Source organism: Miscanthus floridulus, chromosome 1, assembly GCF_019320115.1.
Source record: "Miscanthus floridulus cultivar M001 chromosome 1, ASM1932011v1, whole genome shotgun sequence".
Classification (NCBI taxonomy): domain Eukaryota; kingdom Viridiplantae; phylum Streptophyta; class Magnoliopsida; order Poales; family Poaceae; genus Miscanthus; species Miscanthus floridulus.
Window position 1 is genome coordinate 1,046,295 of NC_089580.1, and position 70,457 is coordinate 1,116,751.

At 48.4% G+C, this 70,457-nt stretch overlaps 4 protein-coding genes across 7 annotated transcripts in view; 1 reads left to right on the top strand and 3 right to left on the bottom strand.

Moving 5' to 3' along the window:
• Positions 1–19,140: 19,140 nt before the first annotated feature.
• LOC136470786 (glutamyl-tRNA(Gln) amidotransferase subunit C, chloroplastic/mitochondrial) lies at positions 19,141–21,570 on the bottom strand. The gene is made up of 5 exons (XM_066468517.1): positions 21,250–21,570; positions 21,111–21,151; positions 20,186–20,241; positions 19,444–19,498; positions 19,141–19,338 (listed from the first exon to the last, which is right to left on the bottom strand). Exons 1-5 carry the CDS (start codon positions 21,469–21,471, stop codon positions 19,263–19,265), a joined length of 450 nt encoding a protein of 149 aa, XP_066324614.1. The 5' UTR covers positions 21,472–21,570; the 3' UTR covers positions 19,141–19,262.
• A 2,447-nt stretch (positions 21,571–24,017) lies between these two features.
• On the top strand, positions 24,018–29,501 carry LOC136462520 (probable E3 ubiquitin-protein ligase BAH1-like 1). Of its 4 annotated transcripts, none has more exons than XM_066463339.1 (7): positions 24,018–24,274; positions 26,317–26,535; positions 27,109–27,353; positions 27,432–27,701; positions 27,777–28,045; positions 28,397–28,455; positions 28,536–29,501. In XM_066463339.1, exons 2-6 carry the CDS (start codon positions 26,325–26,327, stop codon positions 28,425–28,427), a joined length of 1,026 nt encoding a protein of 341 aa, XP_066319436.1. In that variant the 5' UTR covers positions 24,018–24,274; positions 26,317–26,324; the 3' UTR covers positions 28,428–28,455; positions 28,536–29,501. The 4 variants fall into 4 exon arrangements, 3 of the variants coding, with proteins under 3 accessions (XP_066319436.1, XP_066318825.1, XP_066317985.1); XM_066462728.1 differs by having other exon boundaries at positions 27,908–28,045; positions 28,536–29,396; XR_010761014.1 differs by having other exon boundaries at positions 27,908–28,455; positions 28,536–28,625.
• A 381-nt stretch (positions 29,502–29,882) lies between these two features.
• Positions 29,883–33,513, bottom strand: LOC136461580 (myosin-binding protein 7-like). The gene is made up of 3 exons (XM_066461173.1): positions 31,999–33,513; positions 30,278–30,324; positions 29,883–30,182 (listed from the first exon to the last, which is right to left on the bottom strand). Exons 1-3 carry the CDS (start codon positions 33,385–33,387, stop codon positions 30,089–30,091), a joined length of 1,530 nt encoding a protein of 509 aa, XP_066317270.1. The 5' UTR covers positions 33,388–33,513; the 3' UTR covers positions 29,883–30,088.
• Positions 33,514–58,156: 24,643 nt separating this feature from the next.
• LOC136455056 (uncharacterized) overlaps positions 58,157–70,457 on the bottom strand; it is a 14,021-nt gene continuing 1,720 nt past the window's right edge. The window contains exons 3-12 of the mRNA XM_066457919.1: positions 67,275–67,431; positions 67,086–67,167; positions 65,897–66,979; positions 65,670–65,739; positions 64,728–64,790; positions 64,390–64,452; positions 64,184–64,258; positions 63,479–64,075; positions 63,177–63,308; positions 58,157–61,659 (exon numbers count right to left, since the gene is read on the bottom strand). Coding sequence (XP_066314016.1) covers positions 58,351–61,659; positions 63,177–63,308; positions 63,479–64,075; positions 64,184–64,258; positions 64,390–64,452; positions 64,728–64,790; positions 65,670–65,739; positions 65,897–66,979; positions 67,086–67,167; positions 67,275–67,431 — 5,631 coding nt within the window. The 3' untranslated portion in view covers positions 58,157–58,350. The remainder of the gene's footprint in view (positions 61,660–63,176; positions 63,309–63,478; positions 64,076–64,183; positions 64,259–64,389; positions 64,453–64,727; positions 64,791–65,669; positions 65,740–65,896; positions 66,980–67,085; positions 67,168–67,274; positions 67,432–70,457) is intronic.

A 70,457-nucleotide genomic window follows, 5' to 3' on the forward strand; every position in this document is an offset into this window, starting at 1 on the left:
CGTCCGACCCCTAGGTTTTGGTGTTTGACGCCAAAGGGGGAGAGGGTTTGAGTATGTAGACTTAGGGGGAGCGAGTTTTAGGGGGAGCTAGTTATCTAGTATTAGCTTATTATATACTTTTGGAGTTTTTATTTGTGTGATACACTATTACTTATGCATTCGTGTGTTTACTTTCATGCATACTCTTATTTATATGTGATAGTGCTATCTACGTGGTTGTGATATTTGACATGTGTGACTTCTACTTTGCTTTATCTCTATGTCATATCACTTGTGGAATGCTCATTTGCTTTTGCTTCCGCGTTTACACTTCGAAGCAAATGAGCTTTGTTTCTGGTACTCATGCTCAATTCATATCCTTTGAGTACATTGTTTTGGCTTGGGTCATATAAGCTTGACTAACTCTTTTGTTCTTATTGACAAAAGCTTATATGAACCAAGCCCGTCAAAAACCTCACTCCATAACATACTCGAGGTGGTATTGTCATCAATCACCAAAAAGGGGGAGATTGACAGCATCTAGGCCCCTAGTTGGATTTCGGTGATTAATGTCAATACAAGATTACTATGACTAACATGTGTTTTACAGAGACAATTAAGTTAGGTCATGGTAATAGAGATCGATTGGGCAATCGAGGTTGTCATGCCCCTACGATGGAAATTGTTTTGGTTTTCAAAGGATGGACGACAAGGTTAAGGATAACTAGTTCTAAGTGTCGATTGAAGTTGGAGAGACACTTAGAGTAGTTTAGGACTTTGTTTTTCCTTTGGCTGTACTATGAAGGGGGGTATGAACGGGTAGCTTGACCTAGTTGAGTCTAGTGAGTTAGGTGTGGTGCACACTTGTTAAAACTAGCTCTAGGTAGCTCCTATGAATGCCTAAGATCCTTTGGAGCAAACTTCATTCACATATGTTCGGAAGTTGGAAGTGAATGGAGGGTCAAATAATGACCGGACGCTGGCTCCGGTGCGACCGGACGCTGGCCGCAGGGTCCGGTCAGTTTATTTGATCGAGAAGATCAAGTCTGGTGTGACCGGACGCTGGGAGGTCATGTGATCGGACGCTGAGGGCCAGCGTCCGGTCGACTCCAGTAAGGGTCCAGACTTGGAAAAGAGTGACCGGACGCGTCCGGTCAGTGTGACCGGACCCTAAGTATCCAGCGTCCGGTCGTTTACAGTAAGCATCAAAGAGTGACCGGACGCGTCCGGTCAGTGTGACCGGACCCTGAGTATCCAGCGTCCGGTCGTTTACAGTAAGCATCCAAGAGCGACCGGACGCGTTCGGTCGGTACTGACCAGACCCTGACAGCGTCCGGTCATCACTTGAAAACTGTTTCGCGGGTTGAACTGACCGGAGCGTCCGGTCATCACGACCGGAGCGTTCGGTCATCTCGCAGAAGCTTATAACGGTTCATTTTTCAGGCTGGCTTATAAATAGAAGCTCCACTCGTGAGTGGAGTATCTTTTGCTCATTCCAATAGCTGAGAAACACGTTTGTGAGTGCCAAGAAGAGCAAGGTCCTAGTGAGGTGTTTGTGATTCGAGAATCCAAGAGAGTAGCCTCACTAGCAAATCAAGAGTAGCAAAGTGTGCATCCATCTTCTCATTAGGCTTAGCGTGGTCAAGTGAGAGTTCGTGCTTGTTACTCTTGGTGATCGCCATCACCTAGACGGCTTGGTGGTGATTGGGAGTTTGGTGTTCACCCGGCGGAGCTTGTGGGTGACCCAACTCAAGTTGTGAGCGGTTTTGGGTGATTCGCCGCGACGGAGTGTCGAAGAATCAACCCGTAGAGAGCACTTGATCCTTGCGTGGATCAAGGGGGAGCTACACCCTTGCACGGGTGCTCCAACGAGGACTAGTGGGGAGTGGCGACTCTCCGATACCTCGGCAAAACATCGCCGCGTTCCTCTCTCTCTCTCTATTTACTTTGAGCACTTACTTTGAGCATTTACTTTGAGCAATTCAATACTTGTTTTCATTTCCATAAGAATTGCTTGCTAGAGTAAGTTTGGAACTTAGAGTGAGAGGTAGTTGTGCATTAGTTTGATATAAACACTTTTCTAGGCACAAGGGGTTAATTGGGCTATCCGTAGGATTTGATTATTGCAAGAAAATTTAGAATTAGCCCAATTCACCCCCCCTCTTGGGCATCTTGATCCTTTCACCCTTCATCTATAAAAGGGGATGCGCTCTCTCCCAAGAGACTAGGTGGATTCAAGTTCATACAAGTTAATTGAGATCGATCAAGTTCACTAGCTCACAAACACAGAACCGCCAGGTTCGGACCTCAAGCACACGCTTGAACACTTAGCTCATAGAGGAGCTCCTATCGCTCTTGGCCCTTCTGACTGGACCTCTCATGCACCCTATCTTTCTCCTTCTCATTTGTAACCCCACTGCAAACTTCGAGCACCTGGCTTAGGAATAAAGTCATCAACCGACTCAAACTGGACATAGGGCACATTGCCTGAACCAGTATAAACCCTGTGTCATTGAGTGCTAGGCCATCTCCGATCATAATGTATGGCAAAACTATAAATATTTACTTGTTGGTCACTTTCTGCACCGACAGTTAGCGCCGTCCATGGGGAAGATGATGTAACTTCAATACTTTTTGGTCATTGGATGACCCACTTTTCTGCCACCCTCACCGTGGCAGGCTCTGGCAATTCGATTTGCTTCGGCTCACTGGAGTTTCCCGTGCTCCCACCTATTGAGATGTGGGTTCCACCCGTCTTCGAGGCATCCCAGGCCTTCCTCCTCAGAAGCCTAGACTTCGTCACCGACCGGCTCGACGTACTACACCTCCGTGAGGAGGCACTCGTTCTGGCACCCGTCAGAGGGGCGCCCTCCATCGACTTTGGGACACACAACTTTGAGGATGTGGCATCCACGCTTCATTCCGAGCAAACTCTCTGCTCAAACCCTGTTGTGAGTAATGTACATATTATTATTTACTTACTATTCTCTATCTTCCACCGATTAACTAGAGGGACCCCATTGTCCCCGATGCGACCGATTCTCCTATGGCCTCTCGTCTCCCATGGACGCGTATGCCTAGGGGCTCTGAAGGATGCCGACATCGCCCCCTCTCACATCTGAATTCATGGGGATGGCGAGCTACGCCCCCACCTATTTCCTCGACCTTATGGATGACGATGTTGAGAGTGACGGCTCCAGCATCGGCGACGTGGTGCCAAGCCACCGTCCGTCCCTGGAGTGCACTATGGCGGATGCTCCGAGATAGCCACCGGCGGCAACATAGTCCTTGTAGACTCACACCCCTCTGGACCCTCATGCAGAGACCCCTGAGCTTGCACGCGAGCACGTCAAGGAACCACGACAATAGTGGCTGCACTAGCCACCGACTGTGCCAGCGCGCTCGGCGCACCACACTGCGCCCCATGCGCGTAGACCAGCGAGCGACGCCCGGGGTCACGCTCGTTGGGTCTAGCACAACACCATGGATAGGGGGAACGATCCCCGATAGTTCGCTCGGGCCAATCAGAACATCGCCGTCACGGCAATGCTTCTATGCGGCCTGTCCGAGCCTATAAGGAAAATGGACCCTAGGCCCATTTACTTTAGATTTTAGTGCTTGATGACCAATACAACCAAATTGGACTAATAAATTTGCAAGTGATTGTTTTGTAGTTCAATAGGATGCAAGACGTGACTTGGACAAAGGCGACGTGATGATCCGATGATCAACACCTCAAACAAGACCTTAGGAGAACAAGAGAAGACCCAAGATATCAAGCAAAGTCCAAGCATGAAGATAGGAACCAAGCCACACGCAAGATCATGAAGAAACGAGCTCACAAGTGACCAGACGCTGGACCAGATGCTGGAAGAAAGTGACCGGATGCTCCGATCAGTGGCTCGACAGCAGCAGGTGTCAGCAGCAGCGACTGGATGCTGAACAAGCAAAACGATCGGACGCACCGATGGCACTATTCATCAGTCTGGTAACACACTCAGCAAGTGACCAGACACTGGCGACAAAACTGACCGGACGTAGGACAGCAGCGTCCGATCGAGTACAGAGAGGTTCTAGAGCGGCAAACTTACGACCGAACGCGTCCGGTGGCATGTGACCGGACGCTGGCGGCGTCCGATCAGTTGTTCGTGGCTCCAACGGTCAGGATGACCAGATGCGTCTGATCAAGATGACTCCAGCGTCCGGTTAGTAGCAGAAAAGCAGAATTTTGTCCCCAACGACTACTTTCTCAGTGGGGCCTATAAATACAACCCCTAACCGAACATTTGGTTAGAGTGGAGCTGAGGAAACATACCAAGGGTGTTGATACACCATTTTAGTGATTTCCACTTTTATAGTGCTTAGTGATTCATTAGGTGATTAGCGTAGGTGCTTTACGAAGTGCTTAGGTTGATTAGACCACCGCTTATGCACTTGCTCTAGGTTTAGGCCTAGTGTTTAGTGAGGTTTGCATACCTCTTACCACTCGGTGCTTGCGCGCACCATTGTTGTACATCAAAGGGGCTTGTAGTCTTACGAGATCACACCAACCGTGTTTGTGGTGTGGCCACCGTGTACCGGAGGGAACAAGGCCCGCGACGTTTCGGCCAGAAGCTTGATAGTGAAGACGGTGGGGAGCATCCGGGAGAGGCTTGCCGAAAGGCACGTCGGAGACCCACTTGCGCGTGGGGAAGGCCCGAGGCTATCCACGGAGTTACCCGACTAGGAGCTTGGCCCTTGCAAGGAATTCCTTATGAGGGGATCCAACAAGGACTAGGGGAAAGCTTGCGCGCTTCTCGATACCTTGGTAAAAATACCAGAGTCGTCAATGGGAGTTTGCATATCTCTTCCTTGCTCTTTAGCTTCCGCATTTACATTGATTATATTGCTTCTTTTGCGGTAGAGATAGCAACACACTAGCAAATCCATAGTTGCACTTTTAGATAATTTATCTATTGCATAGGTTTTGCTAGGATTAGTAAAAGATGCCATAGTTTAGAGTTAGAGTTTTAAGTTGCCTAATTCACTCCCCTTCTTAGGCGTCATGGTCTACTTCAATTGGTATCAGAGCTGGTTGGCTTAATTTGGACCTTTGGCTTAACCGCCGGTGAGCCGATGCTATTTAGAGTGGTTGGGATGGATACCTCTATGCCTCTACACTTTGACGACACTAACTTCCCCTATTATAGAGCTAGAATGGCTTGCTACCTTGAGGCGGTTGATTTGGGAGTTTAGAGAGTCACTCGTGACGGGATAAAACCCATTAAGAATCCTGATAAACCTACAAAGAGTGATGAAAAGGAAATACATTTCAATGCTAGAGCTAAGAATTATTTGTTTGAATAATTTAGCATGGATGTGTTTAACCAAGTATTCACTTTAAATATGGTAAATAAAATATGGTTAAAACTCCAAGAGCTCCATGACAACACATCTAATGTCCGTGAGTAAAAATATTGTCTAGCTAAACAAAATTATGATTCCTTCAAAATGAAAGATGATGAGCTTGTTCATGATATGTATTCTCATTTGAATCTAATTATCAATGAGCTCTATTCTATAGGATTAACAAAGTTAGATGATGTAGACATTGTGAGGAAGATCATCTCTATGCTACCACAAAAGAAATATGCAAGCATCATCACCATCCTTCATAACATGGAGGACTTGAGCACTATGACCTCGGCCATAGTCATTGGCAAGATAGTGGAATTTGAAATGTCACGCAAGATGGGTCAAGAAGAAGCCTCTTCATCAAGCAAAGGAAAATCTCTCGCATGTAGCGAGAAAAAGAAGATGAAGAGCAAGCAAGTTGAGACAAGCTCAAGCTCAAGCTCCTCAAGTGAAGAAGAAGAAGATGAGGATGATGATGATGATGATGAAGAAGATTCAAGTGATGATGATCAATCTTCCTCCTCCACCTCCGACCTTAATGAAGAATCAATCAAACTTATCAACAAGGTGGAGAAGATGATCCAAAGGCTCAATGTCAAGGGTATGCCCATCCAAATTCAAGATATCATCTTCACCAATCAAAGAAATGAGCAAAGAAAAAGAGGATGTTATGGATGTGACGAGTTAGGGCACTTTGTGGAAGTTTGTCCAAACAAGCCCACACCCAAGACAAAGAAGGCATGCAAGAACCAAGCCCTCACATTGATAAGGTCATGGGATGATTCTTCAAGTGAAGAAGAACACCATCACAAGAGGCGAGGGCGCAAGCACTCATCATCAAGCTCTTCACGTGTGTGCCTTATGGTACGAGATAATGAAAGCTCATCCTCTAGTGAGAGTGATAGTGATGATGAAATGCCTTATTATGAAGAAATTGTGCAACAAAATCTTAATTATGCTAAAGTTTGCACTAGTCAACAAAAGAAGCTTGGAAAAATAAAAGAAAAGTTAGATAGTTCACAAGTAGCCTACAAAACATTGCTTGAACAATATGAGAACGTTGCTAATCTCAATGTTGAACTATCTACTAAAATTGAGCGACTTGAGGCTAGTGCAACAACAAATGTATGCACAATCAATGATGATCAACTTGTAAAGAAAAATGAAAAATTAAAAGAAAAGTTAGCTAGCTCACAAGATGCTTATAAAAGTTTGCTTGCTAAAATGAAAACCATGTGCAAACATTGTGATGAGCTAACTAATAAAGTTGCTAATCTTGAAGCCGTTAGCACAACCCCCACCAAGGCATCTAAAAGGAAAAGTTCTATCATTAACATGTCTAAAAAGGATGCCTCTACTTCTTGTATTGATTTATGTTTAGACTCACCTTTGTGCAATCAAGTTTATGTTGAGAAAGTTGTTGTAGATACATGCACACAAGAGGTTGCAAAGGAGAATGACCAACTCAAGCAAGAAGTAGCTTGCCTCACCAAGGACTTGACTCAAGTGAAAGACAAGGCGAAGCAAGCCCAACTTCATCAAGATAACACCATCAAGGGAGTGAAGAAGCTTGATAAAGGACAAACCGTGGTTTGCTATGTGTGCCACAAGGAAGGCCACAAGTTCTATGAGTGCAAGGTGAAGAATGGGGGAGGAGAAAAGAAGGAGAAAAATCAAACAAGCAAGCTCTCCAACACCTACACCAATAAGGTGGACAAGAAGGCCTCCATACCATACTTGCTAAAGAAGAAGAAAAATGACAAGGTGGTGGCCATCAAGGTAAACAAGCAAGCCAACAATGGGGTCAAATGCTTTTGGGTGACAAAGGAAATCATCTCCAACATGAAGAGCACCAAGAAGGTTTGGATCCCGAAAGGAAAGTGAGAAGTTCAATAGACATCGGGGAATTTGGAGACTTGGCAAAGTATGGATGCATTTCATGAGGGTGCATCATGATGGTCAAAATCATTTCCAAGTGGGTTAGTGAATACTATGGACCCAAATTCCCGTTCCCATGTTAGGTAACTAGATTCAATTTACTTCAAATTGGTATTAGATTTAAATTTTTTACAATTAGTATCTTTTAGCATCTAGTTACTCTTCATGCCTAGGTTTGCATTTGCATTCTTATATATTTTGTCATGCATACACTAGGTATTTCATATGGTAGGCTTGCTCGGTTTCATTCTTATTCCTTGGAGCAACCCTACATGGTTTAAAATTGTTTAGGAGCATGGCACGTAACTTTTCCTTCAATTGTTCATCTAATATGTGCCAAAGTCCAAATTGTAGATACTTTCTCCCGAATATCGCCTTCGAAAATGATTCTCACATTCATGAGATGTCATCTTTCAAGTGGTATTTTTTATTCTAAAATCAATGTGCATGCTTCCTACAAGTATTCTATAACTTATGTGCACAAATTTAGGGAGAGGCTACTCTACAAGTTGGATGCTTTGAGACTAACACCTTTTCAAGCTTATCATGTGTGTAGTAGTCTCATTGCAAGGAAAATGGAGTCCCCGGAGTTAAGCATCATACTTCAAATATCCACCACCGATTGCAAGTGGTAGAAATCAAATTGATTTCTACATGTGGTATTTCTAAACTAATATCATCATGTTGATTTCATTTTGATATTTATATGATTTCTCCGTGCATTATATAGATTAAATTCCCTTGTGCAATACTTTGCCAATTATGCATATGCTTTGCCTTCTATCATATGTATGCATATATTTAGGGGGAGCTTAGTCTATATAATATGAGAATCAAATTTTGTGATCTATTTCACTCTACACATAAAGGATCAAAAAGTTTGACCCTCCCTTGTGCTACTAATGTCTTCCTTTATTGGTGTTTGATTCCAAAGGGGGGAATTTAGAGGACCAAAAGCAAGCATTAATTTATAGTAATGGTCCGAGAAAGGGAGGATAATGGATTATGGATTAGCCTATGTAATGGGAAGAATCTGTAGGAAGCAAGGCTTAAATCCATAATACCACATGGGGACATTTGTAAGGACAAGATGAGTTTTTATGTAGTCTTACAAGTAGTATCTTTTAGCATCATATAATCTTGCCTCTTGTATTGCATCCTAGCAAGTAGATAGGTTTTAAATTCAAAAGTTTTATTATTTGCTTGCTTTGGTCGTGTTGTCATCAATCACCAAAAAAGGGGAGATTATAAGGAAAATGAACCCTAGGCCCATTTACTTAGGATTTTGGTGTTTGATGACCAACATAATCAAATTGGACTAATGAATTTGTAAGTGATTGTTTTGTAGTTCAATAGAATGCAAGACATGACTTGGACAAAGGCGACGTGATGATCCGATGATCAACACCTCAAGCAAGACCTTAGGAGCATAAGAGAAGACCCAAGATATCAAGCAAAGTCCAAGCATAAAGATAGGAACCAAACCGCATGGAAGATCATGAAGAAACGAGCTCATAAGCGACCGGACGCTAGACCGGACGCCGGAAGAAAGTGACCAGACGCTCCGATCAGTGGCTCAGCAACAGCAGGCGTCAATAGCAGTGACCGGACGCTGAACAAGCAAAATGACCAGACACATTGATGGCACTGTTCATTAGTCCGGCAACACACTCAGACGGTGACCGGACGCTGGCGGCAAAACCGACCGGACGTGTCCAGTGGCATGTGACCGGACACTAGCAGCGTCCGATCAGTTGTTCGTGGCTCCAATGGTCGGGACGACCGGACGCGTCTGATCAGGATGACTTCAACGTCCGGTCAGTAGCAGAAAAGCGGGATTTTGTCCCCAACGGCTACTTTCTTAGTGGGGCTTATAAATACAACCCCCAACCAGCCATTTGGTTACAGTGGAGATGAGGAAACATACCAAGGGTGTTGATACACCATTTTAGTGATCTCCACTTTCATAGTGCTTAGTGATTCATTAGGTGATTAGCGTAGGTGCTTTGCGAAATGCTTAGGTTGATTAGACCACTGCTTATGCGCTTGCTCTAGGTTTAGGCCTAGTGTTTAGTGAGGTTTGCATACCTCTTACCACTCGGTGCTTGCGCGCACCATTGTTATACATTGGAGGGGCTTGTAGTCTTGCGAGATCACACCAACCGTGTTTGTGGTGTGGCCGCCACCATGTACCAGAGGGAACAAGGCCCGCGGCATTTTGGCTGGAAGCTTGATAGTGAAGACAGCGGGGAGCATCCAAGAGAGCCTTGCCGAAAGGCATGTCAGAGACCCACTTGCACGTGGGGAAGGCCTGAGGTTATCCATGGAGTTACCCGATCGGAAGCTTGGCCCTTGCGAGGGATTCCTTACAAGGGGCTCTAACGAGGACTAGGGGGAAGCTTGCGCGCTTCTCGATACCTCGATAAAAATACCGGAGTCGTCAATGGGAGTTTGCATACCTTGCTCTTTAGCTTTCGCATTTACATTGATTATATTGCTCCTTTTGCGGTAGAGATAGCAACACACTAGCAAAACCGTAGTTGCACTTTTAGATAATTTATCTATTGCATAGGTTTTGCTAGGATTAGTAAAAGAGGCCATAGTTTAGAGTTAGAGTTTTAAGTTGCCTAATTCACCCCATTCTTAGGCGTCATGGTCCACTTTAGAGCCAAACGACCCTCATTAACAGGTGATCCACCGAAACCTCCAGGCACTAGTGGAGACCGCTGCCGTTCAACAAGCGAAGAGCTCCGTATCACGATGCTGACTCATGGCCTCGCTCCCCACTAGGGGAATGGGGACGTAGCAGATGAGTCACTCCACCCGATCACCGCTACAACCGCTGAGCGTGGCATAGGAGGCCGCATTGGCACCTCGTTTGGACTTGACGACCGCTCCTCACCGACCGCCTGTATACACATGGCTCGGACTGAACCAAGACACACGCAGCAACGACTGGAGTCCTAGCCCTAATAGCCTGAGACCATGGACCTTTGTCCAACACCTCTAGCAAGCGCCGCTCCCACTGCGCTCTAACGGAGGCCGGGGCAAAGGTAAGGCCAAGCGCTAGGATTAGGATGAGGGCCCCTCCACGTAGAGGGGAAAAGAATAGAAAGGATCGCCACCGACCGGCCAACTCCACGTTGGTCACCATGGCAGATCACGCGGGCACGCAGCCCCAGTAGAACCCTTTGGGCTATTTCCATGAGCTCATGGAGAGCCCATGCACCAATCACGACTACCCCGTCAAACACCTCTATAAGGAATGCCAGCTCCTCAAGCGCCTTCTACGGCAGGCCGGTAGGCCAAAGGAAGAAAAAGGCAAAGAAGCAACGACCGAGAAAGGGGGCGTAGCGGGCAAGGATCTGGATGACTAAAGGTTGAAGTGATCCGACCGAACGCCTACCGACTGAAGGACAACAACAACGACATTCCCTCTAAATGCTTGGAACAACTATGTCGTTTTTCTTCCCCTAAGTTTCAGTCTTACCATTGTTTACTTAGCGTATGCTCCTATAAAAGCACCCTGACCCAAACACTTTTTAGCCTAGGGTGCTCAAGGGCTCCACTAGGGGACACTACTACCTCTCTATTTTGTTTACTATCATATGGTGAAATTCCTTCCTACCTGATCAAAAGGGGAGTTCGTTCCTTTAATTTGCTTTACGTAGCTTTGCTTTAAAACATTCCGATCTATCGCACCCCGCCTTTTCCTATGGTTACGAGCAGTTGAGCCTCATGGGCCATGCCCTAGGCTCCCAAGGTTGCAGCCTACGGGACAAATGGGTAGGTACGAGAAAGAAAGAATAAAAAACAAAATTATGCTAAGGGAAAACTAAGGAACAAAAGGGAACAAGCTTCCTCGAACGGAGTGACTCTATCATAGAAAACGAAACCAACTGTAGTCATTAAGCACACAGGAATGTTTACATAGGGGCTCCCCCATGAACTTAAACTTTTTACGTTCACTAAACTACTTATATTTTACAAGCTATTGGGCTGGCTTGGCGGCATCTGCTGTCGGTGCGACCGGTGAAGGCGCGGGCTGCTCACTCCCCGGTGGCATGACATTCAGCTCGGTTGAAGTCGGGGTGATGTCCACCTTTGACCTAGGCTCTATGCCATCCGTAGGCTAGGCAACGTCCTCCCCACGCATGCTTCTAGCCATGTCTTCACGGCGGACGTCCATCACCCACTGAGCAGAGACTTGGTCTGCCACCAAACTTGCGTGCGGCAGCAAGCTCTCTCTAATCGATTGGATGTCCTCCATGCTCAAGCCATCAGCATATCCACTGTAGATAGTAGCAAAGTCCAGGTTTGGGTGATGCGTCGCCACCGAAGTCAACACCCCGATGCTCCATAGAATAGCCCGCTCGTAATAAGATCCCAGACCACATCTAGGACCTCCGCCAGCTGGACGGCGGGCGTGCTAGTACTTGGGGCCGACCCAAAGACCCCCGAGATGACAAGCTGGGCAACGTTGCGGATCTGGTCAAGTTCCCCCTCGAGAGCACATCTCTCTTCATGGGACTTGGCCAGCTCCTCTGCATTCTGGCTGAAAGTCGCCTTGATCATCTCCAGGTCTGCTCTAGCGTCTTCACCCTTCCGCCCAGCTCTGAAAGAAGGGCGGCAAGCTCAGAAACATGCTGAAGGAAAAAAACAACACAACGAAAAACAGAAAAGGTACGTACCGACGTGGAAGTTCTCAAGGGTGGAGAATTCCTCTGTCTGCTGGGCCATCTACTCACATAGTCGGGCGCTTGCCTCCTCCATCCCCATCACCCGGCCCCGAAGCACGAGCACTTCCCGGTCTGCCTCCGACCGGGCCTTCTGCTCCAACTCTAGGGCTTTCCGCTCCGACTCCAGGGCTTTCTGCGCCAACTCCAGGGCATTCTGCTCTAATGCCAAGGCGCTCCGCTCCAACTCAAGGGTCTCTAGGGATTTCTGGAGCGCCACCTCGGTGTTCGCTAGGGATGTTTGCAACTCCGCCTCGGTCTCTACCTGGTGGGCCCTCGCCGCCTCAAGCCCCCGCTCGGCGGCGGTCGCCCACTTTGCTGCACGTTGCCCCTTCGCCCGTGCTACGATCGCCTCGGCCGCCTGGTCCTGGGACTCACGGCAAGCGGACTCTAGCTGACGCTCAAGCTCAGCCACCTGGGCGTGCTCTATTTGGAGGAAGCAGGACTTGTAGGATGACATCCCCTTCAGACTCTATGAAAAACAAGCATGCTAAGGCAACCAACAAAAGATTTAGAGGTAAAGGACAAGTACGGGAAACTCACCTCCGCGGCAAGCTGCAGATCAACCTTGACTAACTGCTGAGCGGACTTAACTCGCTCCTGGACATCTCCGAGCTTTGCGGATAGGTTGGTGAGTTCGAACACCACGACATGTCCTTGCTCCCCAAGGATGTCCCAGAGCTGACCCTCCTACGAATCCCAAAGGACAAACCGCACCTTTGTCGGGTCCTCGGGGCAGGGCCACTCCAGGTCACCCTCTGGCGAACCACCAGAGGGCCCTGCCTCTGACCGAACCACCACCAGCTCCCACGATGACACCGGCGGCTTCGCCATGACTTTCGCCTCATCATCAGATGGGGTATCCACCACCTCGGGTGTGCGAGCCACCGCCGAGCGTTCTGACTCTGTCCCGACCATGTCTCCCTACGGCGCTTTTGGCTCCAACCGCAAGGGTGAGCCGTGTAGCTCCCCGACCGGCGAGGCAGGAAGCTCGGTCTCCCTCTCCTCTTCTATCACGGCTGGTGGAGGAGGGGCCATGAGAGTTACCTCTGACATGACCTTCGCTGTCAGCACTGGAATCATCGCCAATACCGCCGCCACCGCTGCCACCGTACCAGCAACTGACCTAGGGGGCACCACCCCCGGAAGGGAAGGACTCACCACCGCCGCCTGGTTCCCCCCACTGCTCGCCATGACACATTGTAGGGTGGGCCTCCAAGCCTCCTGCATAGGAGTTGGGGCGATGCTCAATCCCATCATCGCCCGGCCACTGACAAAAAGGGTAGGTAAGTCAAACGCCAAAAGGACTCAACAGCAAAAGATCGAAAAGAAACAAAGAAAAACGTACCAGGAGGTGAGCGGTACGACTCTGATGGCAAGACCCAATGACAATGGGCCTACAGGACAAGGACCGCTCCCGGGCTACGACCTGTGCCCCCTCACTTCAGCCGGGGGCGGAGTCACCCTAACCGGCTCCTGCTTGGCCTACAGGTCGCCATGACCCTTAGCTCGGGACTTCCCGACTAGAGCAGTGGGTGGGGCTTCCTCTAGCTACAAGTCGGGCGACGCACGGGTGCCAATCCACTCCTCGGACAGCCCAGCTTGCTCGACCGCGTTCATGGCAGGCGGGGCTTCCTCCGGCTGTGAGCCACACATTGGCATCGGTCCCGGTCCCGGCGATGCACAAGTGCTAGTCTGCTCCTCAGACCGCTCGGCTTGCTCGGCCACGTCCACAGGAGGTGGCGACAAGATCAGTGACACCACCAAGGGGCGCGGTGACCATGCACACTTTGCCTCCCATTCGCCAATGGTGTCCACGCTCGCCGCACGCTTCCTCGGCGTGGGAACCACCGCGCGCCGCTCTGCCTCCTGCTCATCACTAGCAGATGTCGCCGTAGGGTCGCGACACTCCACCGAGGTCACAATGACCTCCTGACTTTCCTCCTCAAAGAAAACCATGTCATCCACATCTGTGGGATCCTCTGACGTGAGCTCTGACTCAACGTCGCTCCTACGTTCCCCACCCTTCACACGTCGGGCGATCTCCTGCTCCTTCTCTTGCTTCCATGTGAACCACCCTAGTTCTCTTCTTCCTCCTGGCATCCGCCACCTCCTTCTAGGTGACCTGCCGGGACACACCCTCCGGTCCCATGGGAAGGTGCATCTAGGACTTGTAAACTCCAAGCCCCTACGGAACGGGTGGCCCAAAATCAAAAAATAGGAAAAGCATAGGAAGAAGCACGAACAAAATAAAAGGGAGCATACCAGTCATGGAGTTGAAAGGTGTGGGCTTCCCTTTGACCCTCTCTTTGGGCTTCAGCTGCAGCACCTGGCCAAGGCGACTCCAGACCTCATCGTCCGACAGCTCCTCCGGCAACGCATGGTCTGAGTCCGATGGGCCGTTGTACATCCACATCGGCCGCATCCTCTCCGCCAACCGCGCAACCCGGCGGCGATAGAGGGTGTGGAAAACTCGCACCCCGTCAAGACCGCACCATATGATCTTTCGGAGCTCCTCCTCAATGACCTCCACCTTCTTCTTCTCTTTACGGGCACAACCCCACGGCCAACTATCCTTCTTCTCTAGCCTCCCACTGGTGAACACCGAGAACGGCTCCTTTGGTGGATTCCTGATGTAAAACCACTCCACATGCCACCCCCAGTTGGAGTCATAGGGGATGTACGCGGGATACGAGCCTCCTACGTTCGGCTTCCTCTGCATGGTGAAACCTCCCACCGACGTGATCTTGGCCGGATTCCCCGCCATCAAGGCTCTCCCAGAGAACAACCATCGAAAGAAGTCCGCGTGCGGATCCATCCCGAGGAAAGCCTCGCAGACGGTGACAAAGCTGGTGATGTGCAGCACCCCCATCGGATTAAGGTGCTGCAGCTCCAGACCCCACTCATTGAGGAGCCCGTGTAGGAACTAGTGCATGGGGTATCCTAACCCACGCTCATAGAAGGTGAGAAAAGACACCACCTCATCAGGCCGAGGTTACAAGAACTCCTCCCTCCTGGGAGCCCTCTAGTGCGCCACCTCCTTCGACGACAGGAATCCCTTCATGACGAAGGCCTTCAACACCGACTCCCTCATGGTGGATGACCTCCAGTCTAACATTTCGCTCTGAGATCACAAAAGGATTTGTGAGTTTCTTTTTTCTCCCTCGATGTCTCCCCTTTCTTTCCTAGAAACCGTCGTGGCTCTCAAGAACACTCTCGGCGAGAAGGAAGAGAAAAGGGGCGACAGATGAGGAATAGGCAAAAGAATGGAGCGAAAACCTTCTCCCTCCTCCTACTTAAGGAAAAGGGTACAACAGTTAGGGGAGGGCACGCCGATCAGGAAAGGCGAACTGGCGAAACGAAAACCCCTCTCTCTTTCCCATTTAATGCAGATAAGACACATCCTGACCGATGAGACATGCCCTGCTCGATGAAATGGCTCCTGATCAGACGGGATGTGGCCTAGGTATGGCCCACCACTACCACACGCCAGCCATTACTGCACGTTAGGCATGAGAACCAAAGCGCCGCCGCAAGCACGTGGCCCTCCACTTCCCCAGGCGGGACTTGGAAAAACCCAAAACGGGATCTCCACCGGGAGAGACCATCGGGTTCCCTAAAAGTCGATCGAATGGCTTAGAAAAATACATCGAGAGACAGGTAGGGAGCGAAGGGACACCCCATATAGGCCATGCCAACTCCATCATGAACGACGAGCATGGGTCTCAGTCGAACATTTCTGACTAGAGCTCTCCAAACCCTGTCACTCGAGTCATCAAGGTAACACTACCAAACCCCCTCTATTTCCTTATAAATCATTTCATACATCCATACGCGCATTCATTCCATACGCCCGTGCCTCCTAGACGATTCAGGCCCTAAACTGCCCAGGGGCTTGGGAACTAAGCATCGCACGTGCAGCGAAATGCATCACAACGCTCCATGTTGCGTCACGAAGCGGCGGTTGGCTCATTCGACATGAGCAACCAACAGAGCCAGGAGAGAAAAATGCAGATGAGCCCCATGCGGCCCTTGCCTAGTCTGGCAGACAGGGTCATCTCAACCTTTTTGTTCGATCCTGATCCTCTTGCCAAACCCATAGAATCTCCATCGAGGGGATGCCGTTAGGCCACCCGGGTTAGTCTCCAGAATGACCTAGGCATCTGCTGGGTTGTAGGTAAAGGAGCAGTGGAATGTCACAAGAGGGCTATGCCGACCTCGTCACGAACGATGGACCCGGATTCCACTCGATCATACCCGTTAGCGAACTCACCGAGCGCGTCACTTGAGCCCGAGCGATCGGGACAAGCGACAAAACTCAGCCCCTCCGGTTGTGAGGAACCGAGGACGAGGTAACGCACATAACTCACACCGTTCCCTACTAAGGCCCAACAGGGCTTGGGGGCTCAAGACACAAAACGCCTAGGTCTGTGACCCCGAACTTGCCCCATCCGACTACGCTCCGACTGCACTCCAAACACCTGGGTCTATGACCCCGAACTCGCCCCATCTGGCTACGCTTCGACTGCGCTCCAAAACACCAGGGTCTATGACCCCGAACTCACCCCATCCGGCTACGCTCCGACTGTGCTCCAAAAAACCCGGGTCTGTGACCCTGAACTCGCCCCATCAGGATCTATGAGCTCCGGCTCGCCCGATCCCAAACTAACCAAACTAACTGCCTCACCCGATCCCACGGCGCGCATCGATGCCAGGATCCGCAAGCTCCCTCTCAACCGATCCCTAAAAAAACTAAAGCACCTCGGCTGTGCAACGATGCCTTGGTTAAACAAAACTCCGTCTCGACTGAAGAACACACACACACGCCCGCTAACAAACACCCCCCAGACGGTTCTGCCTGAACCGCCCAGGGGCTCAGGGGCTACACCCGCGGGTGCGCTCGCGCGCACCCACCGACGAAACAAAAACCTCCCCCGCTGGCAAACGAAAACCCCCCCATATGGTTCTACCTGAACCGCCCGAGGGCTCAGGGGCTACACCCACGAGTGCGCCCGCACGCACCCGCCGTCGAGGCAAAAATCCCCCAGACGATTCTACCAGAATCGCTCGGGGCTCGGGGGCTCCTGTTGGGTTCATAAACTCGGGGTCCCTCGCGGACCGGCTTCCCCGCAAAGGCTCGGCTCAAGCAGACAGCGTGCAACTCATGGGTCGGCCCAATTGTCTAAAATAACAGGCTAGAAGGGCGGTCCAGTCATCGACCAGAAGGTCAGGCCAAGGAAGAACAACGCCCGCTTGTCGACTCTAGCCCAGCTCTCCGACCGGAGCGCTCACTTCGGTCTCCAACGCCTTCGGATGGTCTCTCCAACGGGAAGGCCTAGCAAAGCACTACCTCCAACTCCGACCCCACGTCTTCGACCGGGGTATGCAAAGACCCTGCTCACTGCTCTTCTCCGACTGGAGCAACCAGAGCCGACTGAGACCAACCGACCGGGGACGCCCGCCCGGAAGGGACCAGTGAACGAACATTGAAAGCAAGGCAAGGCGCTTAAGTCAAACCATAATACCAGGGGCCGTACCTTGTCACCTACGGGAACAGTACTCTGCAACCGCCCTGACACAAACAATATTGTAGGCGTCGACATTTTCCTCTATAGTATTGTGGGCGCCGTTAACTCCCATGCGGTAAGGCCCCCCACATGCCTCTGGGCATCGACAGTGTTGTGGGCACCGGGATTTACCGTACCAAGTGAACATGGTGAAACTCCTCACATACCTCTGGGCATCAACAATATATGCAGGTGCTGACATCTGCCATACCCGAAACAAGACGACGTAACCTCCCACATACAACCGACATCCAACAGTGTTGTGGGCGCCTACCATCCTCCTGTACCCGCTGGCGTGGGCAACAAGACTTAGAAGCATACGAAGTCTCTCCCTCTCACTTGTAAGGCCATCCCCTTCATCTATAAAAGGGGATGCGCTCTCTCCCAAGAGACTAGGTGGATTCAAGTTCATACAAGTTAATTCAGATCGATCAAGTTCACTAGCTCACAACCACAGAACCGCCAGGTTCGGACCTCAAGCACACGCTTGAACACTTAGCTCATAGAGGAGCTCCTGTCGCTCTCGGCCCTTCTGATCGGAGCCGACCGGACCTCTCGTGCACCCCATCTTTCTCCTTCTCGTTTGTAACCTCACTGCAAACTTCGAGCACCTAGGCTCAGGAATAAAGTCACCGACCAACTCAAACTGGACATAGGGCACGTTGCTTGAACTAGTATAAACCCTATGTCATTGAGTGCTAGGCCACCTCCGATCACAACGTACGGCAAAACTACAAATATTTACTTGTTGATCACTTTCTGCACCGACAATTACTTGTTGATCACTTTTTGCACCGACAATGTGACTATAAGCACCATAGGTGGTCGTGGTCATCCGAGGAGCAACGTGACTCCAAGCACCATATCCAACATAAATGGGATAACAAGGTCGTCCGAGGAGCAACGTGACTCTAAGCATGGTATACCATGAGAACCCTATGACTGCAAATTAGAACCCTGTGAATGCTATGCATTGCTATGCTAATGCATTGCTCATCCCCTCCTTGCTCCTGGATATCCAAAATGCCAACATGCCCAACAACTCTGATATACCAGGCATATCACGTTCCAGCATGGTTATCACGTGAGGAGGAACAGGCTTGAGAAATGTGGCTATCGGCAGTCAAAATTAGCCAACTTTTTTTTAAGAAAAGAAATGCAGTTTAGCATATACCAATCTAAAGAAATAGGTAGACTAATTACAGACTAAGATTGGGACCACCACATTCTCAACCCTAAATATAGGATTGGCAGAGAGCTCTGCTATAACTTTGATTCCACTCTCCAGGTGATTGACAAAAGCCTTTAACAAATGGAGCATAATCTCCAAGGAATTGAAAATAGATTAGGATGGGCTTCAAGACTTCACTAGTCTATACTTTAGAGAGCAAAAAATAATTGCATTAAAAAACAAGGTATCTCCTGAAGCAGATCTCCCAAATCTTTCCTGTTATCCTGTCCCAATGCAAGGTTGCTGATTGCTCTGTTCAATCACAGCATTATCAAATTGAAATGCACAAAATCAGTTCAGCTTGCTGATGGCTCGTTCGATCTTTTTGCAGATTTTATCATTATGTTTAACCATGCTGCATTGTACAAATGGCGCAGAGTTTTAATATTCTAACAATTTTGATATACAGGATACAGATCATTCTTTGTTCAGCACTCTTGGCACTTTGATATATGGATCATCATAACTTGGAATGGCCTCCACTATGGCATCTCTGCATTGACGAGAAACAAAAAACGAAAAAGAAGACACTCAGGCTTTCGTTGCAAAGCATGTAGCGCTTTAGTGAAAATAATGGAAGAGCCATTGCCTTGCTCACCTGTTATCGAATGTTTCAGGCTTATCTTCTCTCAAAGAACTATCAGCCGTTGTACCTGTGGATGAGATAGTGGAACATGAAAAATGGTAATCCGCAGAAATAAACATACAGAAACGGACTAACAGTTAATAAGCATTATTGTGTAACGGGCTGCTAGGAACTCTTTAATCTTAACAGCTCTACGAACAAAATAATAACATTGCAGTACACCTTTTCTTCTTTTGGGGTTTTGGGGGTAGGGAATCAAATAAAATATTTGGTTTTTGGATGAAAGCATTGGAATTCAGAACTAATTGTTTAAAATATAGTTAACTGATGACATTATAATCCTTCTCTCATGATTCTTCCATTTCACATATGATGCCAAGCACGGTACTAGTATGGAACAAATGGCTAAATGCTCACTAGAAGCCCTCTGCTGTGTCACAACTAATTGGGATAGGTAACTCAGTAAATAATGTTTTCACGCACATCGAAAATGGGTTAAGCTTTATGCCTTCAAAATTCCAGTAAATCAAGTGATGTTATCATGATGTCAAGCACAGTGCTAGTATAGAGCAGATGGCTAAATGCTACTAGAAGCCTTCTATCGTGTCACAACCAATTGGGATAGGGAACTTAGTATTAGTAAATCAAGTTTCCATGCTTATCGAAGTGGGAAAGGCTTTACGCTTTCCAAATTCTAGACCAAGAGACACTAATAAGCAATAATCAATCATCACAATGCAACCAAGATTCATACCAGCTCTAAGCGAAGGTTCAATGGACTCAAGATCTACTACCTGAAGTTGCCCAAACCTGTAAAGAAAATAAAAACAAAGAGCAGCTAAGTCCTACCCCAAAATAACCAGTCAAGCTTTGATTTTCTTACAGTGCATACAAATAGAAATCAAAACCCAACACCCCCATAGTACGAATATTCATGATCTTCCTATTTTGTGATTAAGAATCACATAACTACACAAAATAAAAACACCCACTCTGATCAAGTTATATAAATCTAAAACATACCCATTAACTTAATTGTGACAGAGCTTGTAACGTTTGTGGTGTTCTGCCACAGGAAACTAGATGCAGTCTTTTAAATATGTTCATATTGCATTGTTCACTAAAAAAGTTGAGGCTGCCATATTCATCTTTTAAAACAGTGTCCCATTCACTCTAGAAAGGTGCCTTCATTGAGGATGCTCATCTGGTAGGTCTCCCACCACTTTCAGCCTTTCATGCGTTTTCTACTCCTCATCTTCTGCAACAATTTGGCAGCTATATTGTTTTCATGGTGAAGTTGTGAGAACTATGTGTATATTTGGATGACTTTCGGGATGAGTCTCCCCTCTAACTTAAGTGAGAGGGACTTGAATCGCTGACTTTAGAGGGATCATAGTGAGATATATTTACAGTCTGCAGAAGGTACTAACATTGCTTCAGTATTTTAATCACCCAAAGCATTTCCAGTCCGGAATTGGCAATGCACTACAGCATGTGTTCATTGGTTCCCCAATTAAAAATATCCATACTAAGAAATTATCTAAACCCATGGCAGAGCATTCCTAGTAGAGAGGCTCCACCGTGTCGCAGAATTTCATGAGCTGCAATCTGCCAGCACTACAAACCGGCCCTTGAATTATCCACTTGCAAACAGAAGAGAATAGGTAGCAAAAACTTACCAATCCGTGAGCTGCCGAATCTTGGGCTCGAACTCCTCGGCCTAGCGAGCGGGCACACAGAGAACACAGGCAAAAGCGTCAGCCCGTCTTGTCCCAAATGTTTGTCATCAAGAGAAAGAAAAGCAGGACGGCGACTGACCTCCTGCGGGGAAAGCGAGATGCGCGCGGCGTTGGCTAAGCGGGTGAGGTCCGGCGGCTCCAGCCCCCCCGCCCCCGCACCCGCAGCCGGCGCTGGCGTTACGTGGCTGGAGGAGGATGAGAGCGGCCGCGGCCAGTAAGTCCTAGCCGACGGCCGCCTCAGCCGCGGTCGAGTCGCGCAGCGGAGCCTGGGTATGGCGGAGGCAGCGGCGGCGGAGAGCATGGCCGGCGTCGCTCGCTGGTCGCTGAGATTGGAATTGGATCGTCGTCACCGACGCAGCCTCATCGCTCATCCCATCTCATCGCTTTGCGTGGTGCGGCCCGGCCCAACTCAAAGCGGCCACTGCCCAGAGTTGAGAGCCCGGGCCGGCCTCGTCTGTTTGGGCCTCTCCGGCACATTCACCGGCGGGTGGGCCAGGGTCTGGCTGCCAAGCTTGGTGCTCGCTGTCCGTGACTTTTGTGTTGTGTTGGTGCTCCGTAACTTTTGTGTCGTGTGTGCCCTATGACTGAAGCGTTTGGTGCCGTGGCCAACCCTACACAGACACACACACAGATGATGCGAATTGTGTGCAAAACGTTCCACCAGACTCTGAGTCGAATAGAAAAAATCGTGCTGCTGCGTGAATCTGGCAGTAAGCAGTGAGGCTGGAAGAAGCTCTGCCGTTAATGCTAGGGACCTAAGAGTGGCGAACAATCCTCCAGCGTCAAAAGTATATCAGCACGTTAGTTTCGGCATGATTGACTTATAAGCCATGGCTAAAAGTTCTGCTGGTCGGTTTAGTGTGAGAGAAAAATATTGTTCGTTGATTGATAAGCCAAGGCTTATAAGCCGAATACAGACCGCCGGACAGGCTGTATGTCCTTGCCCCACGTCGTCCATCCATTCAATTTCGTCGATGACTGCTGCTGCCCTTAGCCTATTCGTTTCGATTGGATTGGTTTATAAGCCATGGCTGAAAATACTGCTGACTGATTTGGTGTGAGAGAAAAATATTATTCGTTGGCTGATAAGCCGAATACGAGCTGCCGAACAGGCTGCTGGTAATCATCATGGCGCTTGTGCCGTTGCTGGCCCGCCGCTAAGACTATCTCCAACAGCGTAGACATAACGCGACCCATTCCCAAAATACGTCGTGTACAGTATTTTAGCGGCAAAAAACAGGCTCCAACAGAGTAGGCAAACACAGCAACCATTCCCGTTCGTGTGCCCTTAAACCCGGCTTGATTCGCTTCTTTTTTTCATCCGGAACAGTGTTTTCCTCTCACAAATTCATCCAGAATTCCTCCAAACTATCCAAATTCCTCTAGAACCATACCATCCGAACGAGGCTTTTGGGTCAGAGGCGACGCGAAACGCAAATAAGCGTCCTCCCTCCATCTCTTTGTGTCTCCATTCAGCGCCAGGCCCACCACCACGAGGGAAGGGGACGACCGGAGCCGGCTCAACACGGCGGCCGCGCGGCAGCTCCGCCTCGCCACAGCCAGCATCGAGGGGGGCTCCGCATCGCCGCCCTAGATTCGCACCGCGCCCCCACAGCCGCCCTAGATCTCCGCCTACTGCTGCTCGGCCCCCGCCGCCGCAGGGGTGGGGGAGGCCCACCATTGCCGGCTGCCTTGCCCGCTCGCAGGCGCGAGATGAGGGAGGCGCGCTGCAGCACCGTCGCCATGTCCGCCGCCGCAGCCGACTGGCTCCCATCAACGTCCGTGACAGCGTCCGGTCGCCCGGTGCTTTCCGCAGGCGAGGTGGAGCAGAATCTCCTCCCGTTCGTGGACCTCGAGCCCAAGGAGAACCTGCGCCTGCCTCCTCGTCGCGGCGCAAGCGGCCAGGAGCAGCGCCAGCAGCAGCAAGGCCCTCATGGTGGCGAGCCCCTCTCATAGATCTGACATCAAGCGGCGTGCTCGCGCCGATCTAGGGTGGCGGCGGAGGCGAGATTTGTGGAGAGGAGAAGGTGGTGGCAGCAGCAGCAGGTGCCCGTGCGTGGGGAAGGGAGGGGGGAGAGGTGGTGGCAGAGGGGGCCGCGCCTTATTTGCGTTGGTTGTTGGAGAACCTAAATTTTAGGTATAAGCTTTTTTTTTTTTAATGCATGACCAATATGTTTTAGGTTCGGAGACAGTCTGATGACCCGTTTGACCATTGCCAGGTGAAAAAAGCACAGCATCCGCCCGCGGTCCGCAGACAGGTGGACCCAGGGCGCCCCTGACCCGTCCAGAGTGCCCCTGGCCGCCGCCGTAAAAGCCTGTCTACGCTGTCGCTACGCTACACCTGGCCTGGGCGGGTCCTCCACGGCTGCTGCCACAGGGCACACACGCACACGTCTTGTAGGTTTGCAGGAGGAGGAAAAGGCTCAGGCCTCGTTTAGATCCAAAAATTTTTAGATTTTGGCCATCGTAGCACTTTCGTTTGTATTTGGCAATTAGTGTCTAATTATGGACTAATTAGGTTCAAAAGTTTCGTCTCGCGATTTCTCACCTAACTGTGTAATTAGTTTTTTTTTCGTCTACATTTAGTACTCCATACATATACCGCAAGATTCGATGTAACGAGTACTGCGCAAAATTTTTTTAATCTAAACAGGCCCCAGACCAACAACACCTCTCCGCCGCACTGTCAGTTGCAGTTGGGCCCGGTGCAGCCGACCTTGCGGCTTGTGGGGCCCGTCCAAAGGTGGAGAAACGGGAAACCCGTGCCGAGGCGTCCCGTACCCACCACCCACCCCCTTTTAATTGCTTCGCAGGTCGCAACGGAACGGAACCAAGGGAAGGCGGCCACAAGCCAGACTAGCAGAGACCAGAGAGGCCAGCGCGAGCCGCGACCGCGAGCATATCCCTCCCGCGTTTGATTTGCGCTCAAGCAAAGCGCGTCACGCGAGCACCTCCGCTGCCGCCGCCGCCGCCGCCGTTCACTTCCCCTGAACATCTGCCGCCGCCTCCTCCGCACGCACCACGCACGCCGCCTCTGCACGAGCGGCGAGCGGCGAGCCGGCGATCCTGATCCGCGCCCTGCCGCACGCCGGCGGTCCGTTCAGGTAACTATGCCATCCCGTGCGCGGTCCCCCGCCTCTGACGCGCCATGCATTTTGTCGGCGCGGCCGCCGTGATCGTTCCGCGGACTTCCTGTTGTGCCAGCTTAGACAGACGAGATTTGGGGTTTTGGGAGTGGTCCGAGCGAATTTGAACTCTTATTCCCGATTCCAAACCCCCGGAGTTTCAAACCTCTCTTGTCTCTTCGTCCTCAGCCGATTCGATTCTTAGGAATACATATGCGTTTATTAGTTGGGCCACGTCGCGTCATGTCTTTGTTGTCGTTTCTTTTTCGTTTGTCTCATGCTCTTCTCCTCCTCGGATCAACTAACTCAGTTGCAATGTCAACAACAATCTATACATATATATAAAAGACGTGCAGCCTGGGATCTCCGACCGCTCTCACATATCACTGTTCCGGTAACAGCGAACGCGCAATGAACAGTAACGGGTCCGAGGTACAGTACCGGGTTTCATAACCAGTAACAACGTCGGCGAATAGTACAGGTTTTTTTTGTAAACACTAACGGGTACGGTGAACAGTACTACACCGTTAATAAGCACTACCACCCTACACATATTTTTTTTTAAAACGCAATACAAACCTTTCTTCACCACTATTGCCCGCGCAAAGCGCGGGGCTCCCTGCTAGTTAATACTATGGGCGCGTTTGGATTGAGGCCATCTGGAGCCGAGCCAATACATTGACCGTGGGCAGGGAACTTGTTTGGATGGCTGCCGATATTTGGCTGGACACTGTAAAAGCAGCCGATAGTTAGTTCATTTTTCAACCGATTCAAGGTCAAACCGGTGCGGCCAATTCTTGCGCCAGAATTTGGCCGGTCAGCTGGTTTTGGCTGCATGGACAGCATCCAAACGCACCCTATGTGTTTTTCTTCTTTAAGTCAATATGGTTTTAAATTAAAGCCGCGCGAACTCTGAGCAAACTCTTGTGCTCTATCCTGTTAACGTAAATATTTGACTCAGTCACTCAGCCATGTTCTTTTTCCCGAAACAACTGTCAATATATATGTTTATGCATGTTTGGGTTTAAAGCTATGCCATCTCTGAGGAAAATCCAAATGCTACATTCAGTTAGCTTGAATAATACGTTGCTGGTGCAATGATGTTGACGTTCTTGCACAATTTGGCACTGATGTTATTTATAATATATCCTTGGATCGATAAGATCATATCTTTTCCTTTAAGGTTCAAAAGTCAGCGACCGCATTGTTCTGCGCGATTATAATATTGGCCCATTTGGTGCAGAAATCATTAGTTCTTTTCTTTTTGAAATTTCTGAGTATGCAGTTGCAGTCATACAGAGAAAGTTGAATTCACCTATGTTTAAATTCCTAAAATATATAGAAGATATTCTTATGGAACCTTGTAAATTTAAAGTTTTGTCTTCTACTGAAATTACAAGGAGGGGCAAGACTGTATAATCACAGCAGCACAAACTGCAACTGATGAAAGATCAATAGTTAGGATCACTATGCCTGGCAACGATGTTGTGGCTACTGGATAGCATGCAGCAGGAGTTATAATTCCATATTCTCTATTACATTTTCTGGATACCAATTTTACATTTTTATGGTCCATAAAAAAAGGATATATAACTATAGCAAAATCAGTTCGCTTAGCCTCTCCTTTCATTGTGTATTACTATTTTATTTGATATTTTTTATCTGTTATTACAATTTAGATTCTATGCCATGTATTTCTTTTGCAGAATACAGTTATCTGTATCAGTTAATTCATGCTTGCAAAGCTAATTTTGATCAAAATTAAATTATTCCCAAAGAAAGTGCATTTGCATGTTAAAAACATCTCTTCTCCTGTGAAATTTCGGTTGCGCGATGACAGATTAAAAATTGCAGCCTGAAAATGTCCCTTTTACCAATCTTGGACATAGACCAATGTGCTCATTAGATGTCATAAGGCATTGAGTGTCTGCTGATTTATTTCGTTGTTACAATTCATGATGGAGTGCATAATCTCCTCAACATTGCATGGCTATAGTTCATTATCATTTTCTTTTTTCCAGTTGACAAGATGAAGTTCGGCGCCACATATGAGGAGTATCTCCGGGCAGAGCAGGACAAATTCCTAGGACAATGCTCCCATGTAGAATACAAACGCCTCAAGAAGGTATTGAAGAAATGTCGAGTTGGTCGCTCACTGCAAGCAGATGGCACAAATGGTGATGAGCAGCAGGAAGGGAGTGACGAATCTTCAAACATTTGTGAATGCAACTCATGCACATGTATGCCCATAGTCTACCATTGCAGACCTTGCTCCTCCATCTTGATGCGCGTGTTTTATGTTTATGATATGGAAGCAAAATAATGTATTATCACCATAGTTAAAAATCATTCGCACTTGCCATTTAGTTTGCTACTTTGAACCGCATGTGATTTTATTACAATTTGCAACTCAGGAACTTCTGAGGAAATAGTCATATTTTTATGATAAAAAATGGACTAATTTGGCATCAACTTGATGAAACGAGATTTTAAAACCAAAGAAAGATGACAACAGTTATTATTCTCTTCCATGAAAGATTAATAGTCATTTCATTTTGTACAACTGGACTCCTTGCTTTGGAAATATTATTAGTTTTAGGTGGGCGAGTATTCATGTCTGTTTGACCTAACTATGGACTATTCCTGGTCCGACCATATAAATTCATAGCTGGAAACCTAGAACTAGATAGCTTGACTAGAATAGTTTACTTAAGGACATTACTTTACATTTTGCTACTCCTTTTTCATCTTGTTCTGCTTGTCTTACAACTTATACTACTGTGATTTTAACTTTTAGTATCGTTCTTGTTCAGTGTGCGATGAGATGTTCTTTACAGAACTCAACAAGGAGGCATCAGAAATAGCAGGTTGTTTCAGATCTAGAGTACAACGCCTCCTCCATCTTCATGTCCCTTCAGGACTACAAAGCTGTATATGGCGTTTTAGGCAGTGTTTTGTAGATGATCAGCAAATAATGGTTCAAGAAGGTAGAATGCTTCTCAATTATGTGACCATGAATGCTATTGCTATTCGCAAAATTCTCAAGAAATATGACAAGGTAAGTGTTGATCTCCTGATTGTCAGCAGACATATTCAATGTATCTTTGTGTATTTATATAGTTATATAATCCTGCAGATACATGGTTCTGTGAGTGGCAGAGATTTCAAGAGCAAGATGCAAACTGAGCATATTGAACTGTTGCAGTCACCTTGGCTGATAGAGCTTGGTGCTTTCCATCTCAACTGTGATGATTCGTCTGTTGATGAACCTGGAGCTGGAGGGTTCTTCAAGAATGGATTCTTCAAGAATTTTTCCTGTGACCTGAGTGGAGCACAGCCACTACTGACAATGACCATTTCTGAAACTCTGAAGTATGAGTACAGCCTAACTTGTCCGATTTGCTTGGTGAGATATTCTTTAACTTCCGTTTTCTTTGGCTCATAAATATCATAGAACTAAAAGGGTAGTCCTTGTTGGTAGGGAAATTTGCTGTGGAAACTTTGCATGTTGTCCCTGCAGGGTATCTTTTCCCCCTCTTCAGTTTGCTTGAATATATGTGTGCTGATTTTAGTGTCCATTTGTGATGATTTTTCCACTGATAATGTGTACAGGACACTTTGTTCAACCCTTGTGCACTTAGCTGTGGGCATCTGTTCTGCAAAGCCTGTGCATGTGGTGCTGCTTCTGTCTACATCTTCCAGGGTGTCAAGTCGGCACCTCCGGAGGCCAAGTGCCCTGTATGCCGAGCGGTATGTGAGCAATCCTACTTGCTGCCAGACATCATTCTTGTTCAGTCTCCTTGTTGCCGTGAAACGTATCTTCTATTTGTGGTATCTTCCATTTGTGACATGTTTTCTTTGATAACCTTTGCTACATCACCCATAAATCGTCGAGGCGAATATAGTCATGTTTTCTTCTTAATACAAAGCCTCCTAGTTCGTCCTAGGTTGGTTTAGTTTTTTTCTTTTACATCACCATAAATTACCTTGGCATTCATGCTACGTTCTAAACAATGAATTGTCCCATAAATACATGACAAAAGTTGTATCCGCACACTGTTTCATCTTCCATGGTGGTGATTTGGATTTGACGATCTTCAGGTTGGTGTGTTTGGTCGTGCCGTGCATATGACTGAACTCGAATTACTCCTCAAGAGAAGGTATTGGAATCTAACCTGCACCTGTTGTGAGAAAGAATTATGTGTGTTCTAGATCTAACTTGCATCTCTTGTCTAACCAGGGACAAAGATTACTTTGCGCAGAGACTGCGCGAAGAGCGAAGTGTGATGGTGAAGCAGGCCAAAGAATACTGGGACTCACAGGCAATGCTATCGATGGGAATTTGAAAGCTACAATGTTCTTCCTGTTGTAACACTAATGTTATCAATAGTCACCAAGATGGCCATCAAAGCTGAAGGTTCTCTGGCTAATTACATCTGAAGGTTCTCTAGCTAATTACATCTGTTAATTCCTGGTAAGTGTCAATCAATTAAGTTAACTGCACCGATATAACAGAAATTGACATAGCAGAAGTCGAGACCATCAAAGAAGCAAGCAAAATCAGTTGCATTCTATCATTCTCCACCTGGTTCAGATTTCGAGGGTTTAATTAATTCCTTTGTTCCTTCCATTCTACTAGTTTGAATGATGAAACTGTTATATGTACCAATGATGTCAGCTATTGTATTTACCTATTTACTGATTATTGGTGTGTGTTTTGCCTGTAAGAGTGAAGTCAAATGTTGTGCTGCCCTGAACTCCTTTTTAAGTACCAGAAGTCCAGAACACATCATGTGGCAAACAGCACTCGGATACATGTGGGTTCACTGACATATATCATCCAAAATTCCAAAATGGTTGCTGGCTCATACACGAAAGAACCATCAAGACGTGAACAAGCAAAGGAGCAGTGCAACGTTAAGTTGCTTACCTGTACCACATGTCTGGATCTGTTATTCACAGGCAATTTCAGTATATTTCTGTACTACTATATAACTACCTCAAGCTTTCAAGCGACAAACATCTAGATGACGAATTTCACAAAAGTCAGAAACTTAAACCAACAGATATACTAGATGACAAGGAATCAAATTGTACAGGTAGCATAGGTTCTGTGATAATTTTTTCGGCTAAGATACCCAGCTACCTAGTGTATTAGATTTCAGTCAGAAGTGTGAGCATAAAGATAAGTGCCATGCAAACAGCGTACCTGTATTGGTTCCACCTACCATTTCAAGGATTGTTTGAATGCATTAGTATCGACTCCAACACACGTGTGGATAGAATGTATCCAAGCACAGCTTCAGTGTAGTTACTGATATTTTGGAAGGGCGGCCCTTCAGATCAGGAATTTTACACAAATTTCCGATTAAACAGATTGGGCAGTCCAACAAATCTGAACATATACAAGCATAAGCAGACTTGGTTTGCACACAACATTTTTCCACAAAAGTTTTGCAGTTTGGACCTGTAAGCTAAAATTCATAAATATTCACTCATCAACCTGGAAGCAAGCAAACCAACCACCACAGTGTATTACAACCGCACTATACATGCATTGTAGCTCTTGCTGGTGAGAAAGAAGCAAAAGTGTTTTTGTGACTTGAACAATTGCAAGACCAACACATAGTATCCTCATCACCAAAGATGTGAAATCAGGAAATCATCAACTAAAGAATCAAAAGAACTCTGGCTCCACCCAACATTAACAAAAAAATGCAATCTGATGCAAACTTCCCAACTAACAGCTATTTATTTACATTGTACAGCTGCTGCTGCTTCTTTCGGCAGGTTTTACTTTGTTCTCGTGAGGGTTTTCTGGATCCGTGGGCACTTATCCAAGAGTAGGAGCAAACCAACATTATTACTTGATAAGCCAAAAGTATACCTATCAACCAAGTAGGAAAGTAGTCAATATCACCGTGCTTTACAGATAAAATAAGTATATAGCATGAACTGAATTCCAATTGAAGTCTCTCCTACCTGCTTTGAGATAGCTTCTTTTTCTTGCCAAATAAAGTGAGGACCCACTGCAAAAGATAACAGCAAATACTTAGGTTTGGGAAAAAGACTACTTGGTTATCATTATGAACAGGAAAGGCCGTGTAAGCGCAAAGGAATGTCACGGGCTCACATCTAAAGAACATTTAACATTATGTAGAGGTGTAATATAGCAATCTATTTAAGCGCTTCTGGAATAGTACCTACAACCAGTTTTTATTTATTTACGGTCTGTTTGGACGCCGCCTATGCATGCCGCACCGAAGTCACGGCGACGCCAAAAGTTGGGCGAACAAATAGCTCACCTCAGACTCGGCGCGGATTGGCATAAAAACTGACTTACGCAGCATTGATGAGTTCTGGCGGCGCCTTAACTCTGGGCACGAAACAAACGCATGCAAAACTGTGGCGTCAAAGTTGTGGCGGTCTGCGGCGAAGTTTGGTAACAAACCAAACACGCCCTTATTTTGTTTTACTCAACTTTTATGTTAGGTAGATATTCATGTGTTAGTGCCCTAATGGTATGTTGGTCACATGGTTAAGAAGTGTGACTGCTCAAGAAAAAAAAAACAATATCTCACCCCACAAATAGACAACCGAGAAAGTAAAATTTGCCCCTAAGGGCACATGCCCTGCTGCTGTGGACCACAAGATTCGCACTACAGGGAGCTAGGCAGCTTGCCATTTATTGTCTTTACAATCCACGATTGACCAGCAAGCCATTGCCACAAGGACTACAAGTATACGATAAACATCAAGATTGGCAGGAAATTTCCCCCCGCCTAAACACACACACAGACACCCTCTAAGTTTCACCCATGCAGAATGTTTTTTTTCTAACAGATGCTCAAGGGTGAGCAGAACTGGATTAACAAACTACAAACAGAACTCTGAAAGTGCAATCCCCTGGCCTTATTTTTTAAAAAAAATGTATCTGGAATAAATTATGTCACAGCAGTAAGCAACATTAATTTCAATCAAGCCAGTCAGTCAGCAAGAACTATGCAGACTGATATTCCAAATTTATCTCTTCATTGATGCACCAAAGAATGAATGAGCTCAGATGTGCTGCATTCAATATAGCACAGAACCACCCTAGCTTGAATTCATACTGTGCACAGCAAATAACAGTTCCCAACTTTGGCCCCTAATAAAAGAAACTAGGAAAAACGGTTGCAAATAGATAATCATATTAAACATAGTTAATTTGTTACAAAAAAAAGAAACATTGCTACTTTAGGGCCAACTAGCAAAATCATTTGAATTTTAGAGTTGGACAGACTATTAAAATGAACAGCTACATACTGCATCAGCAACAGCTATATTCTGCATTCTACAACAACAATTCCTAAATATGCTCAAATATCTGCTAGAGTGCTCATAGATATTAGATAGCAGCATCCTACTTGATCGAATGAATGAAAAAATCTACAAGTGATTTATATACTAACAGTGTGTTCGGCTCGGCTTGTCTCAGTTTATTCTCTCTCACAGAACACTATTGAATCAACCAAAACCAGCCGGAACAAACTAGTACACAGTAGACTTGTGTACCAGCCGAACAAGCCATAAATCAGCACACAACCATCGTAACTTAGATCTTAATAAACCACACAGTATTAATAATCTACTAAATAGAGGTGATCTCCAGCAAAATCCTGCAATATTTTGCACTGCCAGTATCAGTAAAACAAGCAGCATACCTTAAACAAGGCAACCATGGAATATGTCTTGACAAGTGCCGCCTTCTTGTCCTCCGTGAATCTCCTCTCTACAATCCCAACTGTGTGCTTTCTACGCGACTGGTGTACACCTGGCCCCGCCCCAGCTCCTGACCCAACTGGAGCTCCGTCCTTGGCAAGCTGCTGCGCAATCTCACGAAGAAGCACAAGTTGTGCCTTCTCTGTGCGCATTGCCACAAGGGCCTGCCTCATCGACTCCCTATCGGCCTCCAGTACCTCCAGCCTCATGTAAAGCTTCTTAATGTCTGGCTCCACTGCCTCGCCCTGGTACTTATCCATGACCCTTGCAATAGGCGCAGACGCACCTTGATGCACCTTGTCAATGGTGTATACCCTATCACTGCAACTGCCACTTACACTGTCAACACCATCAGCCTCGCTTGCTTCCTCCCTGTCACCACTTCCAGCAGTAGGAGACTCCGGCAGCTCTTCATCATCATTGTGGAGGTTGCTCCTTGCTTCCACATCCTCCTCAGATAACACCTCATCAGCATAGAGGCCACCCCGTTCATGCCCTGACAAGTTCGGCAACGCCTCATCTGTGTAGAGGTGGGTGCCTTCCTCTTGCTCTTCCTCAAGGGGTGGCTCAAGCAGGCGAGTTTTGTGATCGTGCTCGAGGCGGCAGATCCGGCGCTCCAGATCGAGGGCAACCGCATCCTCTTCCTCCTGCCCGTCCTCGTAGTAGTACTCCCCGTCGTTGCAGCGGAGCTCAGGGTAGTACCCGCCATCGCCATCGACGTAGCCGTCCTCGCCCTCGAGCAGGAGGAGGTCCTCTTCCTCCTCGGCGGCGCTCTGCGCGACGAGGTCCCCGCCCTCGCCCTCGGGAAGCGGGATGCCGAGGTGGAGGAACTGCAGCCTGTACTCGCGAAGCCTCGCGCGGAGGCGTACCAGGCGGCGCGCGCGCTGCGCGAGCAGCGCGCGGAGCTGGTCGATGTCGGCGGCGTCGAGCGCCATCTTCTCGTCGGCGAAGCGGCGGAACTGGCGGAGCTCCATCTGGACCTCGGCCTTCTCGCGCTGCAGGCGGAGCATCATGGCCATGGCCTCGCTGGCGGCGCTGGCCGCGGCGAGGCGCTCCTCCTCGACGTCGGCCCGCAGCGCCGACGCCGCGGACTGCGCCGCCGCCACCGCCTCCCGCAGCGCCGCGCACTCGTCCTCCGCCTCGACCCGCGCCGCGGGGCCCGCCTCGTCGTCCCCCGCCTCCCCGCTCTCCTTCCCCTTCTCCGCGCCCAGCTTCCGCTTCACGGACCGCCGCCACGGCACGGCCGACGAGGAGGAGGAGCAGCAGCAGCACGGGCACCGCTCCCCGGCGGCCGGCGATGGCGACGCGTCGGGGTCGTGGTCGTCGTCCATGGCGGCGGCGGGAGGCCAGAGGATTCGGCAACCAAACCGCAGCGAGGCGCAGGCAGACGCGGAGCCTTTTCTCGTTTGGATTTGGGAGCAAGTTGGGAGTCGGAATTGGTGCGGGGAGTTGGGATGGGTTGATGTGTTCCGTTCTTTTCGGCTTTACCCCTTCTCGAGGTGGGCCCCTCCTCCGGCTCGAAGCGGGGTCGAGGAGGAGACAACAAGGTAGGCTGCGGCACCGGCTGCGGCGATGTACTGGAAATCATTCGGGATTAGATATTTACACAATTCTGCTCACCTTTTTTGCTCCCACAAGTTTGGAACATCACAATTTTTTCTCCTCCATTGCTAAACAGCTAGGTTGAGTCTTGGACGGCGTGGCGCCTATAGATTGTGAATTTGTCTCGACGACGGTATGGCGTCGACTGTGAATTTGTCCATTCCAATGTCGCCCAATTTTCTCAGTGAACATCACTTACGAGTACACATTAGTAGACGGTGTCCACTTTTTCCTCTCTCCAGATTGTGATGCTCTTGAGATATTTATGCACGCAGAAGGAGCCGTATCTTGGGAATTTGATGCGTGTTTGTGTATTGGATCGTAGCACAGGACGTGGACGTGGACGTGTTCTAAGAATTTGGAGCGAGTCAAGAAAACGGCAGTCCCATGTGGACAACGGGCTTGATTATTGTTCCTCGCAAACAGATGGAAACGATCGCACACGGATTTTATCTGCAGACTACCGTTTCAACATTTATCCTGAATCAAAATAATTAATGGCGGCGATCAAATCAAATGGGAAAAGAGCATTATTGTTGTTATTGTTATGCGGCTGAATCTCCTCCTCCCATCCCAGTCCCAGGAAGAAAAGATAGCCCAGCAAGCACGAGAGCTGTCAGGTTTGTTTTGATAATAATAATAATAATATATTTTGTGATGAAAACCGCTAAGCCTAGCACGATGGAGCAGCAGTCACCGTGCCCACCGTGCCCTTCCATCTCCCTTTTTCGTGCATCCCCATCTGCTTGACCTCCCAAGTAACAAGTGTACGAGAGGATCAGGAGTACAGCACGGACGCTAGCTGCTGTCCTGCTCATGTCCACAGAACGGGTAATCGCATGAATCATCCTCCTAGTCTAACCGTGGACGACATAATCCGGAGGCACGAGGATGGTTTCTTTTAAGTGCCTTCTCCACGTGCTTGCTTGCTTGCCTGATGAAATCCTTGCAAAGTTGGATTTTTTTTAATTTTAACATTTTTTTGAAAACTAATTTTAAATCTAACATTGATTGTTTTTTATTTCTAAATCTAACACTTTTGGCCGCGTCTATTGTCATGACGTGGCGAAACGCCTGTGCCGCATCATGCATGGTGACGCGGCGGGAGGATGACGTGGCGAAGACCGAGGACGCTAACCGATAACGTAGTAGGGTCTACTACGCCACCGATCTTGACGCAGCACTGACACGCTCGGTGGCGCGGCAGAGCCGGGCTAAGGCTGTCCGCACCGCTGCCCAGTAAAACGGCCGGTACGCTAGCGGTGGCGTACCACGCGCCTGCAAAGCGCGCGCTAGCGTACCGGCGGGGCCTGCCACCGCTACAGACAGCGCAGGCGAGGGAGGCGCGCTAAACACTGTAGCGTACTGTAGCAGAGAGAGATAGTTGGTGGGAGAGAGAAAGGGGGAGGGAGGGGAATAAAATATGGAATAGTGGGTATAGAGTATGGGATAGAAATAACACATGTGCGGGAGAAATGGGTATAGAGTAGAGAATCTCGATAACTAGGATAAAATATTCCTTTTAAGAGATAGAAATAGAGGTGGACGACTGCGGATAACCTAAAAGGCGCGCGGCCCTGTCCCGCCTGCCTAGCCGCCTATCCGCCGCGAACGGCTCTGCCACCTGTCCATCTGTGCGGTATGGTGTGGCCGGAGACAAGACAACTGCTTTTGTCACCTCACCTTGCCCAGCCGCCTGCCGCCATGCAAGAGCTTAGGGTGTATTTAGTTGGGGAGGTAAAAAATTTTGGGTGTCATATCGGATGTGTCAGAAGGATGTCGGGAGGGGTTTTTGGATACTAATAAAAAAACAAATTACAGAACTCATCAGGAAACTGCGAGACGAATCTAATGATACTAATTAATCGGTCATTAGCACATGTGGGTACTGTAGCACTTAAGGCTTTTCATGGACTAATTAGGCTTAAAAATTTCGTCTCGCGGTTTTGCCGAGAACTGTGCAATTAGTGTTTTTTTTCGTCTACATTTAGTACTCCATACATGTGTCCAAACATGATTTTTTACTGCAGGAGACAAAAAAAAAATTTTGGAAACTAAACATAGCCTTAATAACTGCGCCTTGCACATTTTGAGATGGACACTACTTTATATTCATTCTCCCTCCCTCTCCCTCTTAAAAAAAGCACTGAGTACTTGTCTGATGGATGATGTTTGTTTATCTCATCCGAAGCCTGACTAGATCATCATAATGCGCGGCAGGGTACGTAATAAAACAAGAAAAAAAAAGAAACAAACATACGGACAAAAAAGAGGAGAGAAGATGATAAAAATACGGGTACTTGTACGAGGTCGCCAGCATCTGGATCTTATTAGCTAGATGCTGGGGACCTCTGCTGCCTCGCCTCAGCTTAGAATAGTTTCGCGTGTGTGCACGCTTGCAATGCCCTCTCAGTCCTTAATCACCTCTGTCATATCCTTCCTTATTAGATGATTACATGTGAACACATGTCATGAGTCCGCGTAAGTGTCCACATTTAATTCACGAATAATTCCTATTATTTTTTTCTCGTGTTAGCCACTGGTATTTCTTTTATGTTACCTTTTTTTCAATGTTGATGACACTGTTTCCTAAGTGACTTCACTATCATTCGCATTCGCATATTACGTATGGAGAGAAAACGACTAAATAATCGAAAAAACACCATAGGTTGCCGCAGGAATGGGAGAAAGCACCCATGTTATAAAATAAACTCTGTTCCACTCAATACCAAACACGTGTATGTATATATTGTGTTTTTTTGTTAGAACTAAAGAAAACGTTTTTCAACCACATCGTCCAGACCCAAGCATGAAACCATAATTCTAACTAAGGCCTCGTTTAGTTAAGGCCTCGTTTAGTTGGCCAAAGTTTGGAAATTGGGCTACTGTAGCACTTTCGTTTTTATTTTGTAATTAGTGTTCAATCATAGATTAAATAGGCTCAAAACGTTCGTCTCGCAATTTCCAACCAAACTGTGCAATTAGTTTTTTTTCGTCTACATTTAATGCTCCGTGCACGTATCGTAAGATTCGATGTAATGGCTACTGTAGCATTTTTTGGAAAAAGTTTTTGGAACTAAACAAGGCCTAAATAAGCCTGTTTCTAGTCCGGGTTAACACAAACCAACAAAGGAAATCATCACAAATACTCCAGCAATGTAGTATGTACCAGTACCCTCGATCCATCATGTAATGCAGACACTGCCGCTCATACACAACGCAGGGGCCTTGAGTCCTTGACTGGTGACTACCGACATGACGATACGTACCAAACATGAGCTAGCAGGGGAGCACATGCGAGATCCTGTGATGGGGCGCAATCTCTGCCCTGTACCGGGCCGCTATGCAAGCAAGATTGAGCGGCCAGCGTGTGGTGTGGTGAGCGCTGAGCAGTGACCACACATAAGTACTCAGCTAAAGATGGCAATGGGGACCCGCGACCCGATATCCGACGGGTATTTACTCCATTAGAGTCTAAATATAGACTAAACATACTACCCACGGGTACATAAATGGACCAAACCCTTCACCCATCGGGTACGCGGGTATGGGTATGTTCCAGCAATCCCTGTACCCGTTTACCCATGGGTGAAAAATACCCGGTCCAAAACTAAATAAGCCCACCAGCCCATGTAAAACCCTAGGTTCACCCACCGGTCCCGCCTGGCGACTTGGCCGCTGGAGCCCTTAACCGCTCGAGGGAGGCTCGACGCAGGGCCTCTCGCCGCCGAAAAAATAGGCACGTGAGTAAAGCGCGCCGTTGCCTCGTCTCGGCGCTGGCAGCCTGGCACCGCAATCACCACTCGCAAAAAAAACGTCGCCGCCGCCGAAAAAAAAAACTACGCCGCCCGCCCGCCCCTCGTGACCTCGTCTCGCGTATTCGCATCGCATCGAAGCGTCAGGAACTCACCACTCCATGCCGACGACGGAGCAACTCGAGCAAAAACGGTGATATGCTATTATTTGTCTAATTTTATGTGCTCTAGTTAGTGGTGGTTGCTGTTTAATTGTTGATTTTCATGTGCGTGAATAAATTATTGGCGGGTACGGGTGATCCGTCGGGTATGATTTACCTGGCCGGGTATGGGTCTGGGGAAAATTCTCCACCCATGGCGGGTATGGGTATTCTGGCGGTACCAAATTTTTAGGTGGGGATGGGTCTGGAGTGGCCATACCCGATGGGGATTTACCCATTGCCATCCTTATACTCAGCGCTTTTTTTTGAGAGAGAGAGGGGGAGGGAGAGTTAGGGCCTGTTTGGTTTCTTTAGTCCCTGGACTAAAGTTTAGTTCCTGGACTAAAGTTTAGTCCGGATTCTGTTTGGTTCCAGGGACTAAAGTCCATTAATGCAGTTGTATAAAGACAATATTACCCCTGTTGAGATGAAGATATTACAGCTGCTGGCCACGGGTGGGATGGGGAGTAACGAGGGGCAGGATTGTCTCCAGAACACTTTAGTCCAGTTTAGTCACTCCCTCGTGGACTAGAGGACTAAACCCTTTAGTCCAAAGTTTAGTTCATGTGTTTAGTATTTTAGGGACTAAAAGTGAGCATTTTAGTCCACATTTTAGTTTAGTCCATGGAACCAAACAGGCCCTTAAGCTCTTGTCTGTCTCATGCAGGCGGCCACACCATACGTTTTGTCTTAAAAAAGTCATATCTTTCTTGTACGGTGTCAAGTAAAGATACTTTGTAAATGAAAATGTACTGTAGCTCTAGTAGAGATCTATAAATTCCTAGTTTCGAATTTTGTCATTTGAGGTCGTTAAGATGGTAAAAAAAATGATACAAACTTCAGGGAACCAGACAGTACTACCACTAACATGTGGGTCCCATCGGTCAACATCCATGTAAGCGTTGAATCGACATGCCACGTAGAACAGCAGGTCACCCATTATACCTTCAGGGAGTAAAAAACATATATTTTAAGACTTTGGACGTAAGATGACATCTTCAAATAACTTTAAGGATCGTTGATAAATTTTACTCATTCAGAAAACACACCATTCATGTAAGCAAAAATATTGTAATTAGAGTTTGAAGATGCGGAACTGCCGGCGTCCGGATGTCCAATCAGATATTGATCGGTCGGACGGTACTGTGGACAGGGCCGATTTATTTCCCCGGCGTGCGCCTGCACTCCTCGTCCCCCCTCCGTGCCTAATTTTCACACGCCCATACAGGGGCCCGCGCCCGCGGGGATCGCTGGCAACCTGCGCCCGCCGCTCCTCGCATCTGGATGGACGCCCGCTGAGCCCGCCCCCGTCCGCCTCGCACGCGCGCCCTGCCCTGTCGCTGTGCCCCGCTCCTTCCCTCATACAGTCATACCCCTTCCACTCTCTCTCTCTCCGCATGGGCGGGACTCGGGAGCCACCCCCTAGCTCACTGCGCACCCGTCCGCCGGTCCCTAGCTCTGTCGCACCCCATCCCCTGGCGCCTAGGTCGTGCGCCCATCACTCACCGTGCCCCCATGAAACACTTACAACATGAAACACTTGGATGCAACATATGTCGGACACAGATGCAATATTTGAAACATACTGTTGCAACACATGTGTGAAATATATGCAGCATGCAGATAAAACACTTGCAATATGTGTGTGAAACATATGCAACATCCAGATAAAACACTTGTTGTAACATACATCTAAACAGTTTTTTTTCAAAACGCTTGCAACATAACACTGAAACACTTGCAAAAATATGCAACATGTGCAACATCCCGATCTACTTTTGCAACATCCATATATAACAATTGCAATATACGTCTGGAACATATGAAACACCTGAAACATACATTTGCAACATAGGAAAAGGAAAGGTTGGGGCCGGTCCATTCTGGTCATCGGGGTGGGATCCGGTAGCGCGCGTGCACCACCACCATCCAGCACCAACAGCATCGACCTTGGCTAAACCTGGCGGGTGGCACGCGCTACGAGAGGGAGCAGGCGGCATGGCGCACGACCAAAGCGAGGAGCGAGGTGCGGGTGGGGCGCGCGACGGGCGAGGGAGAGGAGCGAGGAGGAAGAGGCGCAGGTGGGGGACGCGACGGCCCGAGGACGAGGAGCGAGTGAACGAGAGGTGCAGGGTCGGGAGCGTAGCGGGAGAACGCCGCAACAACGAGCGGAGTGAGGCGCAGCGTCCGGATGAGAATAAAAGACATGAAAATGAGCAGGGAATAAAAAAAGGCAAAGTTATGGTGCACGGTCATCTCTATGCGGAGAGTGTTGGAGGTCCTATTTGTACTTTTGTAGCATTACTGTTGAGACGAGGCACCAAATAAACCAGCGGGAGACCAGCACTGTAAACATCAGATGGCGCACCACCTAAAAAATAGTTCGATTAAATCCGGCAGTAGCCGCAGATTCAGAAAAGGGACTGTGCGCAGTGTTCCTGACTTATGGGTTCTGTTTTCCTTTGTTATAGGCACGTCAAATTTGTATTGGGCTCTTGGTGCCATGAACAATGGCGACAGCCCAAAAGATCCCCTAATAACTTGACCAGTGTAGCCATTTGAGTTTTTGAGTCTTTGCGCTTGGTCAACCAAAATTTGAGTCTCCAATTGAATGCGGACCATATTTTTAGTTGCAAGCCAATTTTTGCTAAGCCAAAACATACGATCTAGCATGCAATTGGTTCATTGCCAAAACATTGGCAATTACTTCCAAAGTTTTTTTGAGACTGATCGCAAAGGATACAGAACAAACTCGTCTACTTTCTTTTTCTTTATGACGATTGATTGATATCCTATCCAGGCAGCGGGATGGAGCCGTTGGAGCCCCACCCGCTCCCCTCTGCTGCTCGTCCACCCCCTCCAAAAAAATCTACCAAATCCTCCAAATCCTTCCTTCAATCCCACTGAAATTACTCATCCAACTGCAGATCCACTACTACCTCAAGCCGATCTACCGTTTGATGGGTCTTTTCCCTCCCGTCAAGGCTGTGGTGGGGATGGCGCTTCCCTTCCAGAGGGCAGCCGGCGGCCACTGCCGGCAGAGCCTTCGACGCCCGGTTCCGCCCCGAGCTCGGGGGTTGCTTCATCCCCGGGCATAGCTCTGCATGTCCAGTTCGATGCCTCAACCATGGACTCTTCTGGTGACGAGGCGTCCGATGGCTGCGCCTCCCCTTTTTTTGACCCTCTATGGAAGGGGAAGGGCGAGATGCAGGCGACCATAGATGCGCGGCCTCCTCCGCGTTGTGGTGCCTTCATGGCTGACGCCCGCCGCCTATCCGCCATGGCAGCTACCGACCCTACTCTGGTGTCTGCCGCTGCTGCAACGGTTGTTCGGTCGTAGCGCGTGCAGTCCATCATTGTCGAACCTTCTCTATCCCCAGTGGTTGAGTCTAGAGCAGCCATGCGTCGGTGTCATCGCAGTCGAGTCCGGCCACGTCCCCAACGCCGCCAGGATGGAAAGTCGTCTTTCCGTAGACGCATCCCTGTGCGCAAGCGTTTGGGGCCTCGTATCGCCCCGCCCGGCGATGGCGTCGTCGTGGCCTCAGGGCAGAGGGCTCCCATGCACAGGCGGCTTGGCCCCTACCGAAGGGCCTCCTCGTCGGATCGTGATGGGTGGCAAGAGGTGCTACCCCGTCAGGGCATCGCAGCCTCGCAGCACCACCGTCAGGCTCAGCAGGTCGTTGGCTGGCGCTTCCCCAATGAGCTCCGGGGCCGGTGTCTCAATTGCTTGTCCTAGACACCACGTGGTGACATGCTGCCTCCCATGCCGGTGCCTACGCTGCAATGGTTTCGGCCACCTAGCCCGTTAAGGGTCCGTGAACTGTTCCTGCTCTGGTGGTCGGCGAAGGGAGCCGCCAGCGTCGTCGCTTGGGCGCGCAGGCTGGTCGTCGACTTCAGCCACCGGCCCATATCGGTCTGGCGGAGTCAGGCGGGGCTGTGCATGTGCCATCTGCCGGTACGCCTGTCGACCGAGGCCGTCGGCGGCGACGCACGAGGCGCCGAAGATGGCCACAGGAAGGCACCAACGCCCCCTCCACCAACGCTGCGCCCGACCTCGTCGTGCTAGCCAGTGGGACGTGCCTTCCTTGGGTTGACACTGTTTGTTTGGGCTCCCGACGTGCTCCCTATTCACGATGCCATGGATGACCCGATGCTCGAGGAGTTGGTAGCCTTGATCGCTCCCATCCGGTTCGACCCACAGTTGGTCATCTTGGAGGAGCCTTCGGGTGTGGGGATCCCAGCAGGAGGGTCGCTCTTTCCGGCATAGCTTTGTGGATTGCCTAACTTGACCGCACGTTGCCCCCGCTGAGTACGAACTGGCCACAGACGTCTGTGCTGGATTCGGAAGCTATGGAGCTTGAGCTGTTGAGGCCTAGCTGTGGGTCATCGACTGACGATGAAGGCCATAACGCTCAACCTCCACCAGCTGATGTGTCCCTGCTGACACATTGCGGACGCCCAGGGGGACCCAAGCTTAGGGAAGCATCTGGGGGGCACATCTGGAGGATGTTTCCTCCGATTGGGGGGCCGGCTGCGTCAATGTGGAGCTCGCTGGCCCATCTCGCTCGGCCCCTTCTTCGGACGAGGAGCACTCGGACCATGCGAGGACGTCGTCTAGAATTCCTTCCCAGCCCGTGGCCTTGTCGCCCATGGGTGCGACGGCGGCTGTGGCGTCAACTCCGGTGTCACCAGGTGCAATCTTGCAGTATCTTCAGTCACAGCTTTGCTCTACCATCACGGAGCCGATCTTGGTCGAACCTCCACGTCTCCGTGTTCCTAGGAGGCGTCGTGCGGTTGAATGCACATTCTCACCGCCACGTCGTAGCGGGAGGCTTGCGGCCAAGAGCAGATGCAGAGCCTCCAACCCGACCGTGCAAGCCCAGAACGTGTTGATGGCAAAATGGGGAGTCCGCCAGTAGGATCAGGAGCCGCAGGCCGATGCGGAGGGCGATTTCGATGAGTACATGGCCATATTCGGCAGGCCTCTCTCGGAGTCCAAGCGCGAGGCAATCGGGAGGCTCTTTCCGGCAGGCTGCGCGATTGAGGGCATCCAGCTGGTGGAGGGGGTTGATCTTGAGGTTTAGCCTACCTCTGGGTACCCGCCCTAGGTCGTTCAATCGTTGCCCATGGCCTAGTTTACTAGCTCGCTGTCGCTCAGCCCGTTGTTGCTTTTAGTCACTCTTGTGGTAGTAGCCGGGCTTCGTCGTAGTTTTCTTTAGTTTTTTTCGCTTCTGTTTTTTTCTTCCTTCTCCTCGTCTAGGAAACCTTTGGTTACCTAGTGTTGAGCCGTTTGTTATTTGGTTTGGTGTTGTCTACTTCCTCTTAATGAAATACGTGCTACACGGCACGTTCCAGAAAAACTTCAAAAATTTTGACAAGATAATATTTTTCACTCTTGCCGGTAGCAAACCAAGTACCAACCGTTTGTAACTTTGTGTAACCCCTTATAATTTTAATACAAAACCACTGTGGGGATCTCCCCTACAGTATTTTTACGTTAAAAAAAAACAAGTAGCACCTTGTGTTTCTTGCCAAAAATATTGGCTTGTTTATTTCTATTGGAAAAGAACAAGTGTTCTACATTGGACGGAGCAGTCTTTCTGGAATACCGTACCTTCGAGTTCGTTTGAAGCCAGAGTTTGATTTGGTCAACATCAACACGCTGGCGCACCCTGCTATATATTTTACGAGTAGTTAGTAGCCAAAAAAAAAATGACCTACTAGTTCGTTGGCGTGGTGTCAGCGTTTGGTTGCCACGACATTGGAATTGGAACAAGATTCCCAAGGTTTCCTTCTCCGTCTGTAGTCGGGCTATACGTATACTAGAGTCTCTGCTTATCAAAGTGCATGTTCTGAACAGGGGGTGTTTGGTTCGAGCTACTAAACTTTAGCAACTATTAAACGGTTTAGTCACTTTTAGTAATTTTAGAGTTAGGGTCTGTTTGGTTCGCCTAGTAGCTACTAAATTTAGTAGCTTTTAGTCATTTTAGTAACTTTTCAACCAAACACTATGACTAAAAGCTACTAAAAGAGCTTTAGTCATCTCTAGTAACTTTGGAGTTACTAAAAGTGACTAAACCGTTTAGTAACTACTAAAACTTAGTAGCTCGAACCAAACACCCTCTTACTAGAGATGACTAAAGCCCTTTTAGTAGTTTTTAGTCATAGTGTTTAGTTGAAAAGTTACTAAAATAACTAAAAGCTACTAAATTTAGTATCTACTAGGTGAACCAAACAGGCCCTAAACGAGCTAGGAGTCTCAAACTTGCATTTCGCCCTTGGATGCATGGTGGCTGGCTTTTTAGGAGTGTCAAACCGTTGCATTTCGCCCTTGGATGCATGGTGGCTGGCTTAACGCGCGCGGCACCGCGTTTTTTATTTTGACTAGCAAACATACCTGTATGTTACAACGGAATTCAATATGTAGTGAGTTGTAACACGAGTAATGAGTTCGAGTAAAAAATTAAATTAACTTAGTAGTAAAAATCTTTGTTTCTTAAAGAGTCAGAAGATTAAAATAAATGTGATCGCTTATTATTGTTTGTTTTTACTCTTATTATATTTTTTTAGAGCACAAAAAAATAGGTGGAGAAAACAATGAAAACAAAATCAGAAAAGTCGAGCAAGTGTCAAAAACATTCACGAAAAAAAAATCTGAGCATACTCGAAGCTAAATAGAAAACAAGCATGACAAAAATTAGAATGTACTTTAGAAAATAGCCACGAAAAAAAATCACAACGTATTCGGAGCCAAGTAAAAAGCGTCCAAATGAACGTAAAGCAACACGTAAAAACGGACAAACCAGAAAAAGTGAAAAAAGAAACTAAACAAAGAAATTCTACCATTCTTTCATCTTTATTAGATTTTTATTCTTATATTTTTATATTGGATTAAGATTCATATTTCGGTTACTTGGAGCTAGACAGATCTAGTTGGATTAAGCTTCCTAGTTGTTCATATTATTATATTTTTCCTATTTAGATTAAGATTTCTATTCACCCAAAATTGAAGAGATCTAATTGGATTATGATTTCTAGTTATATAATGAGAAGGGCATAGGCGATTTTTTACATTCACAAAGTTAGTTAAGGATGGCCGGACAAAAAAATAGGTGGAGAAAAATTTTTACCTCTTTATTGTTAGGTATAAATATAGATATAGATTAGATGGACGAGGAACTGATCGAGTCACTATCAGAATCGTCTCTCGGCCCAGAGGTTTAGACAAAGTACTCCATATTTATATATATACAAGTAACAAGTAGCAGCTATCAATCCAGCAACTTTCATACTGAAAAAAAGTCCCCACTCTCTCTGTCTCCACGGCAAAAATCTGTTCTGGTATTGGGACCGAAAAGGAAGGAAGCATCCTACAAGGACCGGCTGCACGCACGTTACGTTGCCGCTCTGCGATCCGACGTGCCGCCCTGTGTATGTGTGTGCTGCCTGACGGCTGACGCCCCTGAATACTAGCAACATGCTGTAACTGCAACTGGAGCGAGAAGGAAGGCGACGCACCAGCCACAACCAACCAAACCGGTCCAGCCCTGCGAGAACAACCAAACGCGCCACCAAGGCAATTTTCCACTTCCAGTTGCGTACTAGTTTCACATCATCATGTCATATGCTTGTGTCTCCATCGGCATCATCAGGATGGAACAGTTTTTTTAGATATATCTCCAGAATCAGATGGAACAGTTTTGTGCAGCGCCCCTGTCTCTTGTGGGCCGCTGTGGTGGTGGGTGGTGCACGGGAACAGGCTCTTCAGGGCTGGTCCACACCTGGACACGCTGGCCTGCTGTGTATTACCGCTGTGAAACAGCCTGTTCGCTTGTTGGTTTCAGCCAGCCCAAACCAGTCAGCCAATAGTGTTTTTCTCTCACAATAAACCAGCACCAGCCAGCCTAAACCAATCCAGAAACCAACCAGCGAACAGGCCGAAAGCCTGATGGGCTCTCGGTCCGAACGCAGCTCCCACATCTGCGCCCGACGCATGTAACTCCCTTCGTCCCACGCCAAATCTCGCTCCAGAGACAACGTCTGTCAGAACGGAGCTATGCACTTGCACCCGACGCTCGCTCGCATCGCATTCCGTGCCCCTCGCCTGCCCGCACTGCGCGCCGGCGTCTGGAACCGGGCCCCGGCGGCCGCATATGAACCACGGCAACGTCTCGGCAGCAGCACCAGGCCTGCCGCGCCCATCCCACGCCCACACGTGAATCGCAGTGGTGCCCTGGCAGCAGCACTAGGCGGCTGCGGTAGGCCGCTGTCTGTCGGCCAGCAGCGCGCATTGCAACATGTGTAACACCCGATCTACTTTTGAAACATAAAGATGAAATATTTGCAACATACAACTGAAACAGATGAAACACTTGAAACATGCGTGTATAACCATAGCAACATATGCAACATCTAGATCCACTTTTGCAATATAAGTCCGAAAACATCTGAAACACATGAAAACAAACACTTGAAACATGTGTATGCGGCCATAGCAATATACGCAACATCTAGATGAAAACACTTGAAAAATACGTCTGAAACAACTGAAACACTTTGAACATAGGCTTAAACATGCGTGCATTGTCATTGCAATATATGAAACATTCCAAATCTACTTTTACAATATCCAGATAAAACACTTGAAACATAAGTATGGAACTCCTGAAACAATTGAAACACAATGTCGCCGGCGGCCATGGCCTACCTGGTGGGGGCACTACGGTAGCCAGCAAACTTGGATTTAAGGGGACATCGAGAGCAACGGCCGACGACCTCCTGGTGGCGTCGGGGTGGCGGTGCTGCTTTGCACGCCATGGCCTGCGCGGTGATGGATGGGGTGCGGCGCGGCGCGAGATTGGGGCGGGTGTGCACGGGATGGCGCGCGGCGGTGAGGCAGAGTAGGTGGGCAGACGGCGCATCGCGACTACTACGGGTGGATGCGCAGTCGATGCAGCGTTGCAGGTGGACGACGCGATGAAAATGGTAGCGGTCGCAAGTGGGGAAATGTTCAGCAGTAGAAGAACCGATGTTGCCTGTTGGGTCCAATTGATGCGCGGGCCCAGGAACGGGGACGTCCGGACCGAGACGCCCAGATGGACGTCCTCATGGAAGGTAGGCAAACCTTCCGAGGCGATAAAAAGAGTTCTCGAACTTGGCCCCGGGTTTTTCCTCAAAGACAAACTTGGCACCAGGTGCTATTATATCATCATCACACATCGGTGCCATATCATATCATCACCGCCGGCGCCGGGGCATGGCGTCCACGTCCCCCTTCATCTCCACGAACGTGAAGCACGCCGTGTCGCTGTGGTGTCGTCCACGTTCACCGTCCAGGTACTGCCCAGCTCCGGCGTCCAGTTCCTCACGCTCTCCAGCATCAGGTCGATCGGTGTATGGCACCTGGCAGCCGATCCGCGTCGTCACCAGCGCCTGCGAGCTGTAGCAGAGCTCGAACGGCGCACCGGCGCGCTGGCCCTGGGCCGTCCGTGGCGTCTCGCCCCATGAGCCTGTCGAACGCCTCCACCACCGTACGTCCGTACCAGGCGGCAGCTCCGTGTCCGTGTACGGCGCCCGCGCGGAGAGCAGAGCACGACGCCACCGCCCGCGAGCGCGAGCGCGTGCGCTGGGACCGCCACCCGCGCCTGGCTGCCATGCTCGACGGTGAGAGGCGTCGGGCTCGGACATGGCCGCGCCGAACAGCGTGTGGTATTTCACAATCTTTAGGTGGTGTTTGATTCGGATACTAAAATTTAGGAGTTGCGTCGGGAGGATGTTTCATGAGATGTTCGGATACTAATAAAAAAATAAATTACATAATCCATCAGTACTCCACGAGACGAATTTTTAAGCCTAATTAATCCGTCATTAGCATATGTTTACTGTAGCACCACATTGTCAAATTATGAACTAATTAGTCTTAAAAGATTCGTCTCGCAAATTATGCAATTAATTTCGTAATTAATCTATATTTAATACTCCATACATGTGTTCAAATATTCAATAGGACAACGACTAAAATTTAGAAGGGGCAACTAAACACCACCTTAGACGTGCAGTGTGATTGAATTCTACTACGCATTCAGCCTGGCAAGTGATTATTTTGCCCATTTTTTGACCAAGAAATCGGTGGAACGAATCTCGAAGCGGCTAACCAATAGTTGAGTCTGCACCGACCATAATAACGCTGTGCAGGCACGCACAAGAGTAGTATCCATCCTAAGACTGTCTCCAACAACACCACTCAAACGTAAAAATAGATGATTCACAGTGTTTTGGGTACCAGAAACAAGCTCCAACAGAACATCTAATCAAAGAACGCATTTTGCGTACGAGCCAGATCGAAAGGCAAATAAGCGTCTCGCGAGAGAGACGATGCAAATGTCTAGCATCGTAGTGGTGGGCCCACGGCGAGGCGCGGCTCGCGACGGGGCGCGGCCGGCGCTTCCAGGCGAGTCGGTCGGAGATGCTCGTCTTCGGTCAGATATGCTCGCCGCCGCCTAGATCCGGCCACCACGAGCGCAGATCCGGCCACTAGCGGCGGATCCGGCCACCACAGTCACAAATCCTGTTGTGGAGAAGGAGTGCCGCCTGGAGGGTCGTTGTCGCCGCCGCCTGGTTGTGGAGGAGGGGCCGCACGCGAGAGAGAGAGGGAGGCGCCACGCGGCCGCACCGTGCTCCTCGCGCCGTGGTGGAGAAAGAGTGCCACCCGGTGCTCCCCATCCCGGGCGCGTCGTGCTCCGCGCACCGTGTTGGAGAAGGAGCGCCGCTGCCGTGCTTCGTGCTCCGACCGCCGCGCGCCGTGGAGGGGACGGGAGAGGGCGTTGGGCTGGGGGCATCGTCGGGGTGGGAGAGGGCAAGGGAGGGGACGGGGCGCCGCTGGATGGAGGGGAGGGGAGAGGGCATTGGGCTAGGGGCTAGGAGGGGAGGCGGCGTCGGGCTAGGGACTTGGAGATGGGTGGGCGGCGGAGAGACCGAGGAAGAAGAAGACTGATTTGCGTTGCCTGTTGGAGAATCTAAATTTTAGGTAGGGACCTATTTTCACTGTGCATGAGCTAAATCAGAGAATGTGTGTCGTATTTAGATCTCATTGTTGGAGACAGTCTAAGAGTGTTATCCATCCGCGTGTCTGTCAGGATTTCGGTTTGCTCACCAAGTGCTCACCACACGAGAATGGAATTAGCAACCTGTTCGTTTGGTCGTAAACGATCGTAAATTTTTAGTCAGAACAATATTTTTCTCTCACACCAAACCAGCTAGCAGTAATAATCCACGATCGCATACGATCGTTTCAGCCCCAGCCGAACAGGCTGTAGAATGGAATGGCACGCATCGGTAGAAAGTTTAGAAACCCATTCTGCATCCCCACGCCGACAGATGGAGGCACGTGAGCACCTCCATAAAAATGTTGTTTCGATGGAAGATGGCTGTGTTTGAATCTACGTGAGTACCTTTTGTGTAACCCGTAGATCCGTAGTTAGGCTCCTCGACCGGTGAGGAGCTTCACCGCAGCGACAGCATGGACGCCGATGCTGCCGTGGATGCATCCTCGCGGACGCCAGTGCTCGGCGTGGTGGTGAAGAGGAGAGGTGGCGATACAGTGGGGCTGCAGAGGTGCCGGTGTAGACCTGCAGGGGCGACGGCGGTGGTTGGGGCACATCCCATCGCTGGCAGCAGCTCTTTAGATCGGTATTAGGGTTTCTGTGTAGGTTGGTGTGGCGGCTCCGGTCAACCTCGTAGTCCGAGCCCTCACCCTCACCTTCCTTTTATGTGTGCTGTGCGACAGGGGCCCTCCAACCGAATTAGGGTTGGGCTCCCCCGATCAGGGAGCAGAGATAGGGCCCAATAGGCCGTTGGGCCTATCGGTGGAGATCAACTAACATTCTCCCCCTTGATCTCATTCCATCTTTCACTTTCATATCATTTGTTTTTGTTCATTCCATTACAGATTAGCTCATAGAGCATGTCTCATCGTCACGGTCCATTGCCGATAGACTTAACAGCTACAACTCACTACTCTGTTCTGAAATAGATACTTATCTTTGGGCCTTCTTTTGTCCAGGAATATTTTAGGCTTTCCCTTAAACCCAAGCTAGCTACATGTTCTCTGAACACTATGTCCTCTAAACATGTTGGGTGGTAAGCCTTTTGTAAGCGGATCCACGAGCATCCTTTCTGTTCTCATATGCTCAAGACTTATGACTTGATCCCGGACTTATCTTTCACAACATAATACTCTATATCAATGTGTTTGGCAGCACCACTTGACTTATGTTGTGAGCATACTGTACTGCCAGATTATAATCGCAGTATTACTTTAAGTGGTCCATAGATGTCGTCAACCACCTTCAAACCGGGTATGAACTTCGTTAGTTAGTTCATCTGCCCGTTGCCTCATAACATGCTACAAACCGTTATACATTATGGACGATATAGTGACAGTTTGCTTTGAGCTTTTCCATGAAATAGCTCCCCTTTATGAGATGATAGAAAATCCATGTCTGGGTATGTATTCACTCTCGTATAATCAGAATCTGAATATCCCACCATGTGGAGTGAATCAGATCTTCTATATGTCATCATGAGGCCTTTCGTTCCTTGCAAATAACGTAAGACTTTCTTTATCAATTTCAATGTTCTATTCCAGAGTTCCTCTGGAATCTGCCAAGTAAAACCCGGTAACAAATGTCAAGTCAGGGCATGTTCATACTTGAGCATGTTGCAAGCTTCCGACAGCTAAAGCATATGGAACCACTTTCACTTTATCGATTGAGCTCATATTGGTTCCTAGGGCATTTAAAATCCCCATGTCTATCGCTCTTGACTATAGGAGCAGGTGAGGGACTACATTTGTGCATACTAAATTTCTTTAAGATCTTTTCCATGTATGCCTTTTGTGACAGTCCTTATACCATTTTTCTTCTATCTTGGTGAATCTCGATCCCTAGAAGGAACAAAGCTTTACCAAGATCTTTCATATCAAATTTCTTTGTCTCCAGTAGTAGACTGACATCACTACTAGCAAGTAAGATATCATCTACATACAGGACAAGGAAGATAAACTTCCCATTCTTAAACTTTGTATTGACACAATTGTCTTCTACATTCTCTTCAAACCCAAAATGCCTTATTGTCTGATCAAACTTCAAGTATCACCGTCTTGAAGCTTGCTTTAATCTATAAATGGATTTCTTTAGGCGGCATCACATTCGTTCTTTTCCTTCCATGACAAAACCTTTCGGTTGTGCCATATAAACATTTTTCTCTAAGTCACTGTTGAGAAATGCCGTCTTTACATCCATATGATGTAATTCTTAATCGTAATGTGCCACTAATACCATTATGATTCTGAAGGAAACTTTACATGAGACTGGATAAAAGATCTCATTGTAATCAATCCCTTCTCTTTGCATAAAGCCTTTTGCCACAAGTCACACTTTATATGTCTCTATATTCCCTTGAGAGTCATGTTTAGTCTTGTAGACTCATTTATAGCCTACTGTTTTGACTCCTTTAGGAATTATTTCCAAGTCCCAAACTTTATTGGCATTCAATGATTTCATTTCATCTTCCATGGCCTCAAGCCACTTTGATGACTGATCACTACTCATGGCTTCTTCAAACGAGGCTTTGATAATCCTCCATTTGAAATTCTTTAGTGTTGTACTAACTCTTTGAGACCTTCTAGGGGCCTCCACATTTGGCACATCTTCTGTTTGAGGCTGTTGTTGCTCCCCCTCATATGTGGCAATTGGTTCTATTAGATCCTGAAGAACAGGTTCCTCATTTTCATTCATTATTGCCACAGGTGGAATAACAACAGGTGTTGGCACTATAGTATCTTGCACTGTCGATGCAGCTACAGCAGGTAGTGAGAAAATTGGCTCATAAATCATTGAAGTGGGCGCTTACACCTGCTTCACTTCAAGGTCAATTTCTCGAGCAACCATGCTCCCCCTCATCAATTCGTCCTCTAGGAAGACAGCGTGTCTCGTTTCCATAAACTTTGTATGTCTCTCTGGACAGTAGAAACGAAAACCTTTTGACTTTTCTGTGTAGCCAATAAAATGGCAACTTACTGTTTTGAGATATAACTTCCCAATGTTTGGGTTAAATACTTTAGCCTCAGCAGGGCTCCCTACACACACGCAAGTGGTTAAGTGAGGATACTCTTGCTGTCCACAACTCATACGGTGTTTTGAGCACCGACTTTCTTGATACTCTATTGAGAATATGAATGGCAGTTTTATCGCCTCCATCCACAGGCTCAACTGTAAGGTGGAGTAACTTATCATACTGCCCACCATATCCATCAGGGTACGATTGATTCTTTCAGCTACTCTATTTTGCTGAGGTTCGCCTAGTGTAGAATACTGGACTACTATGCCATTCTTTTAGGGTATGCCGACCGTAGTACTCCCCACGGTCAGACCAGACGGTCTTTATCTTTAAATTGCATTGGATTCCAACTTTTGCCTATTTATCCAATGCTTCTGTTCTTTCTTTGATTAGATAAATTTAGCCATAATGGGAGTAATCATTTGTGAATGTTATGAACGAATCATTTCCATCCACACTCTTTTCAGGAAACTGACCACAGATGTCTGTGTGAATAATCTATAGAATTCCTGCGCTTCGTTTATCATCTTTCTTACTTTTCTTTATATACTTTCCTTTTATGCATTCTCTGCATTGTTCTAAGTCTACATTGTTCTAAGTCTGAGAGCTCTAATGGAGGAAGAATATCATTCTTAACTTTTCTTTCTATTCTTCCCCTCGAAATATGGCCTGAACGATAGTGCCATAATTTTGACAACGCATCGTGAGCTCTCTTATGCCACCATTTCCAGAGTAACACTCTGTCACCAGTTGCTTTATCAGCTGAGTAGCATATGTCTTTGAAGTGCCAGTGAACTGACTCTTTATTCTATCGAGGTACTCAGTGACCGTGTCACACTTTGGGATTGAGCCCACAATTGCAAGTTCAATTATGTTCTTTATCACAGCCAAAACATTTTTTGTTGGCAGTGACCCACTTCCTATGCACAACAGTCATAGGACTATCTTTTGGGATTTAAAATCTCTTTCTTTAGTTGCCCAAGTGGCTTCATTCTCTTTTGTCTCCCTCACCGGTGCCACAAACTTAGTGAAACACGGTGAGGTGACTACCCAGTCCACCTTAGACAAGATGAAAACCAGGTTAAAACTTTTGTTAACATAAAAATAACACCATTTGCATGCCTTGATTCCAATGTTGGTCAAAATCAAAATATACAACTATTCTTATACACTAATTCTATATCACCGTTGGACAGAAATAGAATTAATGCATAAGTCTTTAACTTTTACAACTGTTCTTACACATTAATTCTATATCACCGTTGGGCAGAAGTAGAATTAATGCATAAATCATTAAAATTAACATATGTTCTTATACACTAATTCTACATCACCGTTGGGCAGAAGTAGAATCAATGCATAAATCATTAACATTATGATATTGTTATTATCAACGTTGGTCAGAAAATAACAACATCATAATCATGTCAAATCTCTTTTTCTCTCCAATTAAATACCACATTGGTTCAAAATAACTGGAGAATCAACGTTTTCTTTAGCAGCGGAAAAATCTCTTTTTCTCCAATTAAATACCACATTGGTTCAAAATAACTGGAGTATAAACAACTTTTCTTTGACTGTGGAAAAACTCTCTTTTTCTTGAATTTTACTCACAGGCAAAATTGTAATTTTCTATTTCCTTTAATCCATTAATTAATTTCCAGGAAATAAAGATTTACTGGAAAAACTTTTTTTTCTCCAGTTAAATACCACATTGGTACAAATAAACTGGAGAATATACTTTTTCTTTAGCAGCGGAAAAATCTCTTTTTCTCCAATTAAATACCATATTGGTTCAAAATAACTGGAGTGTAAACAACTTTTCTTTGACTGTGGAAAAACTCTCTTTTTCTTGAATTTTACTCAAAGGTAAAAAATACTTTTTCTATTTTTCTTTTGAGCCAATTTGCATTTTTCAATTTTCTAGGAAAAAGGAAAAAAAACGAAACTGGGCTCATGGTTTACTGTTTCGGCCCATAGCATCAGAAACGGCACACGGCCCACAGCCGTTTGCGCCCTTTCTCGCGCGCTCCCCCGCGCCCAGGCCGCAACCTGGGCCTGGGCCGAGAAATCGGCCTGGCGCGCGCACCCGCCTGGGCTGAAAGCCGGCCCGGTGAATCTACGCCGTCTGTCTGATCGGACGGTCGCGCGCGCGGATAGGGCGAACAAAACCCCCCGCGGCCGCGCCCTCCAAAACCCTAACTTATTCTTTCTTCGCCGCTCTCTCTCTCTCTCTCTTCTTTCTCTCTTCGCCGCTCTCCACTCCTCTCTCAGCCGCAGCGATGACAACCGAGCGAGTGACCGAGGTGGAGCAGCGAGCCACGGCGCCGTCGCCGTCCCCCTCGCGCGGCGCGCGTGCTCCCCGACGGGTGAGCACGCCGCCGTCGAGCGGCCTGGCCGCGGCGCCCCCTTGACCGAGCCGGCGAGCAACTGCCCCCGCTCGGCACTTCTCCCGCATCGGCGAAAGGACGGTTCCGTCCCCTTCCCTTTCTCCTCTCCCATCCCCTTCTTTTCGATTTGGATCTCGTTTTCCTTTTATCCGAACCGGTAATGGGGTATTAGGGTTTGGATCTGGGGTTTCTTTTCTTCTTCCTTCCCCTTCGGATTTGAGTTGTTCTTCCTTTTCTTTTCTTTGACATCCGAATGGATCTAGGGTTAGGTTCTCCTTTCTTTTCTTTGACATCCGAATGGATCTAGGGTTCGGTTCTGTTTTCTTTTCTTTCTTTTCTCTTTTGGATTTAGGGTTCGGCTTTGTTCATCTTAAGGCCGAAACCTTTTCTTTCTTTTCATCCATTCTTTAACCCAGTTAGGGTTAGAGTTCAAGTGCCGAGGGCCCTTCCTTTTCTACGATCCGAATGGATCTTGTTTACTTTTCTTATTCTTCTCTGATCCGAACACGGATCTGGTCTATTTCCCCTTGCGCGGTGGCAGTGGTGACCGGGTTCCAATGAAATCCGCCACCCCCGGTCCTTTTTCTTTGCTTTTACCCGGTTAGGGTTAGGGTTACACACTTGTAACCTGTCTCTGGTACCATTGTTTGAATCTACGTGAGTACCTTTTGTGTAACCCGTAGATCCGTAGTTAGGCTCCTCGACCGGTGAGGAGCTTCACCGCAGCGGCAGCGTGGACGCCGATGCCGCCGTGGATGCATCCTCGCGGACGCCAGTGCTCGGCGTGGTGGTGAAGAGGAGAGGTGGCGATACAGTGGGGATGCAGAGGTGCCGGTGTAGACCTGCAGGGGCGACGACGGTGGTTGGGGCACATCCCGTCGCTGGCAGCAGCTCTTTAGATCGGTATTAGGGTTTTTGTGTAGGTGGGTGTGGCGGCTCCGGTCAACCTCGTAGTACGAGCCCTCACCCCCACCTTCCTTTTATGTGTGCTGTGCGACAGGGGCCCTCCAACCGAATTAGGGTTGGGCTCCCCCGATCAGGGAGCAGAGATAGGGCCCAATAGGCCGTTGGGCCTATCGGTGGAGATCAACTAACAGGCTGTCTTCAATAGATGATCTATATGGGCATCCAAACCTAAAATGAATAGTAGGAGATTTAAAACCAGCCAAGATGATCTATATGGGCATCCAAACCTAAAATGAATAGTAGAAGATTTAAAACCAGCCTCCAACAGAGTAACTATACGGGAGACATATTTTGGGTTGTCTGAGAGGCACAACCCAAATATGAGTATCCTCTATCCTGGAAACCCATTTGCAGAAATAATTATCTTTTAGGTCTCGTTGTTGGAGAAGATGTCGAATAAGTATTGAACCATTTGGCTGTAGCGCTACCCAAACGTTGAATAAGTGTTGTATTTTGAGTGTTGTTAACAAGATAAAAGTCAAACTGCACGAGATTAGCGCAGGATTTGAGAACTGCAGCTATCTGAAATTCCACTTTTGCACAGACATACGAGTGCGCTAACAAGCTGGAACCGACTTCACTTTAACAGTATAGCAGTGTAGCATCGATGCCCAGCAAGCTTTCATGTGTATCACAAGATGAAACGACCAAGGAGAACGTATTATATCCCTTTCAGGGTCCGTTCTGTTGATCAGGAATGCACCAGAAATTATTCCAACTACTCAAAACTTATATAAATTTGACAACCAATCCAGACAAGAATGAATCAGGGCAGGATTCACTAGCTAACGGAACGAGCCCTCAATAATTTCATGCGGGGCAAGAGAAGTGGGCAGAGTAGTATTGACAGATGTGTTGTTGAGTAAAAGCTAGCAAGTCTGCAATTTTATAGCAAAGTCAGAGATGATGTGTTACAGTTGGAGAGGAGAGGGGCCTGTAGGTTATAGCAGAGAAGATTGAGTGATGATGAGAAGAACAGTGTATACAGCATGCAGGTGGAGTCAGGCGTGGAGAGTATGCGGCAACAAATCATCAAGAGTACTAGTAGTACAGTATTGGTACTAGCAAGATTGTTCAGTGAAGAGTGCCTCAATTTCCATGGCCAGAACAAGATCAGTGCCCAGAGGTTTAGATTTAAGCCCTCTTATAGAAGAGTATTAGATGCAGTTTTGGCAGTTACTATAGATTAGAGAGTAATATCATGAGGGGTAAGAAGTGATGAGGACATCACTACTTCATCGCATACAAGCCAAGTAGAGGAGGACGTCCAGCATGGGTGTCCAATTCATCTTTTTCGTGTTGGAAGCCGAGTCCAACTCAAGTTAGAGTCCGGTTCGGGCTTCAGGACCAGTCTGCCTTAAACTGGTCACCCAGGACGCATCCGGACTCCGTTTTCGACGATCCACATATGGATGGAAAGCTAATTGGATAAGGAAACTAACCCAATTGGTTTCACGTCAAAAGGCCTTCAGAATCAACGGGAATCGTCGAATCAAGTCTGCGTCCAGAATCTGTCAGGGTGCTACGACACCGTCTTTTGGTCCGTTGGACCGTGTATCATGTTTGGGCCCATTAGGGGGCGCGTCCAGGGGGGTGACGCCCAAGACTATAAATACCAGCCATCGCTCTCTTTAGGGTTTGGGTTTTGTTTAGTTCTTGATTTCCTCGTGAAACAGACATCGTTTTGCTGCAACTGTCGCCGCCAAGACCGCTTGCTGTGAACCAGGGCCCCAGTTCTTGATCTTGTTCGCATGTGGCGATTAGTCCTTTCGAATAAAGACTTGAACCCCTTCTCGTTATCATAAGCCTTATATTTATTTGCAATTTCAGATCGCATTCATCCCGTTCTTGCTTGTGTTCTCGATTCGCTTGCAGGAAAGCCTTCTCGGCGAGGTCAATCGCGTTCGCGTGATTGATAACCAACGGAGCAGTGGTGTAACGGTTGCGGGGGTCCGAATCAATCTTGGTTCGAAGCCTAGATCGTGAACGTCGAGTCTCCACCAATCGACACTATCATACCTTTCGGAAGATCGGGAGGCCTAGTCTACATCAAGAAGATTATAGGAGAAGGGGCAGAGCAGTATAGATTTGATCTGTTGCTGAAGTCATATTCAGGAAAGGAAGGCACCGGAGTCTGAATTTCGATTGCAACAAGATTGAGGCCTAGAGATTGTAGCAGATAGATGGGGTGACGATGAGGACAGAGAACAGAAAAAAGAAGCAGAGAGATTCAGTGGCTGGTATGTGAAGGTGCAAATAGAGAAGTGACAGACTGCTATATGAAGTGGTGAATCAGGCTCAAAAAAAAAGCAACAGAGAGTACTGATTGCACGAAGCATTGGCAAGTGCAAGCTGCTGTTCAGTAAAGGTGGTCTCAATTTCCATGGTAAGCAAGACTCATCACTCATGCAGCAGTAAAGAGAAGAGGGATATAAATTGTCAAAGCAATCAGGTTCAGTGGCAGCGTGTGCATGTGTGAACAGTTTCTCTGATGGGAAGAAGTGTAAAGTAGTGCTCTGTCATGTACAAAATACCCCTTCAGTTCCAAATTATAAGTCGCTTTGACTTTTTTGATACAACGATTTTGCTGTGTGTGTAGATAATGTACCAAAAAGTAGTGCTCTGTCATCAATTTTGCTATGTATTGTCTACCAAAAAAGTTAAAATGACTTATAATTTAGAACGGAGGGAATAGTTCAGTTCTGCACTGAAGTTCAGAGAACGTGTTTGCCACAAAATAGTTGTCTCTTGATGATTTGCAAAGCTTGAACTTGATTTAGTTCAGCGATGCATATCCTTTGGAGATGTAGAAAATAACTTGGATCTGATCAGTTTATTTCTGGTGTAAAGCAAGCTAACTTCTCACTCTCACTACATGCATACAGAACCAAAAAAACAAAAGAAATGTTCTACATAAACTTTCTTATGGTGCTAAAAAAAGACAGGACGAGGACAAATGAAAAGATAGTATTGTCACCAGTGCTCAAGGTTACACAGTTTACTCCCAGGAGGCCAGGACAAAAGGCCGTGCTATAGTATTTCATTGGTATTGCAAGAAACAAAGGTCCAGAAAATACTGTGATCTTTCTAATATCATAGACCAAGACACCAATGCCGTACAAATCCCGTCTCAACTCTCAAACAACAATGCCGTATGAATGAAAACTATTTCACTGCATAAAAGTTTTGATTACATTTCAGTATGCCAGCACAAAATCTTGGAGAAAGATACAGTTTTCCTACCACCTGGATTTTGGACACAACTATACTTTTTTAGCAAGAGTCCGCTGTTTTGTGCCATGCTCCACAACTTTCTCTTCAACATGCAGTCCTTTCCTTCGTCTAACAGAATTCATAAGCTTTTTAGCCAAGTTTGGCCCAATGCTTGAACCATCTCCGAATTCTTCAAGCTCATCCTGAGTCTTTGGGACAAAGAAGGGGTCCTCAGGAATAGCTTCCCAGTGGCTAAGAACGAGGAGAGCACTAACTGCACCTGCAGTTAAACTCCTAAGTTGATTCGAAAATCCAATGCTCTCAGCGACTGGCAGGTAAGCATGCACTGTAAATAATGAGGTTCCTTCTTGCATCTCTTCTTTCAGAACCCTTGCTCGCCTCTTACCAAGAACTGCATAAGTTGCACCTAACTGCTCCGTTGGCGTGATCAACTCACAGAAGTACATAGCCTCAACAAGCCTTGGCTTGTTCTGAAGAACAGCTGCTCTGCATGCTTCTTTAACCGCAGTGATTACTTGACCGCTGAAGACATTGTATTGATCAGAGTGGTTGGCAGCATCAGAGCCGTCAGCAAATATGTAAGGCTCAACAATAAACGCAAGACCCCACATAGGTTCATCACATAAAGGCCCAGCATTAGTGGCAATCTGGAATCCTGAGACAATGCTGTTCCTTAGTGCCGTAGACTCTATATGCAATGATTCAGGAGCATCTGTTGCATATCCATGACCATTGTCAAGATCGTTATCTTTGGCTTCACATTCCCTCACAAACCCCAATTTCTCAGAGACATGAGCTCTGCCACTCACAGGTATACCTTGCCTTCCATCTTGGACAGTCATTGTACCACCACTTAATTTTGAATCAGGCAAAAGGACATTCGGACCAACCTGCCAAGGACCTAGTGACCAGATTCTTTCAAGGTGTCCAAGCCATGTCTTTCTATACCTGTCAAGTTTTTCTTTATCAACTTGCTTAGAGATTGTGTCTAATTCACTGTCTATGGCATCAATCATCCGCTGTCTGAGAGTTGCAGCAGAATCACCATCTTCCTGAGAAAGGCGAGGATCCAAAACACCATCCCTTTTTGCTGTTTTCCCGTCAATTATTTGACCAAGCAACTGTTCGCTTTCCTCAAGGACCTTAGTCAGAGCATTGGGAAGCCTCAAGACCTGAACTCGCACAGTACACCTCCCATTTGGAGTAGTCCTCTCAACAAACTCCTGTGGATTCTTCAAGCTCTCCACTAAACTGGCACCTTCCCCTTCGATTGTCTCTTTGAAGGAAACTAGGGGGTCTGAGACCACCAATTTGACCTTTGAAAATCTCTCCTCCAAATCCTTTATGCACCGCTCCAAATGTATCTCACCAGCAGCAGCAAGGACATGCTCACCCCTCTGCGAAACAGTATACTCGACAAATGGGTCTGCCCGGTTAAGAAGCCTAAGCCCTTTAACAAGAGCTCCTAGATCAGCTGGATTTGAGGGCTCAATCGCAACTTTAAGCATCGGAGATGCCTGGAACATCATACTCGAGAAGGGCCAGCAATTCTTGGTCGAAGACAATGTGGCACTCTTCAATATATGCTGCCCAAGGCCCTGGATTGCAACCACATTCCCCGCAGCCACACTGGCAACTGGCTTCAGGCCTTGTCCTAGCATCTCATACAAGTATTGAAGCTCCACCTCCTGCACATGCTTCTGAACTGTATCCCCTTTCACTGGATCATACAATGGTGACAGCACAAATACCTTCTGCCCTGCATGAAGGACGCCACTGAAGACCCTTGCAAATGCCATAAAGCACTCCCCTGACTCACTACTACTATGGTGGTTCAACAGTTCACCATCCACTCCCTTCAATGGCAACATCTTAGATGGCACAGCAAACATCTTTGACACATAAACTACCACTGGCGCATCAGCACTCACATCACAGGCCTCGACACACCTCCGCACCCTCTCTGCCTCCTCAACAACCTCAGAGCAACCAGCAGCATCTTCTGGAGTAACCTCCCTCTTTGGCATAAGCCTTGCAACCCTGACCCCTTGAGCAGCAACAGGATCAGGTGTGCACTCCACCACCATATCCATCACAGCATCTGCCAGCGGCAGCCACCGGCTCATGACAGACTGCAGCACAGCCTTTGTATCTCTGTTCTTCAGCTCCCGTTCCGGAATTTTCAAGTCGAAGTTCTCAATCAATTTCTTCACCACCTGACCCTCACCACCGTCCTTCAGCACCAGCCCGTACATCTTCCACAGGGCACTCAACACAAACTCCACGAACATTGGCTGTGGGTCTGCGCTCTTGATAGCTTTCTTCCCCACAACCTTCCCCGTCTTCTTATCGAGATATCTGGGGCCCCACAATCCTTTCAGGAAGGCCGAGGGGTTGACTCTGGTCTTTCTGGCGTAGAGGTTGGCGAACTGTTGGGGGCGAAAGCCCCAGCCGTCAAGTGCACAGGCGAAGACGACATTGCCCTTGAGGGGCTGGAAGGCGTCCTCGTTGTCATCGTCGTCTTCAAAGTCCTCCGGTAGGTCCTCAGCTAAGGACGAAGAGCTTGTGGAGGGGCTGTCCTCCAGGGCGGAGAGGAGGGAGAAGTAGGAGTGGGAGCGCAGCGCGGAGTAGATGGAGTTGACGTCGGAGACGATGCGGTGGAGGCGGACGTAGGCCTCGGCGGGGGTGAGGCTGAGCTCGGTGATGAGGCGGTCGATCTTGTTGAGCACGAGGCAGGGCCGGAGGCGCTCGATGAAGGCCTGGCGCAGCGCGGCGTGCGTCTGGATATGCACCCCCTCGACGGCGTCGACGAGGATGAGCGCCGAGTCCGAGAGGCGCGCGGCGGATGAGACCTCGGAGCAGAAGTCGATGTGGCCCGGGGAGTCGATGAGGCTGACGCGGTGGCCGGCCCGGGAGCGGAGCGCGACGGCGGCGGACTTCATGGTGATAGCCCGCCGCTGCTCCTCGTCGAGGTAGTCCATGAAGCGGAGGCGGCCGGCGAGCTTCGGGTGGAGGAGCCCGTCCCCGCAGGACGCCACCAGGTGGTCCGCCAGCGTGGTCTTGCCGTGGTCCACGTGCGCGAGGATGCACGTGTTGCGGACGCGGCGCGGGTCACCCGCCGCGGTCGCCGCCGGCTCGTCGGCCCCCTCCGTCGCCGCCATTGCCGTGGTAGCTAGGGTTTGGGCTTGGGGAGCTTTGGGTGGGGATTGGGGAAGGAAGACGGAGGAGGTTCTGGACTCCGGGGCGGTCTGAAGCAGGCAGAAAAGGCTTTGCTTGGGCCTTTGAGCGTTCCAGGATGATTGTGTTGTTGGGCCGGTTGGGACACCAGACAACGCTAGCTATCTTCCTATTTCGATTTTGCTACGTACCGGTCAAGAAAGCTACTCGAACCGTTGGATCTGAGGCTGAGTTCAACTCCTGCCGTCCGATCGTCCGGTTGTCGGACAAAACGAAAACAGCGGCGCTCCATTGGCAAGTCCCGTAGCAGAAACTTGGTCACCACGTGTCCTCCTTGAAAAGGAAAATCGTAAGCAAAAAACTTGGCAGCTACGAAACTTGTTCGTAAGTTAACCAGCAAGGAAGACTTTCTAGTTGCTCTGCCCAATTTCGGTTCGTTTTCTGTACTATATAAGTTGATTGTATGCTTGTAGTGATTTCTTTTGCTAACAATTGCAAATTTGCAATCTAGTGTTTTTTCCGTACCGTAGGACTACATTTCAAATTGCTGTTTCCTTTTGACTTTTCATGTAACTATGTAAGCGTAGTGTACTATGCCTACGTGAGGTAAAATGCGCCTCCTTTACAAGGGTTTCGACGAGTAAAAGAAAACTTACACAAACTACTGCCCGTTCTGAAAGTCACTCTCGCTCTTTTATCACTTTGCAACTAAGGGACCGATTGATACAAGCGCTAATCACTAGCTAGTTAAAAATTAGTTCAACTTAACGCTATCTAAATAAGAGAGCTAATAGATGGTCTAATTTTTAGACCTAATTGTTAGCCAACTAGCTAGCCGACGACTTTGACTGATTTAAGCTAATTTTTAGCCCAATTAGTAACTAACCCTAGCTCATTGGATTTTATAAATTGAAACTAATATCTAGAAAGTGTTTCTTGTTTCACTATTAAGATTATTGTCCAATTCCTTGGAACCAAACAGGACCTAAGAGGAAAAAAACATCAGATTCTAGGCAAACACTAGACTTTGATTTGTTTAAAAAAGATTGCAATTCCATCACCATCAATATGTGAACAATAATATCACAAGGTAGCAGGATGTATGCAGGCATGACCTGTGGATATGATTGTGCTTATCATCAACATCAAGAATGCAAAGATTGTAAGATGAAATTAAATATATCACCAATATATATTTGCCCGAAAAAATTGGTCACACTTAATATGTGGTGCAGCGAGGCATACAAGAGTGACCGGATATATTCTATAACTCTATGCCCTATGGAGCCAGCAAAACTGACACATCTCAACTCCAAATGTGTCATGCACCATGGACAGAGCAGACGATCATACCCAACTGACTTACTGAAGAGATCAATCCAATGCAACGACTTTAAATTCTACCAGCGACTCATGTCAGGCTTGCAACAGTACAAGCTTGGACGAAAATAAACTAGAAACTGACGAACGAACCTGAGATGGCTACGAATTATGCACCAAGACTGCACAAGTGAGTTCCTATTCCTTTTTTGTTGTCTCTGTATTTACGCTACGTGTTGCCCCTTCGTTATCTTAAGAAAGAAAGAAAATTGGAGCATCCTGAGGCCAACCATCCAAAGCTTGGCTTGCAGATGGGGAAGAGGTGATGATCCTGAAGTGGAGAGGTAGTAGTAGCTCAGCAGTAGGACGGAGTAGCCAGGGCCAGCTCGGTGCCCACCACGCTGATCCCGCCGGTGTCTGCATCGAACAGGACCCTCTTCCCCTCCAACAGGCTGGGACCGCAGGCCCCGGACGATGATGGCGAGGTGTCCTGCACAGTCCACGATCAATTGGGACATGGATCAGCTTGCATGTTTCTTGATTGGTTAACTACTAGTACTAATGCTTGCTGAGATCAATGGAACAGCAGGCCGGTATGAACTAATTGTCAGATCATGTCAGACTACAGAACCAGAGGATAAAATTATAAAAAAGACTTACCACATGACGTCGAGTCAGGCCGGAGAAATGCATCAGCTTTTGAGGACTAAACCCAGAAGCAGCAGCAGTAACAGTGCCAAACAGCTTTTGCGGCTGCAGCGGCGACCTCGGGCTGGGCATGGACAGCTGCAGCTTGGCAGCTGCGGCAGCGGCGTTGGTGGATGACGCCGAAGGCGGAGTAGAGAAGAGGGCGCCAAACATCACTTGTTCGTCCAGGCCGGACGCCGCCGCCACCAACTCAACTGGGGCTCGCGACGACCGCGGGAGCCCCGGCCCAGCGCTACTCGGGCAACTGGTGCTGCGAGGAATGATCCCCGGGCCTGGCGTAGCGGCGGCCGGGCAGCTGCTGCTGGCGCCCCCGCTGATGGTCATGCCGGGCACCATGCTCGGCCACAGGAACGTGCCCTGTGGCTTGCAGACGCGGAAGCTGCTCTTTCTTACCGGCTTGTCTTGGCCGCCTTGGATGACGGTGCCGTCTGTCCGGGGGATCATCTGGTCACTGGAACCAACGTACAGTTCTGTGCGGGGAACAGCTTCAGTAGGAGCCAGTTCTAGCTGACGTTCTGTTTCCGTCTTCAGAGCCAGTACCAGCTGATCCTGCACCACCCAATTTTGTATACTTCAACTCATGGATGATGGCAAATGTACATTTGCATAGGCTGAGCAAAATCAACAAAAACAGTGAATTGCCATGCAAAGAGCTACCTTGAAAGAAAGGAAGGAGTTCGAGAGATAGGTAATTTGCTCCTCTAACTTATCATTCTTGTCAGCTATATGCTCCTGAAATTAGACAGTGGTTCACTAACTGTATTCGGAATTACACGGAGCTAGCATACAAAATATGCAAAGGGATAGATGTTACAGATGAAAAAAGATATTTGTCAATGTCATAGCTAGCTGCATGAATGTACCTTGAAGGATAACACCTCCTTCTTCAGCTCACCATTCATCTGAACCACATTCTCACACATGTCCTGAAAATAAAAGGCAAGATCGTTTCTGTGAATGCAGCAAGCGAACTTAGCAAAGACATAGCTTTTTTCTTTTGCGAGGATATCAAAGTCATAGCATCCCTGTAAATTGAATAACTGAAGAAAAATTAATAATAGGCATGGTTTCTCAGTTCTCTTTTTGTTTGAAATTACTGAAGACAAATTAGTAACAAGCATGATTTCTCGGTTCCCATTTTGTTTGAAACTAACTCCCACATTTTTCCTAATAGACAATGTTGCTGCATGCATGCGCTTACCTTCAAACTAATCACCTGCTTCTCAAGCTTTTCATTAGCTCTCACAGCACGCTGGTACTTCTCCTGACAAACAAATCGACAAGCTTCCATTAGTGCATCCAAAATGGGCATGCCAAAAAGTCTCTATCAGCTAGTATAGTCAATGTGAGAAGTAAAACAGAGAAACTGTAGTTAATGCTAGTCAGATCATGTACATCAGCACATCCTGGATTCAGAATTTCAGAGACTGGACAAGGAGTAGCTATGGTCTTACAGATAGCAAGCATTATGAAACATCAGAGAAACTGAACCGGGAGTCCAGGACTAGCATTCTAGCACTTCAAGAAACCTCCCATCAATAGACGAAATGATGTACATTACTTGCACAACCCAACATACAGAAACTTGGAAAATGCTCTAATGCCTATGATTTCCAAAAAAAAAGAAGGTGCAAATAAATATCCAAATAAACAGAAATATGCACATCAGTGCCACTGCCATATCTTGCTCAGTTTAATCAGAAGCATCAGCCTTAAAAAGTAAAGGGCCTGTTTGGTTTCCCGCACGCGCCAGCCTGCACCGCACCGGCCGAGCCAAGCCCTCACTGGCCAGACTGCCGTGATGCAAACGCCCACCGTTTGGTTGCCTGGGCGCATGCAGCATGGCCGAGCAGAGAAGTTGATTGTTTGCCCGTGCGCACGAGCTAGCCTTGCACCGCTGCTCTCTGCTCTCATGCAGCTCGCGCGCTCGCGCCGGCCTGGCTCGGCAGAAACGCTCACTCCCCACGTTTCTCTGGAGCCTGGCTACGAGGGGAATCTTGCATGAAGGCAGCCTAGTCCAACAGCTACGCCAACCAAACAGACCGCTGTTCTCGCATGTGGAGAGCCTGGCTGAAGGCAGATACAGGTAACCAAACGCCCCCAAAGGGAACAAACTGGGTAAAGGAGCTGATCTTTTGCATACCTTCAGTGAATTGTAGGCTCTTTCTGCATCGAAGTCCCCATCGTCCTTGCACATTAACTGCTCCATTTGCCTTCACACACCACCACAAAGAATAACTTAACATAGAACTCAGAAGAAATCCCTCTCTATGTAAGAACTTAACAGGGTTGTAGCACTGGTGGCTTGATTTGCAACAAAACTACAAACTACAGAGTGCAGACAGACAAAAGGACTAGAAAAAGAGATACCTTTTTACACCATTGACCTCCTCGGTGAGCTCCTCAACCTGCCTCTTGACTAGAAGGTCGCCGGCGACGAGGGACACGTCATCACCTGGCTTCCATCCCGGCGGTGGCACCCAGTATGGATCAGACACACCGGCCTGTCGCCGTACCTCAGCAAGCTCGGCCGGCTCAAGCCAGTACTCCATGGCACCATCCGCATTGTGCCGGCGACGGAACCGGTGAACGCTGCCTTCCGGCACCCGGCCAGCCATGTGCTTGAGCAGGTGGTCAAGGAGGCCGGTGTCGCCGATGTGCTTGCGGGCTTCCTCCCGCAGCACCTGCCGCATCACCGGTGCGCCGAAGCGGGCATCGCGGGAGCGCATGATGTCGAGCAGGCTCTTCTCTGCTGCGGCGTAACGCTCGGCTGACCACCGGTCCTTGCCGTGCCGAGGGTCACCGTCCTTGGATTCCACGGTCCGCTTCTTCGCCTTCTTCGAACTCTTCTTGCTCTTCTTGCTGCCGCCCTGAACCTTGTTATTCTTCTTGCCCTCGTTTCCGTTCTTGTCCTTGCTGCTCCCTTCTGCCTCCCGCTTCCTCTTACAGTTTCTTTCACTCCTTTTAACTTCCTGCGTCGCTGGAGGCTGCTGCACCTCCCTGACGCTGGACTCTGTGTCGTAGCCATCAACACTAGCCTCCTTGGGAGCTTCATCACGATGCCGTCCAATGTACCTGACGCGGCGCCTCATACCCCACCCAGCGCCATCGCACTTCAACGTGGTGAGTAGGCAGGAGTCGGCTGCCGGCCCCAGCATAGCCGCCGGTGGAGCGGGCGGCGGCGGCAGGCGCGATGTCCGTGACGGCACCTGCTGAGATGCGGCGAAGTCGTAGAGCCGGGGCTTGATGAGCCAGAAGCTGTCCTGCTGCACCTCGCCCTCGAGCTCCTCCTCGGCCACCTGGCGGCGCAAGATGCGCGCGGCGTGGTTGCTGCTCATGACGAAGTGCTCATCTAGCTCCGGCCCGGTGCCAGGTGCCGGGTAGGAGGAGAAGAAACTGCGCAGCGCCTGAAGGGACGGGAATTTCACGGTGATGTCCAGCTTCGTGCACTCGCTCACCTAGGCACAGGCATCAGGTGAAACAAAACTTTGATCAAACATATGCTAAACAAACAGATTAAGAAATTGAGAGCAGCAATTGAATCCCAGAAAGAAAAAACCTCACCTTTACCACCCGTATGGATTTCAGATGGATTGGGGATTTGGGGGGCAAATTGTGGTGGTAGATCTCGTAGAAGGCTCCTGATGGAAATCAGACCAATTCACACAAGTGTCAGGTGGGTGTGGGCGTGTGGCATGAAGAATAGTAGTGTTGCTGTGTTGCACCGTATATGCCCGGCCGTGCTCACCAGCGTGGTAGGTGGGGGTGGCGTCGAAGGTCAGGCTCTGTCTGCTCAGGGGCGACCTGGGTTGGATCCTGGAGTCGTGGTTGGCATCATCCTTGCCATTTCTGCTATGACTACTACTGGTCTTCTTCTTGAAGTAGTACTTGCTCACCTGTGGCTTCTTGTGATGTGCAATGGTCACAGAAAGTCAGAAACAACGGGTGAGACCGAGACGTGTATGATTCTTTTAAAAGAAAAATATACTCCTACACGCTGGAATGGTTAAGCTTTTCGGAGAGTGAGCGTGCAGTGCGCGTGCATGGGAGAACCTAGCCTTGTGAAAGACAGACAGCAGTCAACAGCATGTACCGCTACACCAATAGAAATGAAAAGAGACATTTACATGCAAAGGGAACATATTTTTTCTGCTCCTATAGGACAACCTGGCAAATGGAGTCCACTTTTTAACATGCAAGACTGCTGGTCCAGTTCTCTGATTCAAATACATGGTTTGTGTATATCTCCATATATGAAAAGCTTTACATATCTATACACATGCACCATAATAGAACTTTAGGTATATAGCCAATTGACAAAGTCAACTCGAAATGTTTAATGATAATGGCAACGAACTACACTACTACAGTATACACAGTGACAAATTGTACAGCTATCTGGGACTTTATTCGAAAAAAGGCTATATAATTATGCTAATTGCATGAGTTGATTCAAAACAAACCAACAACACCTCTTCGTGAAAAAAAGAACAATAACACTAATCCAGCTAGTGGCACATGTACATGTAGAATGTCTAGTGATCAATCATTCAATTGCACAAAAGAAACCCAAGTAAACAAAACAAGGGGAAAAAAGTGCATTATCCACTGCCTGTAAAAAGTACCACATAAAACTCAACAAGCCCAGAGTGTTTATTTGGCAAGTATATATGTATTACTCCTATTCATTTAGTGGCCATGTTTTCCTCATGAGCTACATTTGGAACACCACCGATGCACGGCTATATAATTAAGTGAACAAACTAAACAAAACTAACTACCCAGATCCAGATTGCAGAGTCCAGATAAGGCACATTGTAAGTAAAGTACATCATTCCAAATCAAGCCCCCGCCAGCAAATTCAAAATGCTGCAGTTAATGAACTCAGCAGTTTTTTTTAGAAAGGACGGCAAAAGTTTTGCCACGATTTTTATTAGACGAAGAAAGAAGAAAAGACAAGTGCTCACCCAGTATTTTTGAATAGAAACTGGGCCCAAAAACAAACAACTGGAAAGGGTATTCCACTCATCCTACACAACTTTGGTATAACATCCGAACAACAATCAAAAACTCATGTCACTATTTGCTCCAACTTGGTCAAAATCGACCCAACTAACAACTCAACTAACAACAAACAAGGACTGAAGCAAAACACGAGGTCCTGCCGGACGACGCCAAACAGCACAGTGAGGCACCACCATGGCCAGACGGCAAGGAGCAACCGCGGAACTGGAAAGCCTAGGAGGAAACGACGCTAAAAGCGCCAACAAAGTAGCCCGCCAAAGGAAGGTTTTCACCTTCAACATCCAGTACGGTAGGAGGAGAGGTAGGAAACGAAGCCTCTAAGATAACGGCGTCTACAGACGTCGTCGTCCAAGCTTTCACCTCGACCTCAAGCAACCTCCACACCGTCGCCGCCGGAGTCCCGACCCTACCAGGGAGGCAGGGTGCGGCGATGATTCAGCAGCAGCCCCACCCGGCCGCCGCCCGTAGGGACGCCGGCCAGGAGAAACACCGGGAACCCAGTCGGAGAGTCCGCCCCCGCTAGAACCGTCAAAGCCGGCCAGCAACAAGCAGATCTAGGGTCCGTTTGGTTTGGCTTTTGGCCCTAAAAGCCAAAAGCCCAACCAAATGGGCTGCTTTTCCAGACGGCTTTTTCAGAAGCAGCTGCTTTTTCGTAGTACAGTTTTGAAAGCTGGTTTGACCCTGTTTTTGGCTTTTGGCTTTCTGCTTTTTAAAATTGGTGGAATAAAATGCTCTTCCATAGTTGTTTCAAGAGAGATAAAGATAGAAGGTATATTTTATACTTGTTTAACCAAACAGCTTTCAGCTTTTCTACAGCTCACAATCCACAGCAGCTTTTCCACAGCTCACAGCTCACAACAGCTTTTTCCCACAGCCACAGCTCAACCAAACACACCTCTAGCCAGCTCTGCCACGGAAACCAGCCCGAGAAAGGGGAAAGACAGATGGCGGGGAGAAGAAGTCTGGGATCAGAAGAAGCCCAGTCCACCAACGTCCCAACCCCTACCGAGCTGGCCCAGCATCCATCGCCACACAAGGCCTCCAGCAGCCTCCGCACCAAACCCCTACCGAGCTGGCCCAGCATCCATCGCCACACAAGGCCTCCAGCAGCCTCCGCACCAAACAGCCTCCGCACCAAACTGCCCCCAGAGGAGCGCAGGAGCATGCCACGAACGCAACCGCTGCAGCCCGAGCTAGCCTACCGCGCCACGCCTGGACCAGGCCAAGTCGGAGCCCGGCCACCGCGCCCGCACCAGAGGCCGGCCGCACCAGATCCGGCCCCACCGCGCGGAGATCTGGCCACCGGTGCCCAGATCCGGCCACCAGGCTCGCCGGAGACACTGTAGCAGACCGCCGACACCGCAGCCACCGAGACGAGGGGGAGCCCGCAGATCCGGCCGCCGGCAACAAGGATCTCGTAGCCCCGCACGGATCCGGCCGCCGCACAGGCAGCGACGACGCGCTGCCGTTGGAGCGCAGCAGCAAGACCGTACGGAACTCGAACTCGCGTCCACGCCGCTGCGAGCAACCATGGCACAGCACAGACAATAGAGGGCAGGGTGGCCCCGCCGCCGCCATCCTTGCTGCCCGCCGGACACGCGGCCAGCAGCTCCGGCGGCGGCTAGGGCGGAGTCGCTGGCGCGGGGGCCTGGGGACCGAGGAGCGAGGGGACCGCCCGAGCCGCCCTGCCTGGGCGACGCGGTGGCCGTGCGAGTTGTTGATGATAAGCTGACCATAGAAACATGAAACAGAAGGTTTAACTCAGCAGATTTTAACAAGGATCATGTTGGAGAAGACTAGACCATTTTGGCTGCCTACAGCATCCATGCACTTGCTCGTAAATGAACAAGACCAGTCTAACAAAGTACTAACAAGTTGATTAACCCAGCAACTCTTTAGTCCAGAT

What these genes read in the sequence shown, in the direction of transcription:
- LOC136461580 (XM_066461173.1), bottom strand. Translation starts at nt 33,387, where the DNA reads ATGGACGACGACCACGACCCCGACGCGTCGCCATCGCCGGCCGCCGGG. An exon ending in CCATGGTTGCCTTGTTTAAG is followed by an intron (nt 30,325 to 31,998) that starts GTATGCTGCTTG and finishes TATCTTTTGCAG; the next exon opens with TGGGTCCTCACTTTATTTGG. An exon ending in AAGAAGCTATCTCAAAGCAG is followed by an intron (nt 30,183 to 30,277) that starts GTAGGAGAGACT and finishes CTTGGTTGATAG; the next exon opens with GTATACTTTTGGCTTATCAA.
- LOC136470786 (XM_066468517.1), bottom strand. Translation starts at nt 21,471, where the DNA reads ATGCTCTCCGCCGCCGCTGCCTCCGCCATACCCAGGCTCCGCTGCGCG. An exon ending in TCTCGCTTTCCCCGCAGGAG is followed by an intron (nt 21,152 to 21,249) that starts GTCAGTCGCCGT and finishes CCCGCTCGCTAG; the next exon opens with GCCGAGGAGTTCGAGCCCAA. An exon ending in TGAACCTTCGCTTAGAGCTG is followed by an intron (nt 19,499 to 20,185) that starts GTATGAATCTTG and finishes TCTCATCCACAG; the next exon opens with GTACAACGGCTGATAGTTCT.
- LOC136462520 (XM_066461888.1), top strand. Translation starts at nt 26,325, where the DNA reads ATGAAGTTCGGCGCCACATATGAGGAGTATCTCCGGGCAGAGCAGGAC. An exon ending in TGAATGCAACTCATGCACAT is followed by an intron (nt 26,536 to 27,108) that starts GTATGCCCATAG and finishes GTTCTTGTTCAG; the next exon opens with TGTGCGATGAGATGTTCTTT. An exon ending in TAACTTGTCCGATTTGCTTG is followed by an intron (nt 27,702 to 27,776) that starts GTGAGATATTCT and finishes CCTTGTTGGTAG; the next exon opens with GGAAATTTGCTGTGGAAACT.